The sequence below is a fragment of the Pristis pectinata genome, unplaced genomic scaffold (assembly GCF_009764475.1).
Source record: "Pristis pectinata isolate sPriPec2 unplaced genomic scaffold, sPriPec2.1.pri scaffold_129_arrow_ctg1, whole genome shotgun sequence".
NCBI lineage: Eukaryota > Metazoa > Chordata > Chondrichthyes > Rhinopristiformes > Pristidae > Pristis > Pristis pectinata.
Genome location: NW_026262472.1, coordinates 32,156 through 87,659, shown reverse-complemented (window position 1 = coordinate 87,659; position 55,504 = coordinate 32,156). Strand labels below are relative to the sequence as shown.

At 56.1% G+C, this 55,504-nt stretch overlaps 1 protein-coding gene across 2 annotated transcripts; it reads left to right on the top strand.

Annotated features, from left to right (window-relative positions):
• The first annotated feature begins 16,191 nt into the window (after positions 1-16,191).
• LOC127567124 (neural cell adhesion molecule 1-like) lies at positions 16,192-40,375 on the top strand. 2 transcript variants are annotated; one of them, XM_052009814.1, is made up of 13 exons: positions 16,192-16,660; positions 21,907-21,981; positions 22,441-22,650; positions 22,830-22,967; positions 23,801-23,938; positions 24,375-24,565; positions 25,055-25,151; positions 25,785-25,949; positions 26,643-26,762; positions 34,233-34,357; positions 34,755-34,932; positions 35,581-35,779; positions 40,005-40,375. In XM_052009814.1, the coding sequence occupies exons 1-13, from the start codon at positions 16,603-16,605 to the stop codon at positions 40,060-40,062; spliced, it is 1,752 nt and encodes a 583-aa protein (XP_051865774.1). In that variant the 5' UTR covers positions 16,192-16,602; the 3' UTR covers positions 40,063-40,375. The 2 variants fall into 2 exon arrangements, with proteins under 2 accessions (XP_051865774.1, XP_051865775.1); XM_052009815.1 differs by having other exon boundaries at positions 26,643-26,763; positions 34,231-34,357; positions 34,815-34,932.
• The last annotated feature ends 15,129 nt before the right edge of the window (positions 40,376-55,504 follow it).

Below are 55,504 nucleotides of genomic sequence, written 5' to 3'. Positions count from 1 at the left end.
CTGTATTGTGCTGTACTGTTCTATGATTCTATGGAGATGGAGAGGAGAGGGAGAGCAAAAGGGGAGGAGAGTCAGACAGATCGAGAGAGAGTGAGAGTCAGACTGAGATGAGAGGGGAGGGGAAGAGGGACAGAGTGTGGAGTCTGCATGCTCTCCCTGTGACCCGTGCGTTTCCCCCGGGGGCTCCGATTCCCTCCCACATCCCAAAAAAAGACTCGTGGGGATAGGTGGGTTAATCGCCTGCTGTGAATTACACCCCCCCCTCAGTGTGTGCTGGTGGGTAGAATTGGGGGAGGGGAGGGGAATGGGGAATGGGCACAAATGGGCATTGGTGGCCAGCAGAGATTCGGGCTGAAGGGTCTGTCTCAGTGCCGTATGACAACCCCCTCCCCGATTTTGTCCTCTGGGTTCCCGAAATAACATAGGAGCCATCCCATCCCATCCCATCAAACCCATCCCATCCCAACCCATCAATCCCATCCCAGAAAACCCAACCCATCCCATCACATCAAACCCATCCCATCCCATCAAACCCATCCCATCCCATCAATCCCATCCCAGAAAACCCATCCCATCCCATCAAACCCATCCCATCCCAACCCATCAATCCCATCCCAGAAAACCCAACCCATCCCATCACATCAAACCCATCCCATCCCATCAAACCCATCCCATCCCAACCCATCAATCCCATCCCAGAAAACCCATCCCATCCCATCAAACCCATCCCATCCCAACCCATCAATCCCATCCCAGAAAACCGAACCCATCCCATCGCATCAAACCCATCCCATCCCATCAAACCCATCCCAACCCATCAATCCCATCCCAGAAAACCCATCCCATCAAACCCATCCCATCCCATCAAACCCATCCCATCCCAACCCATCAAACCCATCCCAGAAAACCCATCCCATCCCATCAAATCCATCCCATCCCATCAAACCAAACCCAACCCATCCCATCAAACCCAACCCATCCCATCAAACCCATCCCATCCCATCAAACCCATCCCATCCCATCAAACCCATCCCATCCCATCAAACCCATCCCATCCCACCAAACTCAACCCATCCCATCAAACCCATCCCATCCCATCAAACCCATCCCATCCCATCAAACCCAACCCATCCCATCAAACCCAACCCATCCCATCAAATCAATCCCATCCCATCAAACCCATCCCATCCCATCAAATCAATCCCATCCCATCAAACCCAACCCATCCCATCAAAACTCATCCAATCCAGAAAACCCATCCCATCCCAGAAAACGCATCCCATCCCTTCAAACCCAACCCAATCCACATCAAACCCATCTCCCATCCCATCCATCAAACCCATCCCCATCCCATCAAACCCATCCCATCCCATCAAAAAACTCAACCCATGCCCATCAATTCAATCCCATCCCATCAAACCCAACCCATCCCAAGAAAACCCTACCCATCCCAGAAAACCCATCCCATCCCAGAAAACCCATCCCATCCCATCAAATCCATCCCATCCCATCAAACCAAACCCAACCCATCCCATCAAACCCAACCATCCCATCAAACCCATCCCATCCATCAAACCCATCCCATCCCAGAAAACCCATCCATACCATCAAACCCATCCCATCCCATCAAACCCAACCCTCCCATCAACCCATCCCATCCCATCCCTCAAACCCATCCCATCCCATCAAAACCCATCCAATCCCATCAAACCCAACCCATCCCATCAAAACCCACCCATCCCATCAAACCCAACCCATCCCATCAAATCAATCCCATCCCATCAAACCCATCCCATCCCATCAAACCCAACCCATCCCATCAAACCCAACCCATCCCATCAAATCAATCCCATCAAATCAATCCCATCCCATCAACCCCATCCCATTGCATCAAACCCATCCCATCCCATCAAACCCATCCCAACCCATCAAACCCATCCCATCCCAACCCATCAAACCCATCCCATCCCATCAAAACCCATCCCATCCCAACCCATCAATCCATCCCATCCCATCAAACCCATCCCATCCCATCAAACCCATCCCATCCCATCAAACCCAACCCATCCCATCCCATCAAACCCAACCCATCCCAATCCATTAATCCCATCCCATCCCATCAAACCCAACCCATCCCATCAAACCCATCCCATCCCAACCCATCAATCCCATCCCATCCGATCCCATCAAATCAATCCCATCCCATCCCATCAAACCCATCCCATCAAACCCATCCCATCAAACCCATCCCATCAAACCCATCCCATCAAACCCATCCCATCAAACCCATCCCATCCCATCAAACCCATCCCATCAAACCCATCCCATCAAACCCATCCCATCAAACCCATCCCATCGCATCAAACCCATCCCATCCCATCAAACCCAACCCATCCCATCCAACCCAACCCATCCCATCCAACCCAACCCATCCCATCCAACCCAACCCATCCCATCAAACCCAACCCATCCCATCCCATCAAACCCATCCCATCCCATCAAACCCATCCCATCCCATCAAACCCAACCCATCCCATCAAATCAATCCCATCCCATCAAATCAATCCCATCCCATCAAACCCAACCCATCCCATCAAACCCAACCCATCCCATCAAATCAATCCCATCCCATCAAATCAATCCCATCCCATCAACCCCATCCCATTGCATCAAACCCATCCCATCCCATCAAACCCATCCCATCCCAACCCATCAATCCCATCCCAGAAAACCCATCCCATCCCATCAAACCCAACCCATCCCATCAAACCCATCCCATCAAATCCATCCCATCGCATCAAACCCAACCCATCCCAATCCATCAATCCCATCCCATCAAACCCATCCCATCAAACCCATCCCATCCCAACCCATCAAACCCAACCCATCCCATCAAATTAATCCCATCCCATCAAACCCATCCCAACCCATCAAACCCATCCCAACCCATCAAACCCATCCCATCCCATCAAACCCATCCCATCCCATCAAACCCATCCCAACCCATCAAACCCATCCCAACCCATCAAACCCATCCCAACCCATCAAACCCATCCCATCAAACCCATCCCATCAAATCCATCCCATCGCATCCAACCCATCCCATCCCATTGCATCCAACCCATCCCATCCCAACCCATCAATCCCATCCCATCCCATCCCAACCCATCAATCCCATCCCATCAAACCCATCCCATCCCATCAAACCCAACCCATCCCAACCCATCAAACCCATCCCAGAAAACCCATCCCATCCCATCAAACCCAACCCATCCCATCAAACCCATCCCAGCCCAACCCATCAAACCCATCCCATCCCATCAAACCCATCCCATCAAACCCATCAAACCCATCCCATCAAACCCAACCCATCCCAACCCATCAAACCCATCCCATCCCAACCCATCAAACCCATCCCATCCCATCAAACCCATCCCATCCCAACCCATCAAACCCATCCCATCCCAACCCATCAAACCCATCCCATCCCAACCCATCAAACCCATCCCAACCCATCAAACCCATCCCAACCCATCAAACCCATCCCATCCCATCAAACCCAACCCATCCCATCAAACCCAACCCATCCCATCAAACCCATCCCATCCCATCAAACCCATCCCATCCCAACCCATCAACCCATCCCATCAAACCCATCCCATCCCATCAAACCCATCCCATCCCAACCCATCAAACCCAACCCATCCCATCAAACCCATCCCAACCCATCAATCCCATCCCATCAACCCATCCATCCCATCAAACCCATCCCATCCCGTCCCATCAATCCCATCCCATCCCATCAAACCCATCCCATCCCATCAAACCCATCCCATCCCACCAAACCCAACCCATCCCATCAAACCCATCCCATCCCATCCCATCAAACCCAACCCATCCCATCAAACCCAACCCATCCCATCAAATCAATCCCATCCCATCAAACCCATCCCATCCCATCAAATCAATCCCATCCCATCAAACCCAACCCATCCCATCAAACCCAACCCATCCCATCAAACCCATCCCATCCCAGAAAACCCATCCCATCCCAGAAAACTCATCCCATCCCATCAAACCCAACCCATCCCATCAAACCCATCCCATCCCATCCCATCAAACCCATCCCATCCCATCAAACCCATCCCATCCCATCAAACTCAACCCATCCCATCAAATCAATCCCATCCCATCAAACCCAACCCATCCCAGAAAACCCATCCCATCCCAGAAAACCCATCCCATCCCAGAAAACCCATCCCATCCCATCAAATCCATCCCATCCCATCAAACCAAACCCAACCCATCCCATCAAACCCAACCCATCCCATCAAACCCATCCCATCCCATCAAACCCATCCCATCCCATCAAACCCATCCCATCCCAGAAAACCCATCCCATCCCATCAAACCCATCCCATCCCATCAAACCCAACCCATCCCATCAAACCCATCCCATCCCATCCCATCAAACCCATCCCATCCCATCAAACCCATCCCATCCCATCAAACCCAACCCATCCCATCAAACCCAACCCATCCCATCAAACCCAACCCATCCCATCAAATCAATCCCATCCCATCAAACCCATCCCATCCCATCAAACCCAACCCATCCCATCAAACCCAACCCATCCCATCAAATCAATCCCATCAAATCAATCCCATCCCATCAACCCCATCCCATTGCATCAAACCCATCCCATCCCATCAAACCCATCCCAACCCATCAAACCCATCCCATCCCAACCCATCAAACCCATCCCATCCCATCAAACCCATCCCATCCCAACCCATCAATCCCATCCCATCCCATCAAACCCATCCCATCCCATCAAACCCATCCCATCCCATCAAACCCAACCCATCCCATCCCATCAAACCCAACCCATCCCAATCCATTAATCCCATCCCATCCCATCAAACCCAACCCATCCCATCAAACCCATCCCATCCCAACCCATCAATCCCATCCCATCCGATCCCATCAAATCAATCCCATCCCATCCCATCAAACCCATCCCATCAAACCCATCCCATCAAACCCATCCCATCAAACCATCCCATCCCATCAAACCCATCCCATCAAACCCATCCCATCAAACCCATCCCATCAAACCCATCCCATCGCATCAAACCCATCCCATCCCATCAAACCCAACCCATCCCATCCAACCCAACCCATCCCATCCAACCCAACCCATCCCATCCAACCCAACCCATCCCATCAAACCCAACCCATCCCATCAAATCAATCCCATCCCATCAAACCCATCCCATCCCATCAAACCCATCCCATCCCATCAAACCCAACCCATCCCATCAAATCAATCCCATCCCATCAAACCCAACCCATCCCATCAAACCCAACCCATCCCATCAAATCAATCCCATCCCATCAAATCAATCCCATCCCATCAACCCCATCCCATTGCATCAAACCCATCCCATCCCATCAAACCCATCCCATCCCATCCCATCAAACCCATCCCAACCCATCAATCCCATCCCATCAAACCCATCCCATCAAACCCATCCCATCAAACCCATCCCATCCCAACCCATCAAACCCAACCCATCCCATCAAATTAATCCCATCCCATCAAACCCATCCCAACCCATCAAACCCATCCCAACCCATCAAACCCATCCCATCCCATCAAACCCATCCCATCCCATCAAACCCATCCCAACCCATCAAACCCATCCCAACCCATCAAACCCATCCCAACCCATCAAACCCATCCCATCCCATCAAACCCATCCCATCAAATCCATCCCATCGCATCCAACCCATCCCATCCCATTGCATCCAACCCATCCCATCCCAACCCATCAATCCCATCCCATCCCATCCCAACCCATCAATCCCATCCCATCCCATCAAACCCAACCCATCCCAACCCATCAAACCCATCCCAGAAAACCCATCCCATCCCATCAAACCCATCCCATCAAACCCATCCCATCCCATCCCATCAAACCCATCCCATCCCATCAAACCCATCCCATCCCAACCCATCAAACCCATCCCATCAAACCCAACCCATCCCAACCCATCAAACCCATCCCATCCCAACCCATCAAACCCATCCCATCCCATCAAACCCATCCCATCCCAACCCATCAAACCCATCCCATCCCAACCCATCAAACCCATCCCATCCCAACCCATCAAACCCATCCCAACCCATCAAACCCATCCCAACCCATCAAACCCATCCCATCCCATCAAACCCAACCCATCCCATCAAACCCAACCCATCCCATCAAACCCATCCCATCCCATCAAACCCATCCCATCCCAACCCATCAAACCCATCCCATCAAACCCATCCCATCCCATCAAACCCATCCCATCCCAACCCATCAAACCCAACCCATCCCATCAAACCCATCCCAACCCATCAATCCCATCCCATCAAACCCATCCCATCCCATCAAACCCATCCCATCCCGTCCCATCAATCCCATCCCATCCCAGCAAACCCATTCCATCAAACCCATCCCATCCCGTCCCATCAAACCCATCGCATCAAACCCATTCCATCAAAACAATCCCATCCCATCCCATCCCAACCCATCCCAGTTCACAGAGCAACCCCATTGCATTAATTTTTCCCAGTAATGCACTCTTCCCACATTCCCAGATTATTCCCTGAATCTCCATGGATTATTCCACTTTACTACTCCCCACATTCCTATCGACCCCGCCCCCCCCCCACCCTGTAGTGAGAAAGCACATGACAGTAACGACACCGACCCCTGCTGACCAGAGGACAGCATTGCTCCTCGGATCGGAAGTGACACTACTGTCAATCAAGATGTGGCTCCACCCACCCCTCAGGTGTAAGAGTACCTTTTGTCTCTGAACTTACCTGACCATTGGCTGTGGCAGGCACCTTTGTCCTTGACCCCCAAACCATTGGCCCGTTTAAATCACTCAGTGAGCCTCCACCTAGCCTCCTAGCACCATAAAAAGGGTTGCAATCCCCTAGCCCTTCCCTCTTTGATAACCCCAGGTGTAGTGAGACAACACTGCAGAGATCACTGGTAAGACTGCATCACCACGTGGTTTGGGAGTGTTTCACTCAGATTCCAGGCAGTGTTAGTGTGGGTCAAGCATTAAGTGTTATATCCTGAAGTTGTGCATTGTTATTGTGTGCTTGTGTGTGAGTGTATCTTATCCTAGTTGCGATTCCCCCCTCACGTTCACGGTCTCCGGCGTGTGTGTGAGTGTGTGTCTGTCCCCACGTTTGCCTTTATGATTAACCTAGTTTTGACCTCCAAAGCTCGTGTCCAGAGTCCTTCATCCTTAAGGCTGAAAAGAACCATTTCACACAACACACCCCCAGACATCACCCCTCAACCCACACAGACACCAAGGGGTGGGGGCGATTCACAGCAGATGATTGATCCATCCGAATTTTTCCTTTTGGGATGTGGGAGGAAAGTGGAGTCCCTGGGAAAACCCAGGGGGCACAGGGAGAAGATGCAGACTACACACACACACACACACACACACACACACACACACACACACACACACACACACACACACACACACACACACACTGACCCTCACTGTGGGACGGGTCACACGCGCGCGTACACACACACACACACACACACACACACACAGACCCTCACTGGGGGACGGTCACACACACACACACACACACACACACTGACTCTCACTGGGGGACGTGTCTCTCTCACACACACACACACACACTCACTGTGGGACAGGTCACGCGCGCGTACACACACACCCACCCACCCTCACTGGGGGATGGTCCCACACACACACACACACACACACTGACCCTCACTGTGGGACGGGTCAACACGCGCGCGTACACACACATACACACACACACACACACACACACACACTGACCCTCACTGGGGGACGGTCACACACACACACACACACACACACACACACACACACACTGACTCTCACTGGGGGACGTGTCTCTCACACACACACACACAGACCCTCACTGTGGGACGGGTCACGCGCGCGTACACACACACACACACACACACACACACACACCCTCACTGGGGGATGGTCCCACACACACACACACACACAGACCCTCACGGGGACGGGTCTCACACACACACACACACACACACACACACACACACACACACACACACACACACACACACACACAGCGCCGGAGGTGGGGATTGAACCTGGGTCTTCTGAGCCGTAAGCCGGTGTCTCTACCTGCTGCGCCACCATCACAAGACATGGGACAGAGCCACTGATTTCTCAGCCAGCATCATTCTGAGTGGCAGAGCTGGCTCCAGGGAGCTGTGTCCCCCTCCTGCTGTCCGATCCTGGATCCAGGAGCACGGAGTGTTCCAGAAGCCCTCGGCACTTCCTCAGCGGCTGTTGCTTAAACAATGGTGCTGAAGATATAAGCACTGGGTGTACCAGACGCAGACAGGAGGACTGTCCATTGCCGCTCCCCGGGGAAGACCTCTGCCACAGCTGTGGAACACATTGTCCTCCCCAATGTCCACCTCAGGCGGGATCTATTGATCCCCGGCCCCTCTGGACAACCTTGTCCCGACTGGGAACGCATCAGGGTCTTTGGGGGGTGGGGGGGTTGGGCGGTGTTCAAACCACGGGCACCTCCCGTCCCACTGGGGAACGATCTCGAACCGATGCGGCTGTATAAAACTCTGGTTGGGCTGCACTCGTAGTATCACGCGTGGTTCTGGTCGCCCCGTTACAGGAAGGGTGTGGGGCCTTCAGAGAGGGTGCGGGAGAGGTTCACCAGGATGCTGCCTGGATTAGAGAGCATGAGCTATAAGGAGAGGTCGGACAAACTTGTGTTGTTTTCTCTGGTGCAGCGGAGGCTGAGGGGAGACCTGATAGAGGTTTATAAAATTATGGGAGGCACAGATAGAGTAGACAGCTGGGATCTTTTTCCCCCAGGGTCGAAATGTCTAATACTAGAGGGTGTGCATTTAAGGTGAGAGGAGGGAAAGTTCAGAGGAGATGTGTGGGGCAAGTTTTTTTACACAGAGAGCGGTGGGTGCCTGGAATGTGCTGCCAGGGGTGGGGGTGGAGGCAGAGGGGTTTAAGAGGCTCGCAGGCACATGGATGTGCAGGGAGTGGAGGGAGACGTACACTGTGTAGGCAGAGGGGATTAGTTCTGGAGTTTAAGATAAGATTTCTTTGTTAGTCATGTGTACATCGAAACACACAGTGAAATGCATCTTTTGTGTAGTGTGTTCTGGGGGCAGCCCACAAGTGTCGCCACGCTTCCGGCGCCAATTTAGCATGCCCACAACTTCCTAACCTGTACATCTTTGGAATGTGGGAGGAAACCGGAGCACCTGGAGGAAACCCACGCAGACACGGGGAGAACGTACAAACTCCTCACAGACAGCGGCCAGAATTGAACCCGGGTCACTGCCGCTGTAATAGCGTTATGCTAACCGCTACACCACCGTGCCTGAAGCCCCTCCCAGGGCACGGCGCTCCCTCCTCGCTGCCCCTCCTGTGAGGTTTTGTGGGCCGAAGGGCCTGTTCCTGTGCTGTACTGTTCGAAGTTCCCTCCTTGTAACGACAGCCCTCCGTTCCAGGCAACGTCCTGGGGCATCTCTTCTGCACTCTCTCTGTTGCTGCCACATCCTTCCTGAACACAACAGTTCCTGTAATCTTTAGTCCCCAGGCAGAGGGGTGAGGAGGGAGCATCACGTCACGGGAGGGGTGGCGAGGAGGGAGAAGGGGTGGTGAGGAGCAAAAGTCGAGTTTACTGTCAGACGCACAAGTCCATGTGTGCACGGGTGCAATGAAAAACTTCCTTGCAGCAGCGTCACAGGGACAGAACATCAGAGACACAACATTCACAAGAAAAACATGAATTAAACATGAATTATACAAGGAAGAAGCCAATTAGAACAAAAATAATGTGCATTGCAGTGCAGAGCGGTCCCGGTGTTGCTGTACTGAGGCAGTGATTAGGGTTGTGCCGGTCGGTTCAAGAATCGAATGGTTGAAGGGAAGTCGCTGTTCCTGAACCTGGTGGTGTGGGGACTTCAGGCTTCTGTACCTCCTGCCCGATGGGAGCTGCGAGAAGACGGCACGGCTCGGATGGTGGGGGGACCTTTGATGACGGACGTTGCCTTCCTGAGGCAGTGCCTCCTGTAGATACCACCGACAGTGGGGAGGGATGTGCCCGTGATGTATTGGGGCTGAGTCCACTACTCCCTGCAGCTTCTTACGTTCCTGTGCGTTTGAATCGCCATCCCAGACCGTGATGCAACCGGTCAGGACACTTCCAACGGGACATCTGTAGAAGTTTGTTCGAGTGTTCGGTGACAAGCCGAACCTCCTGAGAAAGTAAAGACACTGGCGCGCCTTCCTTGTGATGGGGTCTATGTACTGGGCCCGGGACAGGTCGTCCGATACATAAACGCCCGGGAATTTGAAGCTGCTGACCCTCCCCACCGCCGATTTCCCCCAACGTAGACCGGCACATGTTCACCCTCCTTCCCCATCCTGAGGTCAACCATCAGCTCTTTCGTTTCACTGACATCGAGCGAGAGGTTGTTGTTGGGGCACCGCTCACCCAGGTGTCCCATCTCGCTCCGGGACGCCGACCCGTCACCGCCGGTGATCCGTCCGATGACAGTGGTGTTGCAGGTGAATTTGTAGATGGTGTTGGGGCTATGGGGAGTCACAAAGTCACAGTCAGGACACATGTTGTGGGAATTAATAAACGTAGCACAGGTTGGATCGACTGACCACTGGATCCAGATGTTGTGACGGTGAATGTTGGCCCAGAATGTCCACAGTGTCAGCAGAGGCAGGGAAACTCAGGGAGGGGTAGTGAGGAGGGAGCGCTGCAGGAGGGACGATGAGGAGGGAGCGCTGCGGGAGGGGCGGTGAAGAGGGAGCGCTGCGGGAGGGGCGGTGAGGAGGGAGCGCTGTGGGAGGGACGATGAGGAGGGAGTGCTGCGGGAGGGGCGGTGAGGAGGGAGAGCCATGCTGTGGGAGGGGCAGTGAGGAGGGAGCACCGTGCTGCGGGAGGGGCGGTGAGGAGGGAGCATTGCGGGAGGGACGGTGAGGAGGGAGCGCTGCGGGAGTGGCGGTGAGGAGGGAGCGCCGCGCTGTGGGAGGGGCGGTGAGGAGGGAGCGCTGCGGGAGGGGCGGTGAGGAGGGAGCGCCGCGCTGTGGGAGGGGCGGTGAGGAGGGAGCGCCGCGCTGTGGGAGGGGCGGTGAGGAGGGAGCGCCGCGCTGTGGGAGGGGCGGTGAGGAGGGAGCGCCGCGCTGCGGGAGGGGTGTTATATTTCTGGACGTGAAAGCCATTCTCAGAATGCTGTTGCGCAGACTAACATAATCTGTGCTGTCCTGGGATTTGTGGGAGGTAAATGTACCGTGACAATCGTTTGGTAATTTTATGAATCAAGAGTAATGTAGCTGGGAATTGTCGGCGGCCAAGATCAGCTGGGGAGATTGTTCCGCATCAGCCACTGTCTGCCCTCTGCTCTGGGGGGGGTTCGATGAGAGACACCCACTCCTTTCCCTGACCAGGAGTGGGAGGAGGCCATGCATCACACCCAGTTCTTGCAGTACGACCTTCATCCCCACCCCCATGCGTCTCACACGCACACGCACACACACACTCACACACAGAGTCACGCACACACATACACCAAACATACACAAACATGCACACAGACACACACACACAGACACACAGACACACAAACACCAAACATACACAAACATGCACACAGACACACACACATACACACAGACACGCAAACACATACAAATACACACACATACACAATCACAGACACATACACACAGACACATGCATGCACACACACACACATGCAGACACACACACACACACACACATGCAGACACACACACACACACACACATGCAGACACACACACACGCATGCACACACACACACACCATGCTCTGTGACAGCGATAACATCTGGTCCCGCTGATAATGAGGCAGGAAACCTCTGAAGGACTTTCCACGTCCCTGCTTCATTCCGGGCTGTCTCGTGACGAGAGCTGCCTGCTTCCTCTGTCACGTTTGTCCTGGACCCGACTCCCTGCCATCGATCCACCCCCAGCACCGGGACGCACGCTGGCTGTCCGCATGCTGGGGCTGGCTGCCAAAGGAAGGCTGCTCCTCTTGTCCTGGGTCAGATCCCAGCCTGTAACCCACTCCCGGGGACCTGTTATTCTATATATAAATCCCCCGAACCCCTGGATCAGATCCCAGCCTGTAACCCACTCCCGGGGACCTGTTATTCTATATATAAATCCCCCGAACCCCTGGATCAGATCCCAGCCTGTAACCCACTCCCGGGGACCTGTTATTCTATATATAAACCCCCCGAACCCCTGGATCAGATCCCAGCCTGTAACCCACTCCCGGGGACCTGTTATTCTATATATAAACCCCCCGAACCCCTGGATCAGATCCCAGCCTGTAACCCACTCCCGGGGACCTGTTATTCTATATATAAACCCCCCGAACCCCTGGATCAGATCCCAGCCTGTAACCCACTCCCGGGGACCTGTTATTCTATATATAAACCCCCCGAACCCCTGGATCAGATCCCAGCCTGTAACCCACTCCCGGGGATCTGTTATTCTATATATAAACCCCCCTGAACCCCTGGATCAGATCCCAGCCTGTAACCCACTCCCGGGGATCTGTTATTCTATATATAAACCCCCCGAACCCCTGGATCAGATCCCAGCCTGTAACCCACTCCCGGGGACCTGTTATTCTATATATAAACCCCCCGAACCCCTGGATCAGATCCCAGGCTGTGAGCCACTCCCGGGGACCTGTTATTCTATATATAAACCCCCCGAACCCCTGGATCAGATCCCAGCCTGTAACCCACTCCCGGGGATCTGTTATTCTATATATAAACCCCCCCGAACCCCTGGATCAGATCCCAGCCTGTAACCCACTCCCGGGGACCTGTTATTCTATATATAAACCCCCCCGAACCCCTGGATCAGATCCCAGCCTGTAACCCACTCCTGGGGACCTGTTATTCTATATATAAACCCCCCGAACCCCTGGATCAGATCCCGGCCTGTAACCCACTCCCGGGGACCTGTTATTCTATATATAAACCCCCCGAACCCCTGGATCAGATCCCGGCCTGTAACCCACTCCCGGAGACCTGTTATTCTATATATAAACCCCCCGAACCCCTGGATCAGATCCCGGCCTGTAACCCACTCCCGGGGACCTGTTATTCTATATATAAACCCCCCGAACCCCTGGATCAGATCCCGGCCTGTAACCCACTCCCGGGGATCTGTTATTCTATATATAACCCCCCCGAACCCCTGGATCAGATCCCGGCCTGTAACCCACTCCTGGGGATCTGTTATTCTATATATAAACCCCCCCGAACCCCTGGATCAGATCCCAGCCTGTAACCCACTCCCGGGGATCTGTTATTCTATATATAAACCCCCCCGAACCCCTGGATCAGATCCCGGCCTGTAACCCACTCCTGGGGACCTGTTATTCTATATATAAACCCCCCGAACCCCTGGATCAGGTCCCGGCCTGTAACCCACTCCCGGGGATCTGTTATTCTATATATAAACCCCCCTGAACCCCTGGATCAGATCCCGGCCTGTAACCCACTCCCGGGGACCTGTCATTCTATATATAAACCCCCCGAACCCCTGGATCAGACCCCAGCCTGTAACCCACTCCCGCGGATTGCCTCTGTGTTTGGGATGAATCGCCCATGAAGTTATTTATTGGGGTTGGTAGCCCTGCAAAATTAGTGCTGGCAATATGTAGGAAAGCGAGAGACGGTTCTCTAGCTACAGGGGGGGGGGTGCTTGCGTGGTCTGAAGCCTGTGGAATTGGGTCTGTCAATCTCTTTGACACATACTAATGGTCTCTGGTAGGAATCCTGGGCATAATTTCACAGAGTGCTGGCGGTTTATGTCTGACAGGGTGCAGGACGGACTGCTGCAAGGAAGGAGTTACTGAGGGCTGTGTGTGTGCCACAGGTTGCATCAGGAGGTTGAGGGGGGCAATGGGACGGGGGGAAGGGTGGGTGTGTCTGGGCACTCGGTTCTGGAGGGAGATGGGCGGATGGTGGACTCACTGATGGAATTCCCAGTTTCCTGACTGGAGCATCCCTTCTGGTGCACAGGTAGATGTGTGTGTCTGCATCTGTAGCCCAGTGTGTGTGTGTGTGTGTGTGTGTGTGTGTGTGTGTGTGTGTGTGTGTGTGTGTGTGTGTGTGTGTGTGTGTGTGTGTGTGTGTGTCTCTGCATCTGTAGCCCAGTGTGTCTGGTGTGTGTGTGTGTGTGTGCATGTGCATTAGTGTGTGTGTGCGCGTGTGTGTGTAAGAGAGAGTATGTGTGTGTCTGTGAGAGAGTGTGTATGTGAGAGTGTGTCTGTGAGCATATGTGTATGTGTGTCTGTTGGGGCATGTGTGAGTGTGTGTGGGAGTGTGTGGGAGTGTGTTTATGGGAAAGTGTGTGTGTGAGAGTGTGGGTGACTGAGAGATTGTGTGTGGGTGGGTGTATGTGTGAGTGTGTGTTTGTGAGATTGAGAGTGTTTCTGAGTGTGATTGTGTGTTTTGTGTGTGTGGGTGTGTGTATAAATGTGTGTGAGTGTGTGAATGTGTGAAAGAGTGTGTGTGACAGAATTTACGAGAGAGTGTGTGTGAGAAATGTGTGAGTGTGTGTAAATGTGTGTGCGTGTGTGTGTCTCTGTCAGTCTCTCCCTTTACATCTGCTTCCCTGTGTCTCTGTGTCTGTCCCCAGGTCGATATCTGTCTGCCAACTACCCTTGTCATGCCAGTGTCTGTGTCCCCTCTGTGTGTCCCTGTCCGTCACCGTGTGTGTCCCCACCGTGTGACCCTGTCCATCACTGTGTGTGTCCCCCACGGTGTGACCCTGTCCGTCAGTGTGTCCCTACTGTGTGACCCTGTCCATCACAGTGTGTCCCCACCTCTACCTCTGTCTATCTCTACCTGTGTTCATCTCCATTTCTCTGTCTCTTTCTCTGTGTGTGTGTGTGTGTCTCTCTCTCTCTGTCTCTCAGTCAGACTGCCTCTGTCTGTGTGTGTGTCTCTGCGTCTTTGTGTCTGTGTGTCTCTCTCTCTGTGTCTGGCTCTGTGTGTGTCTCTCTGTCTCTCTCGCTGCATCTCCATGTCCGTGTCTCTGTGTCCGTGTGCGTCTCTGTGTCCGTGTGCGTCTCTGTGTCTGTGTGTCTTTCCCTCTGCGTCTCTGAATCCATGCGTCTCTGTGTCCGTGTGTCTCTCTGTGTCTCTGTGTCTCTCCCTCTGCATCTCTGAATCCATGCGTCCCTGTGTCCGTGTCTCTCTGTGTCTCTGTGTCTGTGTGTCTCTCCCTCTGTGTCTCTGAATCCATGTGTCTCTGTGTCCGTGTGTCTCTCTGTGTCTCTTGTGTCTGTGTGTCCATGCGTCTGTGTCTGTGTGTCTCTCTCTGTGTCAATGTGTCCGTGTGTCTGTGTCCGCGTGTCTCTCTCTGTGTCTGTGTGTCCGTGTGTCTCTGTGTCCGTGTGTGTCTCTCTGTGTCTCTCCCTCTGCGTCTCTGAATCCATGCGTCTCTGTGTCCGTGTGTCTCTGATTCCGTGTGTCTGTGTGTGTCTCTCTCTGTGTCTCTGTGTCCGTGTGTCTGTGTGTGTCTCTCTCTCTCTGTCTCTGTGTCGGTGTGTCTCTGTGTCTGTGTCTGTGTGTCCGTGTGTGTGTGTCTCTCTCTCTGTGTCCGTGTGTCTCTCTCTGTGTCGGTGTGTCTGTGTGTCCATGTGTCTCTCTGTGTCTCTCTGTCCATGTGCACCGGCCCCTACACCTTCCCGGACGCGTGGACCACTGTGCTCCACCTGCAGCCCCCCCCCCCCCCCCCCACCAGAGCCCGGGACCCATGCCCCACGGCCCGCCGCCGGTGTCAGTAAACGCTGGACCCTCTGTGACTGGGGCGGAGACCGGGCTGGCGCCTGGGCCACATCACAGGGGGTGTTACGTGGCCCTACTGGGGGCTGGTGGTGCCGGAGATGGGAGATAAGGCAGGCTAGGAGGGGTCAAGGAAGGAAGCAGGGCTGTTGGTGGCCAAACTACAGGCAATATATAGGCACACGCTCATGTTTGGGCTCCACACAGTGCAAAATCATCGGTCCCTGAGCAGCAGTCTGTATGCTCTACAGAGAGAGACAGAGAGCACAGACACTGAGAGAGAATAGAGAGAGAGGTACAGAGAGAGAGAGAGGAAGAGAGAGAACACTCAGAGAGAATAGAGAGAGATACAGAGAGAGAGGGAGAGAGAGAATAGACAGAGAATAGAGAGAGAACAGACTGAGAGAGAATAGAGAGAGGTACAGAGAGAGAAAGAGAGAACGGGGAGAGGGAGGAGAGTAAGAGAACAGAGATAGAGAGAGAAAATAGGGAGAAATAGAGAATACAGAGGGAGTGCAAGAGAGAAATAGAGAGAGTAGAGAAATAGAGGGTAGAATAGAGAAATAGAGAGAGGGAGAATAGAGAGCAGTGGGGTAGGAAAGAGGGGAGAAATAGAGAGAGGGACAACATGCTGCTCCATTTCAGTATCTACACCGGCCTCCTGTTGCTGGTCAACTCTGCACAAGGTAAAATGTTCACGGTTTGGTTTGCGGATGGTGTTTTTGTGGGTGCTGGGGGTGTCTCGCTGTTGCACTGTTCATACTACACATGCAGAGGGAGAGGAGGTGAGGGGGGGGAGCGGGAGCTGGGGCAGACATGGGGGGGCTGAGCAGTGTCCTGGTGCAGCAGGTGTGGGTGGGGAGGTGTTTTGGGGGCTTCCAGCGGGCAGAGGTTAATTGGGCAAATCCGACCTCCAGCGCTCTGTGTGTGGGACCCGTTCCCCAAAGAGTGAGTGTGTGTGTGTGTGTGTATATGGAGTCTGCATCTTCTCCCTTTCACCCCCTGGGTTACCTCCTGAGGTCCCCCGCAGCCTCCTTCGCTCCAGGGAAAACAGTCCCGGCCTGTCCAACCTCTCCTTATAACTCGAGCCCTCCAGTCCCGAGAACGTCCCCGTTAACCTTTCCTGCCCCCTCTCCAGCTCAGTGATGTCCCTCCTATAGCTGGGCGACCAGAACTGCGCACAGTGCTCCAAGTGCGGTCTCACCGACGCCTCGTACGGCTGTAACGGGACGTCCCAACTCCTGCACTCAGTGTCCTGACTGATGAAGGCCAGCGTGCCGAATGCCTTCTTCATCGCCCTGTCTACCTGTGTCTCCAGGGATCTGGAGGGGGAATGTTGTGGGGTGTCTGTGACTTGGGAAAATCCCTAGTTCGGAGCCGGGTTCTTGGTTTGAGGTTCGGGAATGTTTCCATGTGGGGAGGGTGGGAGAGATTGGGAACCGTCTTCTGAAAGCAGTGAGGTTGGAGGTTACTTTCCCATCAGGATATTATGGAATGTGTTGGAAGTGGGGAGGGGCGGCGAGGAGGGAGCGCCGCGGGAGGGCGAGGAGGGAGCGCTGCGGGAGGGGCGGCGAGGAGGGAGCGCCGCAGGAGGTGAGGTGAGGAGGGAGCGCCGCGGGAGGGCAGGTGAGGAGGGAGCGCCGTGGGAGGGGCGGCGAGGAGGGAGCACCGCGGGAGGGGCGGCGAGGAGGGAGCGCCGCGGGAGGGGCGGCGAGGAGGGAGCGCCGCGGGAGGGGCGGCGAGGAGGGAGCGCCGCGGGAGGGCAGGTGAGGAGGGAGCGCCGTGGGAGGGGCGGCGAGGAGGGAGCACCGCGGGAGGGGCGGTGAGGAGGGAGCGCCGCGGGAGGTGAGGTGAGGAGGGAGCGCCGCGGGAGGGGCGGCGAGGAGGGAGCGCCGCGGGAGGGGCGGCGAGGAGGGAGGGGCGGCGAGGAGGGAGCGCCGCGGGAGGGGCGGCGAGGAGGGAGCGCCAGGGGAAGGGGGGGCGAGGAGGGAGCGCCGCGCTGCGGGACGGACGGTGCAGAGAGATTAGCCAGGACAGTCTTGGCCGTCTCCGTGAAAGTATTGCTATATTTAGCAGAGTCTTCAAGCTGTGTCTGAAAATACACTGTCCCGTCCATCCTATTGTCCTTGGAGCTCCCAGGTGACCGGCAATTCCATTCTTTCTCAGTTCCCCAACAATGCCTCAATACTCTGCCCAGATCTGGAATTGGGACATTGTCCCAAGTGGCAATTGTTGTTGCTGGGGACGGAAGTGGTTTCTATTCTCAGCCCATTGTTGACTCTGTCTGTCTAGGTGGGGGCTGGGGAGGGATGAGCAGGTCAAGGGAGAAGTGGAGCTCAGATTCCGTGCGGCCAGAATTATTTTTAACTTCTCATTGTGTTTCCCGGTGAGGGTGGGCGGGATCGATGACAGGGTGATTTACATGGTCCATTGCTCAGCGGCGCTCTCGGCAACAGTGGTGGCTTTTAATGCTCTCTGTCTCACACACACACACACACATCTGTCTCTCTCTCTCTCCCTCCCCTTGCTCTCTTTTCCCCTCCCTCCCCTCCACCCTCCCCCTCTCCCTCCCCCCTCACCCCTCCTTCCCCCTCTCCCTCTCCTTCCCCCTCCCCTCCTCCCTCTCCCCCTCCACCCTCCCTCCCCTTCCCCTCTATCTCCCCCTCCCCCTCTCACCCCTCCTTCCCCCTCTCCCTCCCCCCTCTCCCTCCCTCTCTCCCCTCTCCCCCCTCCCTCCTTCTCTCCCTCCCCTCCTCCCCCTCCCCTTCCCCTCGACCATCCCTCCCCTTCCCCTTCTCACCCCTCCTTCCCCTTCCCCTTCTCACCCCTCCTTCCCCCTCCCTCCCTCCCCCTTCCCCTCCCTCCCTCCCCCTTCCCCTCCCTTCCTCCCCTTTCCCATCTCCCACTCTCCCTCCTCCTTCTCCCCCTCACCCCTCCTTTCCCCCTCTAACCCTCCCCCTCCTTGCCCCCCTCCCATTCAGAACCCCTTTACCTTATGAAATTCCTCATGAGGGAACTTTTTTTTAAAAGGGGGGGGGCTGTCTCCCTTTAAGAACTTTTTTTCTCTGGGGAGATTGTTGTCACCAGGAACCCCACTTAAACGGGCTCTCTCTCTGTCGGGGGGCTCAGCAAGTGGGACTTTTACTGAGGAGTTCATTCTGAGAGAGGGTGACCCTCTTCCGGGGACCCCCTTTTGAAGGACTCTCACGCTGAGAGCTCTAACTGGAGAGGGTCACCCCGTTGGTGGTCGCCAGGGTGTGACTACCACATGGGATGTTGGTCGGAGAGAGACTGTCCTTCCTGGAACATGGTGAGAGACCCCCTGTGTCAGAGAGCGGAGTCTCCCCATCAGGGTCCCGTGTAAAGGGGGAATCTCACTCCGAGGGACCCTCCCTCCCTTTAAAGGGGGAATGTCAAAGGGACCCCTTTTAAAGTGGGAATCTCTCTCAGGGACATGTTTTAGTGGGGAATGTCTCTCCCCATCAGAGACACCTTTTAAAGAGAGGATCTCTCTCTCCTTTCTGTCTCTCACCCTCTCTCTCTCTCCCCTTCTCTCTTTTCTCTCTCCCCCCTTCTCTCTCTCCCCCTTCTCTCTCTCTCCCCTTCTCTCTCTCTCCTTCTCTCTCTCTCCCCCCTCTCTCTCTCCCCCTTCTCTCTCTCTCCCCCCTTCTCTCTCTCTCCCCCTTCTCTCTCCCCCTTCTCTCTCTCTCACCCCTTATCTCTCTCTCACCCCCTTCTCTCTCTCTCCCTCTCTCTCTCCCCTTCTCTCTCTCTCCCCCTTCTCTCTCTCTCCCCTTCTCTCTCTCTCCCCCTTCTCTCTCTCTCCCCCTTCTCTCTCTCTCCCCCTTCTCTCTCTCTCCCCCTTCTCTCTCTCCCCCTTCTCTCTCTCCCCCTTCTCTCTCTCTCCCCCTTCTCTCTCTCTCGCCCCCTCTCTCTCTCGCCCCCTCTCTCTCTCGCCCCCTCTCTCTCTCCCCCTTCTCTCTCACTCCCCCTTCTCTCTCTCCCCTCTCTCTCCCCCCTCTCTCTCTCCCCCCTCTCTCTCTCCCCCCTCTCTCTCTCTCCCCTCTCTCTCTCTCCCCTCTCTCTCTCTCCCCCTTCTCTCTCTCCCCTTCTCTCTCTCCCCTCTCTCTCCCCCCTCTCTCTCTCTCCCTCCTCTCTCTCTCCCTCCTCTCTCTCCCCTTCTCTCTCTCTCCCCCTTCTCTCTCCCTCCTCTCTCTCTCCCCTCTCTCTCTCCCCCTTCTCTCTCTCTCTCCCCTCTCTCTCTCCCCTCTCTCTCTCCCCTCTCTCTCTCCCCTCTCTCTCTCCCCTCTCTCTCCCCTCTCTCTCCCCTCTCTCTCTCCCCTCTCTCTCCCCTCTCTCTCCCCTTCTCTCTCTCCCCTTCTCTCTCTCCCCTTCTCTCTCTCCCCTTCTCTCTCTCCCCCTTTTCTCTCTCCCCCCCTTTTCTCTCTCCCCCCCTTTTCTCTCTCTTCCCCCTTTTCTCTCTCTTCCCCCTTTTCTCTCTCTTCCCCCTTTTCTCTCTCTCTCCCCTTCTCTCTCTCTTCCCTTCTCTCTCTCCCCTCTCTCTCCTGTCTCTCTCTTTCTTTCTCTCTCTCCCCTCTCTCTCTCCCTCCCTCCCCTTCTCTCTCTCTTTCTCTCTCCCCTCTCCTGTCTCTCTCTCTCCCCTCTCCTGTCTCTCTCTCTCCCCTCTCCTGTCTCTCTCTCTCCCTTTCTCTCTCTCTCCCTTCTCTCTTTCTCTCTCCCCTCTCTCTCTCCCTCTCCTGTCTCTCTTTCTCTCTCTCTCTCTCTCTCTCTCTCTCTCTCTCTCTCTCTCTTTCTCTCTCTCCCCTCTCTCTCTCTCTGGGACCCCTTTTGAAGGGACAGTCTCTCCCTTCAAAGGGTCTCTTTTGAAATGGGATTGTCTCTGGTGCACGTTTTTTTAGTCAGGAGACCCTCTCCCCATCCTTTTGAAGAGAGAATCTTTCTCTCTCTCTCTGGGACCCTCACATGGGGTTGCTCCCCTTCAGGAGCTCCCTTTTAAGAGGGGGATCTCTCCCCATCAGAGACCCCATTAAAGGCAAAGTCCTTCTCTATCAGAGATCCTTTTTAAAGGGGGAATATCTCTCTCTCTCTCGCTCTCTCCTGGTTCCTTTTTAAAGTGGGTGTCTGCTCAACAGGGACCCCTATTAAATCCCTCCCTAGATCGCACCCTCCTTGGAGGAATCCTGACTGCTCCCTCCACCCCACACCACCCCCCCGACACCACCATGTGGGGGCCACTACCAGAGGAGTCCTTGTCAGCCGGAAAGGCAGGCCTCTCTGGGGACCAGCGATTGCAGGGCTGAACTTATCAATTGTTTCCTCTGCTAATTTCCGAATGACAAGGCGCACTGCGGGTCTGGCTGAGATCCCAGTCGCAGGCAACCACCACCCCCACCCCCGCCACCACCCGCCCCGGACAGAAGCTGGATTCCTCCGAACTGCGGGCAAGGGCAGCGAAAGAAGGGACGGTCCGGAATGCTGTCCTGGGACAGAGTTAATGGGAGGTAGAGGGGGAGCTGGGGGGGGGGGGGTCACTCACACAGATGGTTGTTGAAGTCGATTCACTCTCCGTAAGCCCTGAAGAAGCGCCCGCTCTGTGTCTCGTACTCTCTCCCTCGGGGACCCCGATTAAAGAGGGGGTCTCTTCCTTGGAGACCCCGTTAAAAGAAGGGGTCTCTCTCCCTCGGGGAGCCTGTTTAAAGAGGGGGTCTCTTGCTCCCTCAGGGACCTTGATTAAAAAGGGGGGTCTCTCTCCCTCAGGGACCCCGATTAAAGGGGGATTCTCTCCCTCGGGGACCCTGAAGTGGGGGGGGGGGGTCTCCCGATAGGGTGTTGTGTTTAGCAAGAGCCCTGTAGTTGATTGGGTGCAGCGTGTGGTGTGGGCACCCAATGGTTTGTGTTTCTGATTTCACAGGGGCCGTGAAGCTCAGTGTCAATCCGGCAAGTGGGAATGTCCGGCTGGGAGAGAGCATGACTATCATCTGCAAAGGTCAGTGATTGCGCACACCTCGCCCTCACACACACCTCTCACCCTCACACACACCTCTCGCCCTCACACACACCTCTCGCCCTCACACACGCCTCTCGCCCTCACACACGCCTCTCGCCCTCACACACGCCTCTCGCCCTCACACACCTCTCGCCCTCATACACACACACACACCTCGCCCTCACACACACACCTCTCGCCCTCACACACACCTTGTACACACACAGCTCTCTTGCAAATGCACCTCTTGCGCACACACATCTCGCACACCCTCCCTTCCACACACACACACACACACACACACACACACACACACACACACACACACCCTCACTGGGGGACAAGTCCCACACACACACACACACACACACACACACACACACACACACACACACACACACACACACACACACACACACACCCCTCTCGGCCTGGCTCTGACCACTGTCCCTGCCACAGCTGAAGGAGGGGATGTTGACTCCATCGCCTGGTACAACGCTGAAGAGGACGAGGTGGAGGAGAGTGAGCACACCAGGGTGACAGGGGATGAATACACGTCTCAGCTGCATATCATCGCTGCCGTGCCAGAGGTGGGGGGGATGTACTTGTGCCGAGCCAACGAGGACACCGACGCTGAGATTAGGAAGTCGATCACCATCAGTGTTATACGTAAGTCTCTCACCATCAGGTCATCGAATCCCCAGCGCCCGGGAAACCGCAACGTCCGACTCCCACAGCACAATGACCGGCAGTAGGGGACGTACTGACCAGTGAACAACTCGCCGCCCCTCCCACAGTGTGGCGTTCTCCCCGAGGTTTGCACAGTGAATGTTTCTTTCCCTTGGCAGAGGACCCTATTTTCAATCATCTGCTCCCGGTCCAGGAGTTCGAAGAGGGTTCTGATGCACTTGTGAAATGCCATGTGTCTGGTATTCCCATACCCGTTGTGTCCTGGAGACATCCGCAGAAGAAGATCCACCAATCAGGTACAATTGTATCCCAGTGTGGTCTGACCCAGGGATACGGAGACCAGAACTGTGCACGGTGCTCCCGGTGTGGGTCTGACCCAGGGATACGGAGACTGGAACTGTGCACGGTGCTCCCGGTGTGGGTCTGACCCAGGGATACGGAGACCGGAACTGTGCACGGCGCTCCCGGTGTGGGTCTGACCCGGGGATACGGAGACCGGAACTGTGCACAGTGCTCCCGGTGTGGGTGTGACCCAGGGATATGGAGACCGGAACTGTGCACGGTGCTCCCGGTGTGGTCTGACCCAGGGATACGGAGACCAGAACTGTGCACAGTGCTCCCGGTGTGGGTCTGACCCAGGGATACGGAGACAGGAACTGTGCACGGTGCTCCCGGTGTGGGTCTGACCCAGGGATACGGAGACCGGAACTGTGCACGGCGCTCCCGGTGTGGGTCTGACCCGGGGATACGGAGACCGGAACTGTGCACGGTGCTCCTGGTGTGGGTCTGACCCGGGGATACGGAGACCGGAACTATGCACGGTGCTCCCGGGGTGGTCTGACCCAGGGATATGGAGACCGGAACTGTGCACGGTGCTCCCGGTGTGGGTCTGACCCAGGGATATGGAGACTGGAACTGTGCACTGTGCTCCCGGTGTGGGTCTGACCCAGGGATACGGAGACCGGAACTGTGCACGGTGCTCCCGGTGTGGGTCTGACCCAGGGATATGGAGACTGGAACTGTGCACTGTGCTCCCGGGGTGGGTGTGACCCAGGGATACGGAGACCGGGAACCGTGCACGGTGCTCCCACAGTGCCAGAGGTGTAACACCTTATTGTTTGTCATGTAGAACGTTACACGATCGACTCCACCGGGAACCTGGTGATCAAAAACATCCAGGCGTCGGACGCAGGAACGTACCAATGTGTTGGAACCATCGCAGAGAGGCAGGTAGAGAAAGACCTGCCAATCAAAGTCAATGTCAATCGTGAGTGTCCAAGGAGACCTGTGGGAGGGGCGGTGAGGAGGGAGCGCTGTGGGAGGGGTGGCGAGGAGGGAGCGCTGTGGGAGGGGTGGCGAGGAAGGAGCGCTGTGGGAGGGGCGGTGAGGAGGGAGCGCTGTGGGAGGGGCGGTGAGGTGGGAGCGCTGTGGGAGGGGCGGTGAGGAGGGAGCGCTGTGGGAGGGGCGGTGAGGAGGGAGCGCTGTGGGAGGGGCGGTGAGGAGGGAGCGCTGTGGGAGGGGCGGTGAGGTGGGAGCGCTGTGGGAGGGGCGGTGAGGAGGGAGCGCTGTGGGAGGGGCGGTGAGGTGGGAGCGCTGTGGGAGGGGCGGTGAGGTGGGAGCGCCGCGGGAGGGGTACTCGATGGACAGAAGGGTCTGTTCCCGTTCTGTGTCCAACACTGTGACAGTGACCTCATTGGTTACAGACGTCCCCATCTTCGTCCCTGTGGACCCCCACCTCCTGTACAGCTGGCTGGGAAACCCCGTCAACCTCTCCTGCACATTCTGGTCCTATCCCAGGGCGGAGATCACCTGGAGCCGGAGCGGATCGGATCTTGGGGGCAGCGGTCGCGTCTTCCTCTCCGAGAACTCGACGCAGATCAGGAGTGTCCTCCAGGTCAGTCTGGTGTGGAGGGTCACAGTGACGGGGAGTGGTGTGGGGGCTGGAGGGGGGTCACAGAGACGGGGAGGGGTGTAGGGGAGGGAGGGGGTCACAGTGACGGGGAGTGGTGTGGGGGCTGGAGGGGGGTCACAGAGACAGGGAGGGGTGTAGGGGAGGGAGGGGGTCACGGAGACGGGGGGGAGGTGGGGACTGGGGAACTGTCACTGTGTGGGGACGGGGGTGGAGCAGGTCAGCATGGAGTAGAGGGGCCGAGTGATCTTGGAGGAGGGGGGATGGTCCCCTGTGGAATCTCGGGTTAACGTCTGTACCTCACCCCCCACCCCCCTCGTCTCTGCTCCCCTGATGTGGCTTCTCCCTCCCTCTCCTTCCCCCTCTCCCTCCCCCTCTCTCTCCCCCTGCCCTCTCCCTCTCCCTACCTGACACTCCCTCCCTCTCCCTCCCTCTCCCTCGCCCTGACTCACCCTCCCTCCCTGTCTCCCTCAGCTCCCGGTGAACTCCACGGAGGATTTCTCGGAGTACAGATGCAACGCCGGCAACTCCCGGGGCAGTGCGTCCGGCACCCTGATCCTTCGTGAGGGAGGTGAGGGCAGGAATCAGTGACCCGTGGGGGCGGACCCCCTCTCCTCCCCTCCCACCACCCACCCCTCCCCTAACCCCGGGGACCCCCTCCCCTACCACCGTTGGGGGAGGGTGGGCAAATATGCACAGCAAGATCCCACAGGCACAAATGTGACTGTGACCCTGATCCTTGGCCGGGGCGGTGGGTTGGAGAAGCGGGGTGGGGGGGGGTGGGGTGGGGGGAGAAAGAGAGGGGGAGGGGTCGATATGGGCCCTGGGATCCCGGCTGGAGTCACCCAGCACGGGAACAGACCCTTTGGCCCACACAGTCTGTGCCGGCCCACTCACACCGATCCCGTTTCCTTCCCCCTCTTCCTCCCCCCCCACATTCCCAACATCTCTCCCCTCCCCCCCCATAATTCTACCCCTCGCCCACATACCCAGGGAGGGGAGATTAACCCGCTGACCCCACACATCTTTTTTTGCCTGGGTGGGGGCGCACTTGGGAGGAAACCGGGGTAGGAGGATCCCACGGGCTCGCAGGGAGAGTGTCCCGGGATGTTCCGCACCTCCGTCCCCTCCCAGCTGCCAGTGAAACCCCCTCAACCTCACCTCCTCACCCCTCCTGCTGCTTCCCGCTCTCTTCTCCTGCCAGGAATTCCGAGCCCCCCCCGGGACGTGACAGCGGACCCTCACTCCACCACCATCGAGGTCTCCTTCTCCGGGCCGGACGACGACGGCGGGATCCCCATCCTGGGATACCTGCTGGAGTGGAGGCGGAATTCCACGCGGGAGTGGAACCGGATGCGGATCGATCGCGGTAAACGCCGGGGGGTGGTCTCTCAGAGGGTGGGAAAAGCCACGGGGAGGGGGAGGGCGAGAGAGTCGGGGTGGGGGGAGTGAGGGGAAGAGTAGGGGAGGGGTGGGGGGGTTGCGTAGATATAAGGAGAGGTCAGACGGACCTCGGTTGTTTATTAGTCGCACGTACATCGAAACACACAGTGAAATGCATCTTTTGCGTAGAGTGTTCTGGGGGCAGCCCACAAGTGTCGCCACGCTTCCGGCGCCAACATAGCACGTCCACAACTTCCTAACCCGTACGTCTTTGGAATGCGGGAGGAAACCGGAGCACCCGGAGGAAACCCACACAGACACAGGGAGAACGTACAAACTCCTCACAGACAGCGGCTGGAATTGAACCCGGGTCGCTGGCGCTGTAATAATGTTACGCTGACCGCTACACCACCGTGTAGGACAATGAACTTGACTTTGATTGTGAGCACCCCATACGCGAGGGGGTCCTCTGCGTTTTACGTGGGTGCTGTACTGGGAGGTCCCGCCACTCACTCTCTCCCTCTCTCTCTCTCACTCTCTCTCTCCCCCTCTCTTTCTTACTCTCTCTCCCCCTCTCTCTCTCTTTCTCCCGTCTCTCTCTCCCCTTCTCTCTGTCTCCCCCCTCTCTCTCTGGCTCCCCTCTCTCCCCCCTCTCTCTCTCCCTCTCTCCCCCACCCAGAACGCTCCCGAGTCAGTGCATTGGATCCCTACACCCCGTACCAGATCCGTGTGGCCGCCTTCAACGGGAAAGGCGAGGGCAATTACTCCGGTATCGTTTCCACCAGGACCCTCTCGATGCGTGAGTGCCTTCCGCCGGGATCCCCCCTCCAGCGGCCGCGGGAGGGGGCGGGTCAGCAGGGGGCAGGTCCAGAGCCCGCGGGGATGTCGGGGGGGTGGGGGTGTGTCCGGAGGGGGAAGGAGAGACTCCCGTCTGGCGGATAGACTCTCGGGGGGAGGGGGGGGAGGTTGGGGGGTGGTGGCCAGTCTAAGGGGAGATTGAATCGAGGCGTTGGGAAGGGGTGGGAGCTTTGGGTTGGAGTGTGGTGGGGGGAGTGGGGGAGTTCCATGGGGGTGGCGTGGGAGGGAAAGGGGTGGGGAGTGGGGGGGTTGGGGTGGAAGGGGGTGGGGAGTGGGCAGGAGGGAGGAAAGGGGTGGGGAGTGGGAGGGAGGGGGTGTGGGTGTGGGTTGGGAGGGAGGTGGGGTGCAGTAGGAGGTGGGCTGGGGGCAGGGAGAGCAGGGGCTGGTGGGAGGGCTGGTTCAGGAGGAAGGGGGAGTGGGCCAGTACAGGCCCGATGGGCAGATGGCCCTCTTGAGGGAACGGGGGTGGGCGACTTGTATTAACCCTTTCACCACCGCTCTCTCTCCTGCATGTACCATTGTCATCCTCAAACCATTTCCACCCATCCCATCGTCACGTCAACATCTCATTGCGCCCGGTGACGTCATCCGCGGCCCGTCCAATAGGAGGTAACGTTCCATCTCACCCTCGCACGGTCTTCTCGCCCGCTGGGATTGGTCGGGGCCTGGGGAGGATGGTGGGGTTTGCGCAGCGCAAGATCCCACGGACGGAATGGCGGAGGGGCAACTCTCCCCATTGGTCGGGAGGGCGCGAGGAAGGGGGCTGGGAGGTCCCTCAGCGAGGAGGGGCTCACCCTCTTCACACAAGGAGGGAGGGAAGGGGCGTCTGAGGACGTCGAACGTCTGGATCTGCCCCCCACCTCCCTCAAACACTACCTTGGGGAGAGCCGGGATGTGTTCCTGATAAGCTTGTGGGGTGGGGGTGGAAGGGGGTGTGAAAGGACCCCGGGTCGGCGGGGATGTAGACATGGGGTCACATTGAGAGCAGCAGGGGACCTCGGAGGTAGAACCTCGAACAGCAGCGGCACAGGAGCAGGCCCTTCGGCTGTGCTGGGCACAGCGCCAAATTAACCTAAGCCAAATTAACCTAAACCAAACTGCCTGCATATCGTCCATACCTCTCCATCCATTTGCCTGTCGAACAGCCTTTTCCCAGCCTCATTTGTATCTGCCACTGTGAAAGTACTGTGTCCTGTTCTGGTCGCCTCATTATAGGAAGGATGTGGAGGCGTTGAAAAGGGTGCAGAGGAGGTTTACCAGGATGCTGCCTGGTTTAGAGAGGATGCATTATGAGGAGAGACTAAGGGAGCTCGGGCTTTACTCTTTGGAGAGGAGGAGGATGAGAGGAGACATGATAGAGGTGTACAAAATATTAAGAGGAATAGATAGAGTGGACAGCCAGCGCCTCTTTCCCAGGGCACCAATGCTCAATACAAGAGGGCATGGCTTTAAAGTAATGGGTGGGAAGTTCAAGGGAGATGTCAGAGGGAGGTTTTTTACCCAGAGAGTGGTTGGGACATGGAATGCGCTGCCTGGGGCGGTGGTGGAGGCAGGTACACTGGTCAAATTCAAGAGATTACTAGATAAGCACATGGAGGAATTTAAAATAGAGGGATATGTGAGAGGAAGGAGTTAGAGAGTCTTAGGCGAGGTTTAAAGGTCGGCACAACATTGTGGGCCGAAGGGCCTGTATTGTGCTGTACTGTTCTGTGAAAGTCGACCCAGCGCTGTAATAAAGCAGACAACAGCTTTATTATTTTAACGCTAACGGGAGCGAGGGATACAGTGAAAGACTAAACAGTGTAACCCGAGCTCTGTACTGATCCCCACTCAGAGATTTACATGTTCAGAGAATCACAGAACAGCACAACACAACACAACACAACACAAACAGCACATAGAGCGCTCCCAGTGATGTAATGTCCTGCGTGTAACACGCTCCCAGTGACTCAACACCCTGTGTGTAACACGCTCCCAGTGATGAAATATCCTGTGTGTAACACGCTCCCAGTGATATAATGTCCCGCGTGTAACATGCTCCCAGTGACTCAATACTGTGTGTAACACTCTCCCAGTGACTCAATACCGTGTGTAACATGCTCCCAGCGATGCAATTTCCTGTATAACACACTCCCCATCTGTAATGCACTCCCCATAACGCACTCCCCGTTCGCAGCTCACTCCCCGTGTGTAACACACACCCCGCAGTGTGCCGTCCTGTGCAGCACAGCTCCCAGCGCTGCCCTGCCTGCCTCTCAGCGACGATGTCTGCGCCAGTGCCCTTGTGTGATTTCCGCAACTGGGTGATAAATGATTCTGGAGGAACAATCCCGCCTGAGTTATTTCCGAAGGAAGATCCCTGAACACTGGCGGCCGGATCACCGATTCACCCCAGCTTCCACGCCCCTCTTCCCGCTTCTGTACGCGGGAGGGGGCGGCGAGGAGGGAGCACTGTGGGAGGGTTGGCGAGGAGGGAGCACCGCGGGAGGGGCGGCGAGGAGGGAGCGCCGCGGGAGGGGCGGCGAGGAGGGAGCGCCGCGGGAGGGGCGGCGAGGAGGGAGCGCCACTGTTTCCCTGCCACTCTCCTGTCTGCTCTCTCGCTCTCTCTTGCTCTCGTTCTCTCTCTCGCTCTCCCTCTCTCTCTCTTCCCCCACAGCTCTCAGCCTGGACGCTTGGTCTGGAACCGCACCACATCCTGTGGTCAACGCCTGGACTCTGGGTGACGGAGAACCGTGGATCACACCTCGCCCAGTGACCTACTTAGCTGACATTTCGTCTTCCTGCCCCTTCCCAGCTCGCGCTGACCTCAGCGGGGTGGCAGTTTCACAGAACAGTGCAGCACAATACAGGCCCTTCGGCCCACAATGTTGTGCCGACCTTTAAACCTCACCTAAGACTCTCTAACCCCTTCCTCCCACATACTCCTCTATTTTAAATTCCTCCATATGCTTATCTAGTAATCTCTTGAATTTGACCCACGCACCTGCCTCCAGCACCGCCCCAGGCAGCGCATTCCATGCCCCAACCACTCCCTGGGTGAAAAACCTCCCTCTGATATCTCCCTTGAACTTCCCACCCATTACCTTAAAGCCATGCCCTCTTGTATTGAGCATTGGTGCCGTGGGAAAGAGGTGCTGGCTGTCCACTCTATCTATTCCTCTTAATATTTTGTACACCTCTATCATGTCTCCTCTCATGTGAGTCTGCATGGGGCACAGACACCTCTCCCACCCCGGCCACACTCCCCTTCCCAGACCCTCCTTCCAACCAAAACAACGATTCCCTTGCACCTCTCCCGAGCTAACACGTTGCAGTTGGTGTTCCCTTCCCTACGTGAGAGAGCAGGGGGTATGGTTTAACTGTGAAGCGAGCACGCAGGAAAGATTCACGAGCAGAAAGAGTGCAGAGGGAGGTTTACGAGGACGTTGCCGGGACTCGAGGGACTGAGTTATGGAGAGAGGTTGGGCAGGTTGGGACTTCATTCCTTGGAGTGTAGGAGACTGAGGACTGATCTTCTAGAGGTGTATAAAATCATGAGGGGCATCGATAGGGTGAATGCGCTCAGTCTGTTTCCCCCCCCCAGCGTTGGGGAATCAAGAACTAGAGGGCACAGGTTTAAGGTGAGAGATTTAATAGGAACCTGAGAGGCAACTTTTTCACCCAGAGGGTGGTCCGTATGTGGAACGAGCTGCCAGAGGAAGTGGTTGAACATAGAACATTACAGCACAGTACAGGCCCTTCAGCCCACGATGTTGTGCCGACATTTTATCCTGCTCCAAGATCTATCTAACCCTTCCCTCCCACATAGCCCTCCATTTCTCTATCATTCATGTGTCTATCTAAGAGTCTCTTAAATGTCCCTAATGTATCTGCCCCCACAACCTCTGCCGGCAGTGCGTTCCACACACCCACCACTCTCTGTGTAAAAAAAACTTACCCCTGACATCCCCCTTATACCTTCCTCCAATCACCTTCAAATTATGTCCCCTCGTGTTAGCCATTGTCGCCCTGGGAAAAAGTCTCTGACTGTCCACTCGATCTATGCCTCTTATCATCTTGTACACCTCTATCAAGTCACCTCTCATCCTCCTCCTCTCCAAAGAGAAAAGCCCTACCTCGCTCAACCTATCCTCAGAAGACATGCTCTCCAATCCAGGCAACATCCTGGTAAATCTCCTCTGCACCCTCTCTAAAGCTTCCACATCCTTTCTATAATGAGGTGACCAGAACTGAACACAATACTCCAAGTGTGGTCTGACCAGAGTTCTATAGAGCTGCAACATCACCTCGTGGCTCTTGAACTCAATACCCCGACTAATGAAGGTCAACACTCCATACACCACCTTAACAACCCTATCGACCTGTGCGGCAACCTCGAGGGATCTATGGACGTGGATCCCAAGATCCCTCTGTTCCTCCACACTGCTAAGAGTCCTGCCATTAACCTTGTATTCTGCCTTCGAATTCGATCTCCCACAGTGTATCACTTCACACTTATCCGGGTTGAACTGCATCTGCCATTTCTCAGCCCAGCTCTGCATCCTATCAATGTCCTGTTGTAACCTACAGCAACCTGCTACACTATCCACAACACCACCAACCTCCGTGTCATCAGCAAACTTACTAACTCACCCTTCCACATTGAGGTTGAGGCAGGTACATTAGAATTTAAAAGCCACTTGGACAGGTCCACAGATGGGAAAGTAAACCTTCATAGGGATACAGGCCAAATGCTGGACAAATGGGACTGGCTTAGATGGGCATCTTGGTCAGCAGGGACCAGTTGGGCCGAAGGGCCTGTTTCCGTGCTGTGTGACTCCATGTGATTCTATCTACGCCCCTCATGGTTTTATACACCTCTATAAGGTCACCCCTCAGTCTCCTACGCTCCAAGGGATAAAGTCCCAACCTCTGCCTACAACTCAGGCCCTCGAGTCCCGGCAACACCCTTGCCAATCTTTGCACCTTTCATGGAATCATAGAACAGTACAGCACAATACAGGCCCTTCGGCCCACCATGTTGTGCCGACCTTTAAACCTCGCCTAAGACTATCTAACCCCTTCCTCCCACATAGCCCTCTATTTTAAATTCCTTCATATGCTTATCTAGTAATCTCTTGAATTTGACCAATGTACCTGCCTCCACCACCACCCCAGGCAGCGCATTCCACGCCCCAACCACTCTCTGGGTAAAAAACCCTCCCTCTGATATCTCCCTTGAACTTCCCACCCATTACTTTAAAGCCATGCCCTCTTGTATTGAGCATTGGTGCCCTGGGAAAGAGGCGCTGGCTGTCCACTCTATCTATTCCTCTTAATATTTTGTACACCTCTATCATGTCTCCCCTCATCCTCCTCCTCTCCAAAGAGTAAAGCCCTAAGTCTCTCCTCATAATGCATCCTCTCTAAACCAGGCAGCATCCTGGTAAATCTCCTCTGCACCCTTTCCAACGCCTCCACATCCTTCCTATAATGAGGCGACCAGAACTGGACACAGTACTCCAAGTGTGGCCTAACCCAAGTTTTGTAGAGCTGCATCATTACCTCGCGGCTCTTAAACTCGATCCCACGACTTATGAAAGCTGACACCCCATAAGCTTTCTTAACTACCCTCTCCACCTGTGAGGCAACTTTCAGGGATCTGTGGATATGGACCCCCAGACCCCTCTGCTCCTCCACACTGCCCAGAATCCTGCCGTTAACTTTGTACTCCGCCTTGGAGTTTGTCCTTCCAAAGTGTACCACCTCACACTTCTCTGGATTGAACTCCATCTGCCACTTCTCAGCCCAGCTCTGCATCCCATCAATATCCCTCTGCAAACATTAAATGTGATTAAACTAATCCCTTCTGCCTACACAATGTCCACCTCCCTCCATTCCCGGCACATCTGTGTGTCTGTCTAACAGCCTCTTAACCCCCTCTATCGTACCTGCCTCCACCTCCACCCCTGGCAGCACATTCCAGGCACCCACCACTCTCTGTGTAAACAAAAAACTTGCCCCGCACATCTCCTTTGAACTTTCCCCCCTCTCACCTTAAATCTCTGCCCTCTAGTATTTGATATTTCTACCCTGAGGGGCAAGGAAAAAGATCATACTCTGTCTGTGCATCTCGTAATTTTATAAATGCATCCAAATCTCCTCAAACTCCTAAGGAAGTAGAGCCGCTGGCATGCCTCCTTCGGGATTGCGTCAGTGTGCTGGGCCCGGGATAGATCTCCGGAGATGTTGACGCCCAGGAACTTGAAGCTGCTCCCACTTTCCGCCGCTGACCCCTCCGTGGGGACTGGTGTGTGTTCTCCCGACTTGCCCTTCCTGAAGTCCCGCAATCCCGCAAAAGTTGGCATTTATTTCTAGAGGAACAGAATATAAAAGCAGGGATGTGATGTTGAGGCTCTATAAGGCATTGGTAAGACCTCACTTGGAGTACTGTGTGCAGTTTTGGGCTCCTTATTTAAGAAAGGATGTGCTGACATTGGAGAGGGTTCAGAGAAGATTCACCAGAATGATTCCAGGAATGAGAGGGTTAACATATGAGGATCGTTTGACGGCTCTTGGGCTGTACTCCTTGGAGTTCAGAAGGACGAGGGGGGAAAGTCATAGAAACATTTCGAATGTTAAAAGACCTAGACAGAATAGATGTGGCAAAGTTGTTTCCTGTGGTCGGGGAGTCTAGTACAAGAGGGCACGACTTCAGGATTGAAGGGCACCCATTCAGAACAGAGATGCGGAGAAATTTCTTTAGCCAGAGAGTGGTGAATCTGTGGAATTTGTTGCCACGGGCAGCTGTGGAGGCAAAGTCATTGGGTGTATTTAAGGCAGAGATTGATAGGTATCTGAGTAGCCAGGGCATCGAAGGTTATGTTGAGAAGGCGGGGGAGTGGGGCTCAATGGGAGAATGGATCAGCTCGTGATAGAATGGAGGAGCAGACTCGATGGGCCGAATGGCCGACTTCTGCTCCCTTTGTCTTATGGTCTAATCAATTCCATGGTCTTGCTGACGTCGAGTGCGAGGTTCTCTTTGGAGTGGAGGAAGTTGAGGGGGGAGATTGAATCGAGGCATTCAGGAGTTGGGGGGGGTGGGTGCGGGGGTGGTCGCTTCCGGGGGCCGTGGAGGGGTGGGAGGGAGGGAGATGGGTGAGGGGTGAGCGGGGCGGGAAGAGGAGAGGGGAGACATCCCCGGCGGAGAGTTGTTCTCATCCGGGACCCTTTCTCGAGACGCGGTGGTGGCGGCAGAACAGACAGGAGCTTCCCAAAGGGGGTTGGGAGAAGATACAGGAAGGAGGGGAGGATGTGGGGGCTGATGGGAGAGCTGGTTCACGGGGCAAGTAGGGGCCCAGATGGGAAGATTGGCCAGCTCCTGCTGTTCTGTGGGATAGGACTTACGGAAGATGTTTCCTTCTTCCCACAGGGGAACCGGACCGTCCCGTGGTCTCCACCAGGACAGACAGCATGAGCAACAATATCCAGATCTTCTTCGAGGACGTGGAGAGTGGAGGGAGCCCAGTTCTGCGGCACTTCGTCAGATACAAGGAGGTGGGGCCGTTGTCCCTCCTGAACCTTGGCTCCCCACCCCCCTTCCCTGTGTCCCTGGGAGTGTGTGACGGGACGGTGCGGAAGGAACTTCACCCTGTGTCTGACCCCGGGAGTGTGTGACGGGACGGTGCGGAGGGAGCCTCACCCTGTGTCTGACCCTGGGAGTGTATGACGGGACGGTGCGGGGGGAGCTTCACCCTGTGTCTGACCCCAGGAGTGTGTGGTGGGATGGTGCGGAGGGAGCCTCACCCTGTGTCTGACCCCGGGGGTGTGTGGTGGGACGGTGCGGAGGGAGCTTCACCCTGTGTCTGACCCCGGGAGTGTGTGACGGGACGGTGCGGAGGGAGGAAGGTTGCAAGGCGAGGTTTGGAGATGTATCTCTGTTCCCTCTCTCCAGGTACAAGCTGATCAATGGGAGAGTGTTACCGTCAATGATTCCAACTCCTACCTCCTGCAGGATCTGACCTGGGGCTCCGACTATGAGCTGCAGATCCAGGCGGAGAACAGTTTGGGTCAGTCATTGACCACCTATCTCAACGTCTCCACGCCCCAGAGACCACCCGCTGCTGCCGTTGGTGAGTCGCTCAACGGACCTTCCATGCACTGCCTCTGACCCCCACCCCCCGACCCCTCTCGACCTTCTGACTCCTTGCCCCATGACCCCTGCACCTCTCCGGCCTGCCCTGGGACGCTGGTGATGAGGGTACCTCCTGCTTCCTGGGTGAGTCCTGTCCTTGCCTCTTGACCTTCGCCCCCACCGCTCGACACCTCACCCTTGCCCCTTGACTCGACCATTGCCCTTGACCTCCCCTCGCCCTTTGAACCTTGCCCTACTAGCCCCTTAACCCCTTGCCCCTTGCCTTTGCCCTTGACCCTCGTCCTCACCCCTTGACCACTCTCACCCCTCAACCCTTGACCCTCGTCACCCCTCGACCCTCAACCCTTGACCCCCATCACGACCCACCCTCACCCCTTGACCCTTGCCTTTGCCCTTGACCCACGTCCTCACCCCTCACCCCTTGACCTCCCCTGCCCCTCGCCTTCACTCTCACCCATCGACCCTCGTCATCCCTCGACCCCCAGCCCTTGACCCACCCTCACCCCTTGACCCTTGCCCTAATCCTCTCCCTTTGGCCCTCGTCCGCTCCCCTCAACGCTTGACCTTCACCCTCCCCCCTCGCCCACCCCGGTAACGTCCCTCCCTCCCTCCCTCCCTGCTGCAGGAGAGCGCCCCAAGGTCGGCACCGGCGGCGTGGTTGGCATCATCCTGGTCATCTTCCTGGCGCTGCTGCTGGTGGTGGACGCGGTCTGTTACCGCACCCGGCGCTGTGGCATCTTCATGTGCCTCGCCGCCAACCTGCTGGGGCGGCGCGAGCCCGAGCACAAGAGCCTGGACCACGAGGCGGACCAGTCCGCGTGCAGGTAGGTGCGAGGGAGGGAGGGACCCCCCCCCCCCCCCCACCCCCCCGGCGCCTCCCAGTGGGGAGGGTGGCGAGAGGTCGAAGGTCAAGCAGTGAGGGCAAGGGTCGAGGGGAGGGGGACGAGTGTCTGGGGTCAGGGGGGAGAGGAAGAGAGACTTGAGTCTGCCATCTCCTCCCTGGGTCTCTCTCTCTGTCCCCACCCCCCGTCTCTCTCCCTCTCCTCCCTCTATCTGTTTCGCCCTGCCTTCTCTCTGTCCATCTCCATCTGCCTGCCTCCCCCTCTCTCTCTCCCACACTCTCTCCCTCTCTCTCCCACACTCTCCCCCTCTCTCTCCCACACTCTCTCCCTCTCTCTCTCTCCCACACTCTCTCCCTCTCTCTCCCACACTCTCCCCCTCTCTCTCCCACACTCTCTCCCTCTCTCTCTCTCCCACACTCTCCCCCTCTCTCTCCCACACTCTCCCTCTCTCTCTCCCACACTCTCCCCCTCTCTCTCCCACACTCTCCCCCTCTCTCTCCCACACTCTCCCTCTCTCTCTCCCACACTCTCTCCCTCTCTCTCCCACACTCTCCCCCTCTCTCTCCCACACTCTCCCTCTCTCTCTCCCACACTCTCTCCCTCTCTCTCCCACACTCTCTCCCTCTCTCTCCCACACTCTCCCCCTCTCTCTCCCACACTCTCTCCCTCTCTCTCTCTCCCACACTCTCCCCCTCTCTCTCCCACACTCTCCCTCTCTCTCTCCCACACTCTCCCCCTCTCTCTCCCACACTCTCCCCCTCTCTCTCCCACACTCTCCCTCTCTCTCTCCCACACTCTCTCCCTCTCTCTCCCACACTCTCCCCCTCTCTCTCCCACACTCTCTCCCTCTCTCTCTCTCCCACACTCTCCCCCTCTCTCTCCCACACTCTCCCCCTCTCTCTCCCACACTCTCCCCCTCTCTCTCCCACACTCTCCCCCTCTCTCTCCCACACTCTCCCCCTCTCTCTCCCACACTCTCTCCCTCTCTCTCTCCCACACTCTCCCCCTCTCTCTCCCACACTCTCCCCCTCTCTCTCCCACACTCTCCCCCTCTCTCTCCCACACTCTCCCCCTCTCTCTCCCCCTCTCTCTCCCACACTCTCCCCCTCTCTCTCCCACACTCTCCCCCTCTCTCTCCCACACTCTCCCTCTCTCTCTCTCCCACTCTCCCCCTCTCTCTCTCCCACTCTCCCCCTCTCTCTCCCACACTCTCCCCCTCTCTCTCCCACACTCTCCCCCTCTCTCTCCCACACTCTCCCCCTCTCTCTCCCACACTCTCCCTCTCTCTCTCCCACACTCTCCCCCTCTGTCCCACACTCTCCCCCTCTCTCTCCCACACTCTCTCCCTCTCTCTCCCACACTCTCCCCCTCTCTCTCCCACTCTCCCCCTCTCTCTCTCCCACTCTCCCCCTCTCTCTCCCACACTCTCCCTCTCTCTCTCCCACACTCTCCCCCTCTGTCCCACACTCTCCCCCTCTCTCTCCCACACTCTCCCCTCTCTCCCACTCTCCCTCTCTCTCTCTCCCACTCTCCCCCTCTCCCCCTCTCTCTCCCACACTCTCCCCCTCTCTCTCCCACACTCTCCCCCTCTCTCTCCCACACTCTCCCCCTCTCTCTCCCACACTCTCCCCCTCTCTCTCCCACACTCTCCCTCTCTCTCTCCCACACTCTCCCCCTCTCTCTCTCCCACACTCCCCCTCTCTCTCCCACACTCTCCCTCTCTCTCTCCCACACTCTCCCCCTCTCTCTCTCCCACACTCTCCCCCTCTCTCTCCCACACTCTCCCCCTCTCTCTCTCTCCCACACTCCCTCTCTCTCTCCCACACTCTCCCCCTCTCTCTCCCACACTCTCCCCCTCTCTCTCCCACACTCTCCCCCTCTCTCTCCCACACTCTCCCCCCTCTCTCCCCCACACTCTCCCTCTCTCTCCCCCACACTCTCCCTCTCTCTCTCCCCCACACTCTCCCTCTCTCTCTCCCCCACACTCTCCCTCTCTCTCCCCCACACTCTCCCCCTCTCTCCCCCACACTCTCCCCCTCTCTCTCCCACACTCTCCCTCTCTCTCTCCCACACTCTCCCTCTATCTCTCTCCCACACTCTCCCTCTCTCTCTCTCTCTCCCCCACACTCTCCCTCTCTCTCTCCCCCACACTCTCCCTCTCTCTCTCCCCCACACTCTCCCTCTCTCTCCCCCACACTCTCCCCCTCTCTCCCCCACACTCTCCCCCTCTCTCCCCCACACTCTCCCCCTCTCTCCCCCACACTCTCCCCCTCTCTCTCCCACACTCTCCCTCTCTCTCTCCCACACTCTCCCTCTATCTCTCTCCCACACTCCCCCTCTCTCTCCCCCACACTCTCCCTCTCTCTCTCCCACACTCTCCCCCTCTCTCTCCCACACTCTCCCTCTCTCTCTCCCACACTCTCCCTCTCTCTCTCCCACACTCTCCCCCCCTCTGTCTGTCTGTCTGTCTCTCTCTCCCACACTCTCCCTCTATCTCTCTCCCACACTCCCCCTCTCTCTCCCCCACACTCTCCCTCTCTCTCTCCCACACTCTCCCTCTCTCTCTCCCACACTCTCCCTCTCTCTCTCCCACACTCTCCCTCTCTCTCTCCCACACTCTCCCTCTCTCTCTCCCACACTCTCCCCCTCTCTGTCTGTCTGTCTGTCTCTCTCTCCCACACTCTCCCCCTCTCTCTCCCCCACACTCTCCCTCTCTCTCTCCCACACTCTCCCCCTCTCTCTCCCACACTCTCCCTCTCTCTCTCCCACACTCTCCCTCTCTCTCTCCCACACTCTCCCCCCCTCTGTCTGTCTGTCTCTCTCTCCCACACTCTCCCTCTATCTCTCTCCCACACTCCCCCTCTCTCTCCCCCACACTCCCCCTCTCTCTCTCCCACACTCTCCCTCTCTCTCTCCCACACTCTCCCTCTCTCTCTCCCACACTCTCCCTCTCTCTCTCCCACACTCTCCCCCTCTCTCTCCCACACTCTCCCTCTCTCTCTCCCACACTCTCCCCCTCTCTCCCCCACACTCTCCCCCTCTCTCTCCCACACTCTCCCCCTCTCTCCCCCACACTCTCCCCCTCTCTCTCCCACACTCTCCCTCTCTCTCTCCCACACTCTCCCTCTCTCTCTCCCACACTCTCCCCCCCTCTGTCTGTCTGTCTGTCTCTCTCTCCCACACTATCTGACTCACTAACTATTTTCCCCTTGAGCATTTTCCGTTTGGCCCGTCCGGTCTGGCCCGATTCACAGCGGCCGATTCACCCACTGACCCTGCGCGTCTCTTTATTTTGGGGGGATGTGGGAGGAAACCGGAGCACCTGGGGTGGGTGGTGGGGGGGGGAACCCACGCAGTCACAGGGAGAACGTGCAAAGTCCATGCACACACACACGACACTCTCTCACACTCTCTCTCTCTCACACTCTCTCACACACACACACACTCTCTCTCACACTCTCTCACACTCTCTCTCTCTCACACTCTCTCACACACTCTCGCACTCTCTGTCTCACACTCTCTCTCTCTCACACTCTCTCACACACACACACTCTCTCTCACACTCTCACACACTCTCGCACTCTCTCACACTCTCACTCTCTCACACACTCACACACACACACTCTCTCTCACAGTCTCTTGCACACACTCTCGCACTCTCTGTCTCACACTCTCTCACACTCTCCCACACTCTCTCACTCTCTCACACACGCACACTCTCTCTCACACTCTCTCGCACACACTCTCGCACTCTCTGTCTCACACTCTCTCACACTCTCCCACACTCTCTCACTCTCTCACACACGCACACTCTCTCTCACACTCTCTCGCACACACTCTCGCACTCTGTCTCACACTCTCTCAGACTCTCTGTCTCACTCTCTCTCACACACACACACACACACACACACACTGGGGGACGGGTCTCACACACACACACACACACACACACACACTGGGGGACGGGTCTCACACACACACACACACACACACACACACACACACACACACACACACACACACACACACAGCGCTGGAGGTCGGGATTGAACCTGGGTCCCCAAAGCCGTGAGCTGGTGGCTCTACCCGCTGTGCCATCGTGCTGCCCGGCTCCTGACAGCAGAGAACGGCCCCTCTTTAACCCAGTTCCCACACCCCGGTCCATCCAACCCCGTCTCCTCACCGGCCCCTCTGTCTCCCCCGACAGGATGACATCGTCGACTGACAAGGTCTCCTCGTTGACACCCATCTCCAAGCACTGCTGACGGGCCCCTCCCCACCCCGAATCCTGGCCTGCTGACTGGAGGTGCACAGGGTGATCCCACCAGACGAGGCTCTCTCCGCCTCCCCAGCCACCCCGGGACCTGAAGGCTAGTCTGCCTGTGCCGAACACCGTTTGAGGATCGACTCGCTCCCGCTGGGGACTTGGGTGTGCTGTCACTTTAAGGGGCATCAGAGGGGGCTGGGATCCTTTAACTTCCGCACCCCCCCACACAATGCCCGAGGGGGATGTCCCAGTCACACAGGGAGGGCTGTGGGGGGGGATCAGAGAGACAGGGAGGGGTGTAGGGGAAGAGGGGGTCACAGAGACAGGGAGGGGTGTAGGGGCCAGAGGGGGGTAACAGACAGATGGGGGTGTAGGGGCTGGAGGGGGGTCCCAGAGATGGGGAGGGGGGGTCACAGAGATGGAGAGGAGTGTAGGGGCCGGAGGGGGTCACAGAGATGGGGAGGGAGGGGGAGGGGGTTTTGCAGAGACGGGGAGAGCGGGGAGGAGGGGAGTAAATGTGGGCCGATATACCCCTCACCCGTCCGGGTCAGCCCCGCCCGGCTGCCTGTGGGATCTTGCTGTGCACGAGTTGGTAACCTGCCGCTCCACGATAGCCTGACGTTGGGGGCCAGGTGATGTGATGGGAGGTTGGGGAGACACCGGTCTCTCTCTCTGTCTCTCTCCCCCCACCCTGTCCTGTGTCAATCCCCACACTTGTGTCAATCCTCTCCGGAAAATCTGATGATCCGTGCTGGGGGGAGGGGGAGGCCTGTAAGGATCTTCGGGGGTTATCTTGTACTCTGACCAATGTGAACTGGAGTGTGTAGATATGAGCAGCTTTTAAACCAATTAATTTTCGTCTCATTGTTCCTCTTGCTTGCTTCGGATATCGTAGAACATAGAACAGTACAGCACAATACAGGCCCTTCGGCCCACAATGTTGTGCCGACCTTTAAACCTCGCCTAAGACTATCTAACCCTTTCCTCCCACATATCCCTCTATTTTAAATTCCTCCATGTGCTTATCTAACAATCTCTTGAATTTGACCAATGTACCTGCCTCCAGCACCGCCCCAGGCAGCGCATTCCATGCCCCAACCACTCTCTGGGTAAAAAACCTCCCTCTGACATCTCCCTTGAACTTCCCACCCATTACTTTAAAGCCATGCCCTCTTGTATTGAGCGTTGGTGCCCTGGGAAAGAGGCGCTGGCTGTCCACTCTATCTATTCCTCTTAATATTTTGTACACCTCTATCATGTCTCCCCTCATCCTCCTCCTCTCCAAAGAGTAAAGCCCTAAGTCTCTCCTCATAATGCATCCTCTCTACACCAGGCAGCATCCTGGTAAATCTCCTCTGCACCCTTTCCGACGCCTCCACATCCTTCCTATAATGAGGCGACCAGAACTGGACGCAGTACTCCAAGTGTGGTCTAACCAGAGTTTTGTCGAGCTGCATCGTTACCTCGCGGCTCTTAAACTCGATCCCATGACTTCTGAAAGCTAACGTCCGACATGTCCCCAAATTCCCTCAGAGAGCGACAGCACAGAAACGGGCCCTTCGGCCTTCCGTGTCCGTGCTAACCCCCTGACACCGATCCTGTTCCAACCCCCCGCAACCTTCCCGTTGACTCCCCGACCTCTCTGCGCCCACCCCACCCCACCAGGGGGTGAGGAGGCAATCCCAGGGAGAGCGTGCAAACTCCACACAGACACAGTGCCTGAGGTGGGGATCGAACCCGCGTCTCCGGTGCTGGGAGACGGCGGCTCTACCCGCTGCGCCACTCTGCCGGTGTTCTGAATTGGCCGCGGATCGTCCGGCAATCCCCGTTGCGGTCGGGACACCTGACTTGGATTCCGTCCCTCTATCCCTGGAGAATTGCCCGGCATTGCCGGGAGCTGGGGAGAGGGGGGTTGCGGGAATCCATCGGCGACGGATTCGGGAAGCTCCCTTGTTGCTCGCCTTGCCACTTTCTCCCCCTCCCTCTGCCTGCGGGCAGTGAAAGATATCAAACAGGTGTTTCAGGTGATTAAACACTCCGATCGGAAGGCGGGGTGGGGCGCCGTGAGGTGGGATGGGTTCATGCCAAGGTTTGGGGACGAGAACCTCAAAACTCAAACCTTGCCGTTCCTGAAATCGGGAAAGATAGGGGATGTGTCAATGTTTTGGCGAGCTTGAGCCAACCGAAATATTTGAACAGCAGAACTTAGAAATGAAAGCTTTCAATTTCTTTACTTTTAAATCTGTGCCATTCTGAGTTATTTTTCTGGACTTGATTGTGCCTTGTATTTAATCACTTTTTGAATAAATAATGTTTAAATACATTGACGATGTGCGATCTCTCTGTTTGAGAACCTACCCCCATCTGTAATGTAGAGGGAGTTCACTCTGTGTCTGACCCCCGGAGTGTGTGATGGGACGGTGTGGAGGGAGCTTCACCCTGTGTCTGACCCCGGGAGTGTGTGACGGGACGGTGTGGAGGGAGCTTCACCCTGTGTCTGACCCCGGGATGGTGTGGAGGGGGCCTCAAACTGTGTCTGACCCTGGGAGTGTGTGATGGGACGGCGCGGAGGGAGCCTCACCCTGTGTCTGACCCTGGGAGTGTGTGACGGGACGGTGCGGAGGGAGCCTCACACAGTGTCTGACCCCGGGAGCGTGTGATGGGACGGTGCGGAGGGAGCTTCACTCTGTGTCTGACCCCGGGAGCGTGTGACGGGACGGTGCGGAGGGAGCCTCACCCTGTGTCTGACCCCGGGAGCGTGTGACGGGACGGTGCGGAGGGAGCCTCACCCTGTGTCTGACCCCGGGAGTGTGTGACGGGACGGTGCGGAGGGAGCCTCACCCTGTGTCTGACCCCGGGAGTGTGTGACGGGACGGTGCGGAGGGAGCCTCACCCTGTGTCTGACCCCGGGAGTGTGTGACGGGACGGTGCGGAGGGAGCCTCACCCTGTGTCTGACCCCGGGAGCGTGTGACGGGACGGTGCGGAGGGAGCTTCACCCTGTGTCTGACCCCGGGAGTGTGTGACGGGACGGTGCGGAGGGAGCTTCACCCTGTGTCTGACCCAGGGAGTGTGTGATGGGACGGTGTGGAGGGAGCTTCACTCTGCCTGACCCCGGGAGTGTGTGACGGGACAGTGTGGAGGGAGCTTCACTCTGTGCCTGACCCCGGGAGTGTGTGGTAACCTTTCTTGTGAAGGTTACGTCTAATTTATCTTGTGAATGCTGCTTATCTGATGCTCTGTGCCTGTGAGGCTGCTGCAAGTAAGTTTTTCATTGCACCCGTGCACACATGGACTTGTGCATCTGACCAAAAACTTCACTTTGAATATGTTTGACAGGACCGTGTATGGGACATGACGTCAAAAATCATTCTTTCAAAACAAAAAGGACTATTCTTACGCACTTTAAGAAATGTTTAATTGAAAAATACAGACTGACAATGGAGATTCATTGATTAGTAAGTTTGCAGATGACGTCCAAGTTACCGGTGCTGTGGAGAGCAAGAAAGGTTGTCTCAGGATACAGCGGACGGAAAGTTGGCCGAGGGAATTCAATCCCAATAAGTGCGAGGTGATTTATTTTGGGAACTCAGGGAACGGCGGGGCACTAGGGAGTGTTGAACAGGGGGACCTCGGGGGTTCAGTCCCACAGCTCCCTCAAAGAGGCAACACCGTTAGATAGGCTGGTGAGGAAGGCATACGCCGCTCTTGCCTTCATCGGTCGGGGCGTAGAGTATTAACGTTGGGGCGTAATGTTGCAGAGCACGGGTCAGACTTGGGAGTATTGAGTGCAGTTCTGGTCACCACACTACAGGAAGGATGTGGTCGAGCTGGAGAGAGCGCAGAGGAGATTCCCCAAGATAGTTGCCTGGATTGGAGGGTTTAGTCACGGGGAGAGATTGGAGAGGCCGGGCTTGTTTCCCCCTGGAGCCTGAGGTGGGGGGTGGGGGTGGGGGTGGGGGGTGCGGAGGGTGGTGACCCGCTGCAACTGTACAAGGTGATGAGAGGCACACATGGGGTAGAAGTCAGAATCTTTTTTCTCTCTCCCTAAGGCAGGGCTGTTTAAAACAAGCAAGTTCGAGGCGAGGCGTCGGAGGTTGCAAGGGGATCTGAGGAGGGTTTACCCAGAGGCTGATATCTGGAATGTGCTGTCGGAGGTGGAGGTGAAATCCGATACAATCGGGGGCATTTAGACCAACACTTCACAGAGACGGCTCTACTGGGGGAAAGTGGGATTAGGATGGATGGGCAAGAAACTTGGGCAGAATGGCCTGTACAACCATGTGAATGCACAACATGTGAATCAGAACATAACAGGATTATAATCTTTCAAACTAAACCCCATGACTTTTCAAGTAATGTTCTCTATAAACTTGGCACCACACATAAAAATAACGTTTTCAAGGTTAGAAACACAGAAAACCTACAGCGCAATTCAGGCCCTTCGGCCCACAAAGCTGTGCCGAACATGTCCCTACCCTAGAAATTACTAGGCTCACCCATAGCCCTCTATTTTACTCAGCTCCATGTACCTATCCAACAGTCTCTTAAAAGACCCTATCGTATCCGCCTCCACCACCGTTGCCGGCAGCCCGTTCCCCGCACTCACCGCTCTCTGAGTAAAAAACTTACCCCTGACATCTCCTCTGTACCTGCTCCCCAGCACCTTAAACCTGTGTCCTCTTGTGGCAGCCATTTCAGCCCTGGGGAAAAGCCTCTGACTATCCACACGATCGATGCCTCTCATCATCTTATACACCTCTGTCAGGTCCCCCCTCATCCTCCGTCTCTCCGAGGACAACGAGGGAGGCTTTCAAAGCTTTCAGAGGGATCTAAGCCAACCAGAAAAATGGGCCAGAACATGGCAGATGGAATTTAATGCAGACAGGTGTGAGGTGTTGCATTTTGGAAGGTAGGACACACAGTAAATGGTAGGGCACTGAGGAATGTGGAGGAACAAAGGGATCTGGGAGTTCAGATACATAATTCCCTGAAAGTGGCGTCACAGGTAGACAGGGCTGTAAAGAAGGCTTTTGGCATCCTGGCATTCATAAATCAAAGTATTGAGTATAGGAATTGGGATGTTATGGTGAGGTTGTACAAGACATTGATGAGGCCAAATTTGGAGTATTGTGTACAGTTCTGGTCACCTAACTATAGGAAGGATATCAGTAAGATTGAAAGAGTGCAGAGAAGATTTACTAGAATGTTGCCGGGTCTTCAGGAGTTGAGTTACAGGGGAAGATTGAACAGGTTAGGACTTTATTCCCTGGAGCGTAGAAGAATTGAGGGGAGATTTGATAGAGGTTTACAAAATTATGAGGGGTACAGACAGAGTTAATGCGAGTAGGCTCTTTCCACCTAGATTAGGAGAGATAAGTACGAGAGGACATGGCTTTAGGGTGAAGGGGGAAAGGTTTAGGGGGAACTTCTTCACTCAGAGAGTGGTAGGAGTGTGGAACGAGCTGCCATCTGACATGGTAAATGCGGGCTCACTCTTAAGTTTTAAGAATAAATTGGATCAATACATGGACAGGAGAGGTCTGGAGGGTTATGGACTGGGTGCAGGTCAATGGGACGAGCGGAAAAAGTTTCTGCACAGACTAGAAGGGCCGAATGGCTTATTTTTCCTGTGCTGTCGTGTTCTGTGGTTCTATGGAGAAAAGGCTGAGTTCCCTCAACCTGTTTTCATAAGTCATGCTCCCCAATCCAGGCAGCATCCTTGTAAATCTCCTCTGCACCCTTTCTGTGGCATCCGCATCCTTCCTGTAGTGAGGCGACCAGAACTGAGCACAGTACTCCAAGTGGGGTCTGACCGGGGTCCTACAGAGCTGCAACATTACCTCTCGGCTCCTAAATTCAATTCCAATTAGAGAGGTCGTTAACCACAGTTAAGACTGAAACGTAGTTAAATTTTATTTGACAGTGAAAGGGTTTCTACGGGAGGGTTTCTCTTCAATAAATCCCAATCAGATCAGTTAGTTTAATAAGCTCGATCTTCCTGAGGACAATGATGGCGACTCATCTAGAATTTCGTTGTGTCAGCTTTGAGAACTTCGAGACACAGCTCCTTCAGTAGATTTCTGGGAAGTCACGTACTCACGGATTTAAGATCCCAACCATAATGGTTCTCACTTATTACTAAAAATTACTGACATCTGCTTGCCCAGTTAAAGTGTCGTCAACATCGACGAAGAGTTCCCCGGTCTCAGTTGTCCAAATTTGAGGCCAATCCTTTCTCCAAGGGGAGGTCATTGCTTTTCAAATTCCGATGGCGATTCCGCTTTGGATGAGAAAAAGACATTTAGATAGAGTTTGTCAAATGTGTTCAGGAAAGTTTTCTCAATCAACATGTAAAGGTCCCAACTAGACAGATCGTGATACCGGATCTCCTCTTAGGGAACGAGACAGAGCAGGTGACAGGAGTGTGTGCAGGGGAACATTTTGGATCCAGTGATCATAATTCCATTAGTTTCAAGATAGCTACGGAGAAGGATAGAACCGGTCCTCAGGTTGAGATTCTAAATCGGAGGAAGGCCAGTTTTGAGGGCGTCAGAAGGGAGGCGTGGATTGGGATGGGCTATTTTCCGGCAAAGAGATGCTTGGTAAGTGGGAGCCTTTCAAGGGTGAAATATTGAGAGGACAAGAGTCTGTATGTTCCTGTTGGAGTAAAAGGCAAGGCTGAAAGGTTTGGGGAACCTTGATTATCGAGTGATATTGAGGCCCTGGTAAAGAAAATGAAGGCACATATCAGGTATAGGCAGTTAGGATCAAATGAGGCACTTGAGGAGTGTAAGAAATGCAAGAGAACACTTAAGAGAGAAATCAGGAGGGCAAGAAGAGGTCATGAAGTTCTTCTGGCAGACAAGGGGAAAGAGAATCTCAAAGGTTTCTACAGCCCTGTGTCTGACCCCTGGAGTGTGTGACGGGACGGTGCAGAGGGAGCCTCACCCTGTGTCTGACCCCGGGAGTGTGTGACGGGACGGTGTGGAGGGAGCCTCACTCTGTGTCTGACCCCGGGAGTGTGTGACGGGACGGTGCGGAGAGAGCTGTCGGTGCTGATTATACCTACCCTGGCTCTCACTCCTGAGCATTGAAATGTCAGGACCAGGATCACCAGCAAAACGACAAGCAGAAAGCCAATGATTATACCCAGGCTGTAATTCAATGTTCTGGACTCAGGCTTCAGATTCAGATCTAATAAATCAGATACAATTCACGGTTTATTGGGGAAAACGTCCCGTCTCCTCAGCGTCGGTGGAGGAGAGAGAGAGAGTTAGGCAGAGGAGGGAACCCGAGCTTGACCCCACGACCACCAGAGATAATTCACCCAGACGGGACCCCTCACACCCACCCCCGCCCCTTCCCTCGACACGGCCTCCCCTGCTGTGGCCACCATGTCGCACAGCATGGAGACAGGCCGTTCGGCCCAACTGCTCCCTGCCGGCCAAGACTCCCATCCAAGCCAGTCCCAATTGCCCACATTTGGCTCGTATCCCTCTAAACCTTTCCCACCTACGGTCCCGTCCGAGTGGTATTAATGTACCTGCCTCACCCACTTCCTCTGGCAGCTCGTTCCATGTACAGACCACACTTAATGTAAAAAAAAAGTGTTGCCCCTCAAGTTCCTATTATAAATCTCTCCCCTCTCACCCTAAACCTATGCCCTTGATTCCACAACCCTGGGGAAAAAGTGTGCACATTCACACTATCGATTCCCCTCATGGTTTTATACACCTCTATAAGGTCACCCCTCAGTCTCTGACGCTCCAAGGAATAAAGTCCCGGTCTGCCCAACCTCTCCCTATACCTCAGGCCCTCGAGTCCCAGCAACGTCCTCGTAAATCTTTTCCGCACTCTTTCCAGCTTTAATGACGTCTTTCCTATAGCGGGGCGGCCAAAACTGAACACAATACTCCAAATGCCGCCTCACCAACGTTTTGTAGCGGTCAGCGTGACGCTATCACAGCGCCAGCGACCGGGTTCGATTCCCGCCGCCGTCTGTAAGGGGTTTGTACGTTCTCCCCGTGTCTGCGTGGGTTTCCAACTCCTGTACTCGGTGCCCTGACCGATGAAGGCCAGCGCGCCGAACGCCTTCTTCACCGCCCTGTCTACCTGCGACACCACTTTCAGGGAACCGTGTACCTGTCCTCCGAGGTCCCTCTGTTCCACAACACTCCCCAGGGCCCTGCTGTTCAACTGCGGAAGTCCTACTTTGATTTTACTTTCCAAGACCCAACACCTTGCACTTAGATCTTGGGCGATCTGTTGGGAGGCAGCACAGATAAGGTGGACTGAAGGGTCCGTTTCTGAGCCGGATGAGGCAGCCTTCTCGGTTGTGATGGATGCGTTGGGATAAAACGCCACCTCTTCTTCCTTCTCCACAGGAGGTCGAGGGATAGACCGTCAGATACAGGAGCAGAATGAGGCCATTCAGCCCATCGAGTCTGCTCTGCCATTCGATCGTGGCTGACTTTTTTCAACCCTGTTCTCCCCGAAACCCTCACCGATCCAGAACCTCTCCATCTCTGCCTTCAGTACTCCCAATGACATGGCCTCCACAGCCGTCTGTGGCAACGAATCCCACAGATTCACCGCCCTCCGGCTGAAGAAATTCCTCCTCACCTCAGTTCTAAAGGGATGTCCCTTTATTCCAAGGCTGTGCCCTCGGATCCCGGACTCTCTCACTGATGGGAACATCCTCCCCACGTCCGCTCTGTCCAGGCCTTTCAGTACCCGGGAGGTTTCAATGAGATCTCCCCCTCATCTCTTCATCCTTCTGAACTCCATTGAGGACAGGCCCAGAGCTGTCAAACGCTCCTCGCATTTTAACCCTTTCATCCCCGGAATCGTCCTTGTGAACCTCCTCTTGACCCTCTCTGGGGCCAGCACATCCTTCCTTAGATACGGTGCCCAAAATTGAGCAGAACGAGCAATTAAGAGAGCGAGAGAGAGTCATAGTCCAGCACTGAAACAGGCCCTTCGGCCCAACTGGTCCGTGCCGGCCAAGGTTCCCCATCCAAGCCGGTCCCATTTGCCCACGTTTGGCCCATATCCCTCTGAACCTTTCCCATCCGTGGACCTGTCCAAGTGCCTTATTTGATAAGGTACCTGCCTCACCCACTTCCCCTGGCAGCTCGTTCCACACACGGACCACCCTCTGGGTGAAGAAGTTGCCCCCTCAGGTTCCTATTAAATCTCTCCCCCCCCCCAACCTTAAACCTGTGCCCTCTAGTTCTTGATTCCCCAACCCTGGGGGGAAAAGACTGTGCGCATTCACCCTATCGATGTCCCTCGTGATTTTATACACCTCTATAAGGTCACCTCTCTTACGCCCCAATGAACCTGCTCAACCTCTCTTCATAACTCAGTCCCTCGAGTCCCGGCAACATCCTCGTAAATCTCCTCTGTGCTCTTTCCAGCTTTATGGCATCTTTCCCACAGCAGGGTGACCAGAACTGAACACAATACTCCAAGTGCGGCCTCACCAACGTCCTGTAGAACTGCACCATGACCTCCCAATTTCCATACTCAGTGCCCCGACCGATGAAGGCAAGAGCGAGGGCACGAGGAGGGGGAGGGGGAACGGTGCCCGGCTTCCATCTCGGATCAGCCCATCCGGAAACGCAGCGCGATTAGTCAGAATCGTACCTTTCTCACGAATGTGGACGGTTCCATGCACTGTTGTATCTGCATTACTCGCCAAGCAAGTGTAATCTCCGAAGTCCTGCGGTTTCACCGAGGTGATCTGTGCCCACAAAAGGGAGAGAGGTGGGTCATCGTCAGTCTGTCTGTGCTACTGTGCACCCCGCGCTCCTGGGGAAACAGTCCCGGCCTGTCCAGCCTCTCCCCCAGTCCCTGGGAACGTCCCCGTGAATCTTTCCTGCCCCCTCTCCAGCTCAGTGACGTCCTTCCCATAGCTGGGCGACCAGAACTGCACACGGTACTCCAAGTGCGGTCTCACCGATGACTTGTACAGCTGTAACGGGACGTCCCAGCTCTGTCGAGCCAGTGACCCCCTTCTTATGAACGGTGATGCCTTGGTTCAAGAATCTACCACAGGAGGGAACACCCTGTCCACACCCACCCTGTCGGGACCCCTCGCGATCCTGTTCTAAACCCAGCCTGTCCGACCTTTGCACCATCTCTAGTGGGGAGCAGTGGGTAGAGCCACTGTCCACCAGCCCTGGAGACCCGGGTTCGATCCTGACCTCCGCTTTTGTGTGTGTGTGTGTGTGTGTGTGTGTGTGTGTGTGTGTGTGTGTGTGTGAGACCCGTCCCCGTGAGGGTCTGTGTGTGTGTGTGTGTGTGTGTGTGTGTGTGTGTGTGTGTGTGTGTGTGTGTGAGAGAGAGAGAGAGAGCTTCACCCAGGTGCTCCAGTTTCCTCTCACCCCCGCCCAGTGTGTGGGTGAGGGGTAGAATCCGGGAGGAGGTGACGGGAATGTGTGTGTGTGTGGGGGGGGGAATGGGAATAAGGCTGGGCTGATGTACTTGCTCCCACCACCCCCCCCCCCCCACCCCCAAGGAACAGAGAAAGTCAGACCTCACTTGACTCTGGATTACCGGCAGTACGATGTGATTCGTGGCATTCCCCTCCTCAACCACGTGAGTGGCCCAAACGATCCTTCCCGAATCCGTGCGCCGCCAGGAGAGAACGACAGCAGAGTCCGTGAAGAAGGAACATCGGAGGCTGAGGCTTTGTCCAACAGCAGCGCGGAGGGTCTGTTCCAAGGGGCTCACCAAGGAGAGCAAACCAGCGCCTGTGGACACACTGCCGTTAACCTCTCGCCCAAGGGGACGTCTGCAGAATGGGTTAACACGGACAGACTCTGGGACAACGGTAGAGACTGTGCCGGAGAGAGATTGGCAGGGGGTGCGGCCTGGATTGAAGGGGAGATTGGAGAGACCGGACTTGTTTCCCCCTGGGAGCGGCGGTAGCTGAGGGGGAGACCTGATGGAGGTGGTTTAGGATCACGAGAAGGGGGGAGATTCTCTGATGGGGGTAACAAGAGGGCTTGGGTTAAGAGTGGGCTGGTTCAGAGAGGCAGGGCGCAGAAACATGGGGGCAAACGGATTGGGCAAAGGAGGTCAGGAGATACGTTATGGGCTGAAGGGCCTCACTCTGTGCTGTACGAGTGGGGTGAGGGTTGAGAGGGGAGGAGGGCAGAAATAAATCCTTCGCTGGGGGAGGGAGAGAGAGAGGGCGGTTGGAGGGAGAGAGAGGGGGCGAGGGGGGGAGAGAGGGGGAGAGGGGTGGGGAGCTGGGGGGGGGGGATCTGAGGATTTACACAGGAAGGGAGGGGTGTAGGGGCCGGAGGGGGTCAGAGAGTCATGGAGGGGTGTAGGGGGTGCCTCTTCCTTGCCCGTCACAGACACACAAAACCCTACACACATACACACTCTCTCTCACACACACGCACGCACGCACGCACGCACGCACGCACGCACGCACGCACGCACGCACGCACACACGCGCACACACACACACACACACACACACGTCTCTCACAGATTCCAAGACACCCACTCTCTCTCTCAGTCTCTCTCTCGGTGTGTGTTTCTGTTACTCACACATTTTCTCTCTCTCTCTCTCTCTCTCTCTCTCTCTCTCTCTCTCATTTACACACTCACTTTGACTCTCTCGCGCTCTCTCTCCCGCTCCCTTGGTCATATCTTTCCTTTCGTATCCAAACCTCAGATGCTTTCTCATATCTGTCCTTGTGAACTTTCTGTACGTTGTCTTGGTGTGTTCAATGGGTGTTTGTGGAGATAAGCAGGCACCGAGACTCTGGTCGGTTCAGGGACATTCTGGGATTAGTGATAACGTGCGGATTCTCTACCAGCTTGAGTCAATTCTCCGTATTGTTGCTGGGAAGATCTGCACAAGGGTTAGTCAGTGGACTGCGTTGTAAAAACCAGGGAGGGATGTTAAGTCCCCCAACAGATCTTGAGACCGGGGCCAAGGGTAGAGGGAGGGAAGGTCAATGTCAAGTTCATTGTCAGATGTACAAGTACAACTGCAATGAGAAACTTCCTTGCAGCAGCATCACAGGCACAGAGCATCAGAGACACAACATTCACAAGAAAAACATAAATTAAACATAAATTATACAAAAAAGAACCCAATTAGAACAAAAATAAGGTCCATTGTAGTGCAGAGCGGTCCCAGTGTTGCTGTACTGAGGCAGTGATTAGGGTTGTGCCGGTCGGTTCAAGAACCCAATGGTTGAAGGGAAGTCGCTGTTCCTGAACCTGGTGGTGTGGGGACTTCAGGCTTCTGTACCTCCTGCCCGATGGGAGCTGCGAAAAGATGGCACGGCCCGGATGGTGGGGGGATCTTTGATGACGGACGTTGCCTTCTTGAGGCAGCGCCTCCTGTAGATACCACCGACGGTGGGGAAGGATGTGCCCGTGATGTATTGGGGCTGAGTCCACTACTCTCTGCAGCTTCTTAAAGTTCCTGTGCGTTCAAATCGCCGTCCCAGACCGTGACGCAACCAGTCAGTACTCTTCCAACAGCAAAGAGTGAAGCTCCCTCCACACCATCCCGTCACACACTCCCGGGGTCAGACACACAGTGAAGCTCCCTCCGCACCGTCCCGTCACACACTCCCGGGGCACTGGTTGGGAAGAAGCTCCTGTGAAACTTACCCACTGCTGTCAGACGTAGACAGACCAGCAGGAGGACCTGCAGAGTACGCCGTGACCCCATCGAGGCCACAGGCAGAGAACGGTTCTCCACTCCCGCACCGAGGTCTGGGGCAGCCGCTCACTCTCGCACGCAGCTTGCTGTTCCTCTGGTGGATGTGATGTTCTATCAGCCCCACGGGGTGGGTCGGTTCTAATCTGCTCCGTATTGGCCGAGACAGGAATTTGTAACTGGGTGGGAACAACAGTCACAGCTCCCACCCTTTATGGCTTCTCTGCACCTTTCACAGACACTGCGGGGTTTGATCCAAGCTGCCCTTGGAGTGTGTGATGGGACAGTGCGGAGGGAGCTTCACCCTGTGTCTGACCCCGGGAGTGTGTGACGGGACGGTGCGGAGGGAGCTTCACTCTGTGTCTGACCCTGGGAGTGTGTGACGGGGCGGTGCGGAGGGAGCTTCACTCTGTGTCTGACCCCGGGAGTGTGTGACGGGACGGTGCGGAGGGAGCTTCACCCTGTGTCTGACCCCGGGAGTGTGTGACGGGACGGTGCGGAGGGAGCTTCACTCTGTGTCTGACCCCGGGAGTGTGTGATGGGATGGTGTGGAAGGAGCTTCACCCTCTGTCTGACCCTAGGAATGTGAGATGGGATGGTGCGGAGGGAGGTTCACCCTGTGTCTGACCCTTTTTTTAATTCGTTTATTACAAAACACAATCTATAATTCTGCAAAACTACAAACAGAGACAATAACAGTAACTAAACACAGTCACCAACACAACTAAACTAAATTAAAATATCCCCATCCCTACCAAGGATGGCATTTATCCCCCGTGGTGCCCAACGGTCCTCGAAAGCCTCCATGGTACCCGTGGACACTGCATATTCTCTCTCCACAGCTGCCCGGGCACGGACATAACCTCGGAACATCTCCAGGCAGTCCACCCGGCCAGCACCTTCCGCTACCCGCTTCCAGGACCCATGGATAGCCACCTTCGCTAGCCCCAGGAGCAAGTTTACCAGGATACCCTCAGCCCTCCTTGCCCCCCCTCCTTACTGGATGACCACAGATGAACAGGTGGGGGCTAAAGTGCAGCCAGAAGGCGAGGAGCAGCCCCCGCAGATATGCAAAAAGGGGCTGCGACCTCGCACGCTCCATGTACGTACGGTGCACGCTCTCCTCCAGCCCACAGAAGTGACAGTCGGCTGGGCGATCCGTGCACAAACTAAGAAACTTATTACAGGACACCACCCTGTGCAGCAGCCTCCACCCCGGGTCCCCGATGTACATGGGAAGTACACTCCCGTAAAGGGACTTCCACTGGGGACCCCCCTCGCTCCCAGGTGGAAACACCGACCGCCATGGCGTGTCGGGACGGTGGACAAGGGCTAGGAAGTGGAGGGTGCGGAGCAGCAGCCCATACAGGTACCTCCTACCTGCATCCCGGAAGGGCGCAATGGGTGCCGATGAAAGGCCGCTCATGCTGTGTGGGGCCGGCTCCCGGATAAGATTTCGGGGCCTGGGCCCGACAAGCAGCTCCGACTAAGAAGCCAGAGTCGCTTCACGCAACCGAGCCGCACCGACACCCGATGAGGTAGGGCAGGGCTGATCTGAGCTCTCAGCCGGGACACCTCCCTCCGCCAGCAGAGGGGGCTCCCGGCCAGAGGCAACCATGTTCCAGGCTCTCAGCAGGTCCTGACAGAAGTTGGGAAGCCTCCGCAGAGCAGCCCGGCTGACGCCCGCCGGCGGTAGCCGCGTCACCTCATGAAGGCAACGGCCCCGCCGGAGAAAGTACGTTGCCAGCACGTGCCACCTGGGAGGGTCCTCGGCGTACAGGAACCTCTGCAGGGTCCTGAGGCGGAGAGCCGCCAGCCGTGCACGTACACACCCCAGCGACTGTCCGCCCTCCTCCAACGGGAGACTCAGGACCGCTGCAGAGACCCAGTGTTTCCTATTGCCTCAGAAGAAGTTCACTAACTTCCCCTGCATTCTCGTGGCAAAGGCTGCGGGCGGGGTCAAGGTGACCATCCGGTACCGCAACATGGAGGCCACCAGATGGTTTGTGACCACCACCCTGCCCCGATAGGAAAGCACCCTGAGGGGGCCTGACCAGCGCCCCAGCCGGGCCACGACTTTCATCTCCAGGTCCTGCTAGTTTGCCAGCCAGGTCTCCCCAGAGGGACTCAGGTAGACCCCCAGGTAGAGGAGATGTGTGGCACTCCACGCAAATGGAGACATCTCCTCTGGCAGGGAGTCCGCCTGCCACTAAGAGTCCAGAAAATTTCGCCCAGTTGATCCTGGCAGAGGACGCTGCCGAGAAAACCTCCTGGCACTCGCGCATCCTCCGCAGGTCGACGGGGTCTGTCATCGTCAGGAGTACGTCGTCGGCGTAGGCCAAAAGGACAACCTCCATATCTGGCTCGCGCAGAACCAGACCCGCCAACTTCCTCCGAAGGAGACACAGGTGGTTCGACGCAGATGGCGTAGAACTGGCCGGACATGGGGCATCCCTGACGTACTGCTCTCCGAAAGGGAATGGGTGCCGTCAACGAACCGTTGGCCTTGACCAGGCACTCTGCGGCAGAGTACAAGAGCCGGACCCGGGCCACAAAGTGTGGTCTGAACCCTAATGCCCGCAGGGTGCCCTCCGGGAGACCGTCAAACACCTTCTCCTGGTCAAGGGAGAGAAATGCTGCTGGGGATCCAGTCTCCTGCATCAGGTGGATCAGGTCCCAGACCAGGTGGACATTGTCCTGAGTGGACCGGCCTGGGACCACGTAGGACTGGTCCGGATGTAT

Bases quoted from the DNA above. Each gene is read 5' to 3' on its own strand.
- LOC127567124 (XM_052009814.1), top strand. From the start codon at position 16,603: ATGCTGCTCCATTTCAGTATCTACACCGGCCTCCTGTTGCTGGTCAAC. The intron at 24,566-25,054 runs GTCAGTCTGGTG...TGTCTCCCTCAG, and splicing joins AGATCAGGAGTGTCCTCCAG to CTCCCGGTGAACTCCACGGA. The intron at 35,780-40,004 runs GTAGGTGCGAGG...CTCCCCCGACAG, and splicing joins GCGGACCAGTCCGCGTGCAG to GATGACATCGTCGACTGACA.